Here is a 72089-nt window from a genome sequence, read left to right as displayed (position 1 = left end):
CTGCAGGAGGTCACTGTCCTAGGCCTTGAGCACCTTGCTTCCCCATTTGGGTGAATATTTGATTCATTTCCCCCATCAAGCTCAGGGTCAGTTTCTTCTTGGGATTCATACTCAGAGTTACATGGGTCAGAGTCTTCGCTACTTTCAGTGTCGGTGGAGTTTGCCACGTTCTCGCCATCAGGAGTCAAGTGCATAACACCTATCATGTTTATTGGCACTAACGGTGGCATATCTTGCCCCTCAGGTGTTACCCAGCTTGTGCCTCTATTCCCCCATGTGTCTATGGTTGCTGCTAGGTATACCCAATCCACGTTATCCGACTCAGTCATACCCGGTAGGACATCCATATAAGGAGAATCTTTCCCATCATCAGTCTCTTTTTTGCATGTATAGCAATACCTTAATGGGGCGGAGTGAATAGTGGTATCCGATCGATTATCAATGATAACCTTGCTTCCTAAAGGATGTGCACGACCATTCTCAAGATCAACTCGAATGACAGAGTCCTGGAATTGTAGGTAGACATGGTTTTTCGACCAGTCATGTACCATTTGTGCTTCCCTCATGAAAGGACGTCCTAAGATCATTTGATATGACATAGGATGCTTGGAGAAATCCATTACAATGAAGGTATGTTTTACCTTGTATCCCAGGACCTTGATCTTAAGGTCCCTTAACATTCCAATAGGTTTAGCTATGGTTCCGTTTGCCATCTTAACCACTATGTTTGTGACTTCGAGGTGAGGCCTTCCCATAGATTCCCAACAGTCACAATGCTCACTCCAGCACCACCATCAAGGATTCCCTTTAGAGTTAATCCCTTGGTAGTAATGGGGAGGGTGGCATTAGATTCGTCACCTTCAAAGTACTGTCCCAACTTGTTCACAGGTATTTCCACGACCGAATCTTCATCAAAGTTGGGTTGTAGATCCCAATGCTCCCCTTCATCTTGAAGCGTGTCGGGTCTATCCATATTTGCAAATTGTGGTAGCCCCGCCTTTAGTTCTCCATTGAGAAATGCCCGAAGAGCTAAGAATAGCTCAGGATCTCCGTATAATTTGGATATGATCGTGGTTCTGATCTCAGAGGACATGAAATCCATTAGCTTAGACACATTCAACGGTACTTTTCGAGACATCGCCCCTTGACTAGGGACTGGTGAAGATGGAATCACTTCCTCTTCAATGGGGTCAGGCATTCCCTCACTAAACATTCTTTCCAGCAAGAAGGGTGTTTGCCCACTTCCGGATGTCCTATCCTCACGAATGATACTAGGTATAGCTAACGGTTTATGGTTCCGGTGAGGCTGAACTTGCGTAGGAAACACTGTGTCTGGAATTTTGATTTTTCTCGGGTTTGGCTCCAGTTCTCTTTGTGTTTCTTCCACCAAACCCCTTAAGTGTTGCACTTGTTCAATCTCATCAACTGGGTTTGGGTAAGTTCCAATCTTTTTCTTGAGGGTTTTTGGCCCACGTGGCTTGTCTTGGGGAGTCTCAGCAGTCAGTTTGGGTGGTCGAGAGGGCATTAACTGACTTGGTTGTGGGACCAAGGAAGTTTCCTTCTATTTTCCCTTATTTATGTACTCGCTTGATTCTCCTTCATTGAGCTCCCGAGTGGGTTCCTCCCTTAAGGTAGTGGCTTTGGTCCCCATGGTTTCTATTGAATCGGAGTCATCTTTAGGATCATTCATATACACGGGGTCGTCTCCTGTCCCTATGTTAGTCTTTGAACTAGGCTTGGAGCTCGTGGCATTAAGCGATCTCTTCCGCCGTGTTTTCTTTTTCTTTGCCTGAGCGATTGATGCAGTATCCCTCTCTTCAAGAATGTAGTTTTGATTTTGAAGCATTGACCGTGTAACTACATTCGCGGGTACAACGGGTGTGGTTCCTTGTGCTTGGTTGGTGACCTCAACCAAATTCAATAGCGTAATCTTGGGTGCATTAGGATTATGTGGACATTGAGCGATCAAATGATCTATGCCACAACGATTACATGTAAGTACCGGCATTTTCGATGTGCTCCCTTGATTTGGTTGCATATGAGTAGCGATCTTCTGTAGCCTATTAGGGCACTCTGCTACACGATGCGGTCCACCACACTCGTAGCATTGAAGAGGTGGTCTCCTCGCCAAGGTATTGAGGTTTTGCCCTCTTGTGGCGAGAGCAGCCGCTTGATATACAGGCTTAACTTGCCCGAAATGATCCTCCATGTAGTACTGGGGAATCACTTCAAACGTATCAATCCCGTATGGAGCAGTGGGGTCTATCTCCTCTTCATAATCCCCACATGCACTATGTGACTCACAACCCATCTGGTTTACAGGGGTAATCCTTGGATGTGGAGGTTGTGGTCCTAGCACTGGCGGTGGTAACGGCACAGACTGGACTACATTCGGATTCCTTGGAACTATGTGCTGTGACGGTTGCTCGACAGGTTGTGCAGGCATTAGCGCGGGTACTTGAGGTGTATTTGACCAAGCTAGTGGTGCCTGGTTTGCCAACATTCGCTTAAGTACTAGGCAATCCTTAGATTGATGGCCGTACTTGTTGAAATATACAAGTGAATAGGGTGTGTGTGGGAACAAGCTCTTGGATAGAGGCTGTAAAAGAGGAGATGTAATTGTGAAAGAACCTGTGAAAAGGTTAGAAGAATCTACTGGGAGAGAATAATGGGTAGCATGAGGGAATTTAGGAGTGTGGTGTTATTCTGGGAGATATTCAGGGAAAAGAGAAGAGGTGGAGAGAATCAGGCAAGAGGTGGAGATATTCAGGGAGTGAATCATGGAGAAATCAAGGGGATTTGATGCTTGATGTAAACACTATAAATTGAGGCATAGCCCTAATGAGAATTTGCTGGTTTTTGAGTATCCATGCCTACATTAATCTATCTGCTAATTATTCACTAATTACGTCTTAATCATTTGCTAATCACTTTGTTAATTATATTGATTCTAGTGTTTGATCCACCATAGCTCATCATTTTGCTCAAATTTCAACATGGTATCAGAGCCATGCCTAGAATCAACCCGATTTATGAGCCCATTAGTGAATTAATCAGGATTAGTAAGTAATTAGCAAAAAAAATCAGTTTTTAGTGAGTTTTCACTCTTCCCCTTCACCCCCAGCCAGTGGAGGACTCCATTCTCCTTGCACACATAACATTAGGCTAAGCCCTCTTAGGTACTCATAGTAGACTCATAGGGCTACACACATCTCAAATCTTGTGGGCTAATTCAACGCAGAACACCGGCGGGAGCTCGATTTGTAGGCTACGTTTTTCTGAGATGTTTTTGACATTGCAGCTTCCACAGATCAAAGCTCTCTAATTCCTCTTAGCCCAAGGGGTAATCAAGCATGCTCTACAAGCTAGTGAAGACAGAATTCAGTTTCATCAAGTCTACATTGAGATCAAAGCTCTTCATCAAATCTGCAGGTGACTTTGGTAAAACAGAGATTAAGCTTTCATTATTTGGTCAAATCTTATGTTTCTTGGCTTAATCCTCTACTAGACTCATTGCTATTGATGCCTTTGAAAGCATTTGAGCTCATTTGAAGTGGAAGGCACCAGATCTGGACTCCTCGCATACTCTGTTTTCTGTACACAAACTAGAGCATTAATTTGCTAATCAGTGATTAATCAGTGCTAATCACTGTACTTTGGTGCAATTGAGGGTTCAAATTAACCATTAGGTATCTGATACAGATCCCTATAACTTTAGATTGCAAATCGGAGTTGGTTTGATATCCCAACCATCCCGTACAAATTGGTTACCCTTAATTTAGTGTAATTTCTGGGAAAATTGTGCTGATAAAATTGTGAAAATCATCATTTTGCATTTAACCCTTGGTTAATGCTTGTAAATCTCACTCAAATTCAAGATTATTCACAGCCAGAGTTGCATTTGGAATGTGCATGAGAATGAATGCTATACGCATTATGTATTGGGCACATTTTATCAGTGTAAAAATGGGAACAGACACTGCCCTTGTCCAGATTAAGGCAAGAGGTAAGACCTCCCGCATAAATTTGGGTTTGCATTGCATAATGATACAAAATAAACATAAAAAGCCCAAAGGAACTGTCAGCAAAACATTGAAACATGTTGCTCACATGGAGCAAAAAGACCTGACGGACAAGCTCATGGCCCCAGTCATGAAAGAAGAAGAATATCTCTTCCCAAGAAGAGGATCCACACCAAGAAGAAAAGCTGAAGGAAGACATGGACACGAGAAGAGAAGCTGCCACAAGAAGAGAAGCTGCCCCGAGAAGACTGGAAGAAGAGACGGACGCGTGGAGAGATGCTGCCACGAGAAGAAGACTGAAGAAAAGAGAAGATGTGAGGCTCCAAAGAGTGAGGAGCCATGTGAAAATCTCTGAGAGAGAAAGAGAGAGAGACCCCACAACCCAATGTAACCTGCCCCAATAAAGTAAAACCACCTCTGAGCCACCGATGATGTAGGCCACGTGGTAGATGTATGTGTGAGCACTTTAGTCAAGGTCACGGGCACTTATAGTAGCCTTGAACACATAGAGAGAGAGAGTGTCAAGGACTATGGAGTTTAGGGACTTGAGGCACTGGTCGTGGGCTATCAAGTAAGAGGGAAACTTGATACAGGGTCCAGGTGTGTTAGGATTATTCACTTGAGGGGAGGTGTTGAAATATACAAGTGAATAGGGTGTGTGTGGGAACAAGCTCTTGGATAGAGGCTGTAAAAGAGGAGATGTAATTGTGAAAGAACCTGTGAAAAGGTTAGAAGAATCTACTGGGAGAGAATAATGGGTAGCATGAGGGAATTTAGGAGTGTGGTGTTATTCTGGGAGATATTCAGGGAAAAGAGAAGAGGTGGAGAGAATCAGGCAAGAGGTGGAGATATTCAGGGAGTGAATCATGGAGAAATCAAGGGGATTTGATGCTTGATGTAAACACTATAAATTGAGGCATAGCCCTAATGAGAATTTGCTGGTTTTTGAGTATCCATGCCTACATTAATCTATCTGCTAATTATTCACTAATTACGTCTTAATCATTTGCTAATCACTTTGTTAATTATGTTGATTCTAGTGTTTGATCCACCATAGCTCATCATTTTGCTCAAATTTCAACAGTACTTACCACATGCATTGCAATTCCCATTGAATTTAACTCTGAATGTGGGACATTCACTCGTGCTATGTGGTCCTAAGCACACCCAACACCATTGTTGCTCTCTCCTTGGGTACATATGGCTATTCTGAGGAGCTCGATTACCCCTAAAGTATTCTTGGAGAGCCTTAGTAAGGTCGGTCACAGATATTTTAGATATCTTGGGCTCCTTGGCAATAGGTTTTACCGTCATTGGCTCGTGCCCAGATACTTACGAACTAACGGATTTTGTTTCTGAAGACACCTTTTTACCTGCAATCATCAAGTTGTCTTCTAACTGGATTGCATTGGCAGTGACTGCTTCCCACGTTGTAAGACCTCTAATGACTAGGCCATTGTAAATGTCCTCGTGGCGCAATCCTCGGATGAATCTATTGAGCAGTTGGTTATTATTGAAGCGCTCGTCGGGAGTGCAGCGAGAATTTAGATGCTTCAATGGACTTATAAAGTCTCTCACTGACTCCCCTTCCTCGCGCAGCTTTTTGGAGTTGAGATGCTACCCCCAAAGCACACCCTCGCGTATGTATTCTTTCAAGAACAATCTCTTGAGAGTGGGGTAGTGAGTGCGCTCTTCAACCCTTAAGGTTCCATACCAATCTCCGGCCTTCCCACTCAAGGTTAAGCCTAAGGCTTTACACTTATGCAGCTCATTGTGCTCTTCCAAGGAATCACACACGTGTTCAAAGACTTCAATGTGCTTCCTAACATCCTCGTTACCACTGAAGTTTTGAGTGAGCTTAGCCACTTGTACTGCCTTGCTTCTAGGTTCTCTCTCAGGCATACCCCGCATGTTTTCCGCAATAGATCTTCCGATCGTCTGAGCAAACGCTGCGAGATCACCTAGGTGAGCAGGCATAACTGGTTGAGGCACTTCTGGGATAGCCTGGCTGATAGGAGTTGGCGTTGGTCTGAGTATGTTGGCAAACGACGTAGGATATGATATGTGACTAGGCCTAGCTCCCCTTGGATAATGGTTATGATAAGGTGGTCGTGGAGCATACGCCATTGGCATACTAAGAGGCGTAGGAGCTACATGAGCATGAGTAGCGATAGGTACATATGGTTGATAGGCACTGGCACGCACTGCTGTAGGTATTGTTCCACTAGGTAGCGGTGTCGTACTAACTACAGCGGTAACAGGTGCACTTTCAGCTATGCTCATCATTGGGGTAGGCATTGCGGATTCCCTAATGGAAAGTTGAGCCAAGGTTGGAAAGCTAAAGTTACTACTCGTGGGCTCAACCTGCATTGAGACTCTAGGCGAAACAACATACGAAGGGTCTATGGGACTCACCGAGGGAGTCTCCAATTGTGATAGGGTTGGTTGTTTGGCCTTGCCCGTATCCAAAAATCTCATAGGGCCAGTGGAAACTAGGTTCACTCCCCTATTTTTCCTCTCAAATTGGATAATTCTATGAATCACCTCACATATCATGTGTTGTTGCTCCTCTAGATTAGTGGCGCTAGATGTAGATCGTAGGACTTCTAACCAACCTACATGGTATGTGTAACCTGTGTATAGGTCCGTTAGAGTCTCTGTGTGTAGATCATATTCCCAATTTTCATTGAGAAATATCCCATCTAGACTTGGTGTGCCAAACGGTTCTCTTGAAGTGGACGCAATGTCACTTCTTATGGATTGGCTTCTAGGGACCTCTACTTTAGGAAGAGCATCGGAATGTGGTAGCTCAGTAGGGCCCTCATTAAACGAAGTGGGTAGAATATCCACATGGACACTCTTTGGGAGGGTAGGGTCTACATAAGATGTGAATGGCGAATCTACTACCCCTCCTTCCTCATTTACTTCGCTTGTCACATGTTCAGAGCGTGTAGCTCTACTAAAGGTCTCTATTAGACGACTAAACATGCTAGATCCAGGTTGTGGGGCCCACACTGGCATGTTTTGGCTTGTCTCCTCAGGGTTCTTTGGTAGGGTGCCCTTCCATGGCTTCTGAGTCAGAGGACGAGTCACTATCCACTATTCGTGGATCTTGGGTTGCACTCCCTTGGGTTCCAGCCGAAGGCCAAGATGCCAACATGGAGGGATGGTGTGAGCCTGCGTAGACTGAAACGCTTTCTGGTGATTCAGGCTCTAGCACCCGACCAGAACATAGATGCATGTGACGTGGGTACCCTATGTGCGTTGGTAACTACCCTTGAAACTCACACAAGTGGTTTCTTAGGTGTTTCGCACCCCGTTTTTACTTGTTTTTAGATTGTTTTTAACTCGTTTTTGACCCCCTTACTTACGGTCGAACTTGGACTAGGGCGTATGATAGCTCGAAACGAGCGTATCGTTCAAAGGATCCTAGTGTGCTTTACAGCACCGTGTTCGCCTATCCAGAGCTCCTGTGGTCCTCAAAACAGTTTGTTTCCCTATGGGGGAAGGGGCAAAAGCCTATTTGCTTGTGGTGGAGGAAAGGGTGAGGGCTTTATCCCACATGCTCACTTTACTCCTTGGGGAGTGGGCTACATATAGGGCACAACTTCCCATAAGCTCTCACTTGAAAGAAAGCTATGGAGGCTCACTCTCCTATATATATATATATCAAAAGACCGAGACCGAGACCGGGGCCGGGGTCGTGGGTCGTTTGGGGTTCTTTCTTTTCAAAATTTTTTTCTCCAATTAAAAAACCTTTCCTCTCCACACGTTTGGTTCTTTCTTTAAAAATAAAATTTAATTTTTTATTTTTTATTTTTTGTTATAATTTTTTTGATTTTTTATTTTTTATTTTTTTTTGAGATAAGTTTTCTAGGGTTTCTTTGGGTTCAGCCTTGGCCGCGGCATAGTTCGCACACAGCACAGGTCTGGGGATTCAGAAATCCCCCCTCACACGTAGAAAACCAGATAACAGATCACACGCCCACACTCGGAGCGGAAAAATAACAGAAATGCAGAAGACAAATTACAGAAACAGATTGCAAAAAACAGAAACAACTCAACAACAAACACATAGCCGCTTTCCTACAGTGTATATTGAACTTCACGTAGCACAGTCGAGCTGCAAACTGGAGCTCAACTCCCCGGCAGTGGTGCCAAAAATGTGTGCTTTTGCCACACAGGTCGTAGTTGGGGACTTGCCAGACACCGTTGCCAGACACCGTATGCGAGCCACGAATGGCTACAAGCATACAACCAGGGAAGGAAACTCAAACAGAATGCCAAAGGGTGTGTCACTCACCATTCAACCGTCGCCTTGAAGGATTCCCGCGTCGCAACCGTGAAGGAGGAGCCGCCATCGCCGCTCTACCGCCTCGCCGCCCGCCGCCGCCGTGCCGCTACACAGTGCGCTCGATCGCTCTCTCACTCACTCTCTCTCTCTCACACACACACACGCAGGAGAAGGAAACCAAGGAGATAAGGCAAGAGCACTCTTGTATTCACAACACATGAGAATGAAGATTTTAGGGTTACATTTGACTCTTATAGGTGACTTGGCCGTTCACACTTGGGCGCCCATACATGGCCGGCCGATCCTAACCCTTATCCTACTAATATTCAAGGTGCGCCTCTCATCGACGATCACCCAATCCCTTCATCCTTAACATATGGTGCCGACAAGCCCGGCCCATGACTCAGAATATTTAAATTAATGACGTAAAACATAGTACGTCTCAATGTCCGTCATAGGTTAACACAGGGAATGAACGAGCCATTGGATACTTTAGTCAAGAATACCAAACCTATCTCAATGGCCGAAGCAGTAAGAATGGCGAAGGATTTCGCCAAAGCCTTTGATGTCAAAGTCCCGTCAAAGCTAGCACCATCACCTTTCAAAAGGTTTTTATTCCCAAAAAGTGATTCCAACCTTCCTCTGCCTAAGAGATATCAGGGTCAAACCCAAATTTGCAGCCATTACCGTATTCTTCAATAAAGCATCCATCTTTATTGAATCTCACCTGCAGATTTTGTTCAGCCATCTGTCCCACAGACAAAAGATTCTTTGTTATTGACGATACATGTAGTACATCATGCAGGCTCTTCTTCTTGCCATTAGGCATCATCAATGGAACAATTCCTATGTGCTGTATATCATGCTGGGTATCATCCCCAGTACACACATAACCATGTGAACCTGCAACCAACTCATCAAACCACTCTCCATGGGGTGGCATGTGATTAGAGTCCCCAGAGTCAATGTACCATCTCTCATCTCTATTCTGTCTAGGTGCATTCTTAGACACATGCTGCATGGCAAACAATCTGTCAACCTGCTCATCATGAGCACCGCTAGAAGATGCATAGTGCCCATGCTGTTTGCCCTTTGTCTTCATATCTCTTTGCTTCTTGAAACAATCCTTTTCAATGTGCCCATATTTGTCGCAGTAATGACAGTCCTTATCCCTGTTGGATTGATCATTCGACTGCCATGATCCACCACCTCTGCCCACGGGGTGATCTCCCCCTGCCTCTAAAGCCGCCAGATCCACGCTGGCCCTGTGTATCTGTATCACGCCAATTACTCTGTTTGTTGCTGACCATAGGTGTTTCGAGTATCACCACGACCTCGAAAACCAACCACGGCCTCTGCCGCCTCTGCCACGCTGGCTAGAGTACAAAACAGTGTCTCTACTCTAAGACGCACTAGAACCTGTATTCAATCCAAGCTTTACTTCTTCATGTAAAGCAAAGCAACTAGCTCATCCCAGTCAGGGGCTTCAACTCTAACAGAAATAGATGTATCAAACGTTTTGTATTCCTTGCCAAGTCCATTCAGTGTGACAACAATCATATCATATCATCTTTAGATACCTGTGTCCAATGGTGGCAAGCTCGTCTGCTATGGTCTTAACTTCAGATACCTGTGTCCAATGGTGGCAAGCTCGTCTGCTATGGTCTTAACTTCTGTCGTATAAACTTGGATGCTTCTGCCACATCTAGACATGTTGTTGAACTGCTGTTTCAGCTCAATCTTCCTTGCATGTGTTACATTTCCATACTTCTTCATGAGTCTCCTCTTTTTGCATTGCATTCTAATGTCATGGGAATCCCTCTTTTATCACATCAAATATTTCTCATAAAATAAATTCATAAAATATTCATTAATTGAATATGCTAGGAATCTCTTTTTCCATCTAAATGATTGAATTTCAAATGTCATAGGAATATAGGAATTCCTCTTTTATCATTTAAATATTTCTCATAGATAAAATAAATTTATCTAAAATTCATCTTTGAAGTTAAATAAAATATCCATTAATTCAATATGCTAGGAATTTCTCTTTTCCCATCTAAATGATTGAATTCCAAATGTCATAGCAATTTCTCTTTTATCATTTAAATATTTCTCATAGATAAAATAAATTTATCTAAAATTCATCTTTAAATTTAAATAAAATATCCATTAATTCCAATATGCTAGGAATTTCTCTTTTTCCATCTAAATGATTGAATTCCAAATGTCGTAGGAATTCCTCTTTTATCATTTAAATATTTCTCGTAAATAAAATAAATTTATCTAAAATTCATCTTTGAATGTAAATAAAATATCCATTCATTCAATATGCTAGGAATTTCTCCTTTCCCATCTAAATGATCGAATTCCAAATGTCATAGGAATTCCTCTTTTATCATTTGAATATTTCTCATAGATAAAATAAATTTATCTAAAATTCATCTTTGAATTTAAATAAAATATCAATTAATTTATTATTCCAAAATTTTCACTTTCCTCATCGGAATACATGGATTTCTATTGTCATGGGAATTTCTCTTTTATCATAAAAATGAATTACTTAGAAATTTTCCTTTTCCCTAGTTAACATTTATGCATAAACATTAAAATTAATTTTTTCATGGTTATGATGAGAATTATTCAATTAACCTAGGATGATTAATCCTAGAATATGGTAGGAAGTCCTCTTTTCACATTATGCATGAAATTGATTTATGTGTTAATTTTTCAAAAAATTTGCCATAGCTTTGCTACTATTACCGATAATTTTCAATAATTTTGAAAGCATAAAGTTTTAGTAATACAATATGATAGAATAACTATCATTTGGATCAATATCCAATTATGGACTTGATTCCTAAGTTTTTCATAATTTAAATAGCATAAAAGCATTAAAAAGGCCACTTCTTTGGCTTCTAATTTGACAAGCATAGAATTTACTTTTAGATTTGAGAATTGCTTCATGAGAAGCATCATTTGAATATAGAATAGGTCATAGGAATGACCATTCTTTGGGGAGAGAGAGATATGCTTAAAAAAACATTTTAATTTAAGCATAAATGAAAACTTTGTCTTTAATCACTAAAATTCATTAGAGAGCTTCAATTGCATTAAAGAGCCATTCAATTGAATACTTCTCAAGCTTGAGAGGGGTTGAGAAGTAAGAAACATTTAGAGATTAAGAAAAGACCATAAAATCATGCTTTGCCTCTTGTTTTGCTTGATTCTTTAGTCAGTGGTGGAGAGGCCTCCAACCAATCAATTGGTTTAGTATGTTGATGAAGACTCCAAAGAAGGTTAATAATAGAAAATATCATTATTTCAGTATATTACTGGCATGGTATAGTTCACATATTTTTTTACAAAGGGCTAAGGATCTATTTATAGGTGAGGGAGGCCTCTAACCAAGTCCAACTAGTTTCTAGAATTTTCCAAGTTCAGTTTGGCTGAACTTGGAAAAGATTTGGACCTAGTTTAGCTCCCTTTTGATTTGGTTTGATCCAGGAGAGAGGAGAGATAAAAATATCTTATTATTTTTGAGTTTAAAACTCCTCCACACATGTGAAATAGGTGCCTCCTTGAAGATCCCCCTTCTCCTTACCAAGGTGTCAAAAATGTATCATTATACCCAAAATATCTCATTTTTTAGTAATATTCATAGTTTTTTACTAATAAACCTTGTACTTAGTTAACTCTTCATCTTATGTGGGCATTTACTCATTTTTGGGTATTTTTCTTTTATAAATTGGAATTATCTCCTCCCCACAACAATCTTTTAATGAAACCATAGTATCACTAATCATAATCCTCCAAAGTATCTAGCTTGAGTTCCAATTTGCAATCGTTCCTTCACCGGTGTACCTATGGCATCATTGGTAACCAAAATGCTCACCACCTCTTCACTCAAGGGCCTTTTCAATAGTTCCTAGCTCATAGTATCCGAAAATATAATCATATACTAAAAATCCAGATGGACTCTCCGTTGAAGATCAGCAAGATCAACCAATAGATCCATATAAAAGAGTCATGGACTCATCCGTGTTTGAGGACCAACAAGGCCAATCAACTAGATCCATACCCGAGTTCAGAAAACAACTCTAGCTTCTTATTCCATTTTCTTCCTCGACGCACGTGTGGGTATCTTCGGTGACCCAAAGCCCGAGCACCGTATGGTCAGCACCCTTTAGGCTCCTTCGCAGGTCACCTAGTGCTTCACTCATAGGCCGCTTTCTTGAACCTTCATCCACCGTACCGGAAGCTCACCATTTAAATCAAACCGAGGCTGGTTAAGACCTCGGCCGATCTTGCTATACGAGACGTCCTCCATTGACTCTCCGTCAGCTATTGCAACTTTATCACTTAGGTCTCCACGACCTCATTCACAAGATGGTCAAAATGCTTCCCCACCATTCTTGACATAAAACAGTCATTTAAAAACAGGTTTCTTAAATACAATTTCTAACGAACTCTCATCTTTCCACATTGTTCCACATCATTTCTCGTTATTCCACATTCTTCTACATCAATTCACATTGCTTATTCCGCATCCAATCATATGTACTCCCATCATCCTTCATCCATTCTCATCCAATCACATCATATTACATCTCATCGCATATCTATCCTCATCACATCACATCACAACATATCCACATCACATCTCATCCATTCATATCACATCACATCCATCTACATTCATTCAGATCCACATCACATCACATCCATCTACATTCATTCAGATCCTCATATCATCACATCATGTTCACATCTATTTACATCACTTCATATCCATTCACATCTACCCAAGTCCACATCACATCACATCTTATCTATCCACACCATATCTCATCCATTCATATCTAACCAGATCCTCATCATATCCCATAGAAAGGAGTGGAGTTGGAACCTGCACCTTTCCAAGTAAATATGGCAGATCAGAGGAGAGTCCAGCCTATTGGTTTGCTCAGAAAACAGGAGGTAATTGTTTCTGGATTTCCTTTTAGTGTTAACTTTGTGGTTGTCAAATTGGCAGATATAGGGGGAGCCTATCCTATGCTGATAGGAAGGCCGTGGTTTAGATCAGCAAAGTTGAAGCAGGATTGGGAGATGGATGAAGGAATTTTGAGGAAACTTGAGAAAAACTGTGAAGGTTGGTATGAATAATAAGGTGGTCCTAGATCAGAAGGTAAAGCCTTTGTGTGCTCAGACAATCAGCTTGGCCACAGATGTTACAGATAATGAGGAGGAAAAGTTTTTACATGAAAATTCGACAGTTGTACCAGTATTTGAAGTGGATGTAGCAAGTATTATGGACAGATATTGGTATACTGGATAGATGCAGAATGGTTGTCATCAGGGTGCAGCCTGATGAGTTGAAGGGTGAAGTGGAGATAGTTACAAAAGAGGAAGGGTCATCACAAATTCTAGAAATTCAGAGCAAAGAATTCGAGCAGAGTGCAGAGGAGGCCATTAAGAAGGCAGAGGCTCAGTATGAGCACACCATGGAGAAAATATAAAGGGTTACATAGGATGAATTGCAGGATTTGAATTCGTCGGGGACTGAGGATCGTCCAAAGATAATCAAAGTTAGTGTACATTTGGAGGGGGATTTTTAGGAGGAGTTGAAGAAGCTGTTGTTTGCAGGAATTTATTGATGTGTTTGCTTGGGATTATGCAGACATGAAGGGAATGGATCCACCAATCTATAAACATTGGATGGAGGATGCGGTTTTGATAGTGCAACAAAGATACATGATGAATCCAAATTATGCAAAACATGTAAAGGAGGAGTTGGATAAGCTGCTGAGAGTTGGTTTTATTAAACCTGTTGATCAGGCGAAATGGTTATCATCGATTGTGGTGGTTCCAAAGAAGTCGGGGAAACTCAGAATTTGTGTGGATTATAGAAAGTTGAATGCAGCTACTATGACAGATCCATTTCCTTTACCTTTTGTGGATATGCTATTAGATGATGTAGCAGGACACGAGATGTACAGCTTTCTTGATGGATTTTCAGGATACAATCCGATTAGTATGGTGGAAGAGGATATGGAGAAAACAACTTTTATCATAGAATGGGGGGCATTTGTATACAGAGTTATGAGTTTTGGTCTCTGAAGAATGGGCCTTCATCATTTTCAAAGGTAGCTTTTAAAACATTTGAGCCTTACTTGACAGCGGCTCTCATAAATCACATCCCATATAATATATCATCTCACCCATAAGGTGTGTTTCCACACAAACATAAATCGAGCTTACATATTTCAACAAGGGAGGATTTGTAGCCATATTTGGTAGTGACGTGTGTGAACACACTAGGCACTTTTTTCCTCTTTAGAAGGTTTTTTTCCCTATGCTAGTATACGCCCATCTTAGGGTATATTTATTATCTTTGTGCAGCACAAATTCATTATCTATCTATCATCTCATTGTGTGCTCGCTTGAGCTTCTCCACTATGTGATTGTGTGTGTGTGTGTGCGTGTGTGTATGTGTGCATTCTTGCAACCCTATTTCTAACATTCGGTATCATAGCATACTCTCCTCGCCCTTGTGCTACTGCTAACCCTTCACCACGAGTCGTCTGTCTTCTTGAATCAAATGAAGGAGTCCTTCTAGGAGAAAAAGGAGAACCGTGAAATGGGTAGTACTTTGTACTGTAGTTTTTCGGTCATATTTTCGTTCCGGGTGCATTTTGGGAGTCGTTCACGTAATTTTCGATTTTCTGTCGACATCTTCAAGGATTGGATTTGCATTATTCTTCATCAAATTTTGAAGTAGTTTTTGTCAGATCTACTACATACAGGTGTGCAATCTACATGAGAAAACATCAACAGGAAGTCACCACATCCGATCTTGTCTACGGGCTTCACTTCAATGACATCGATCTCTACATCTTATGAGTAAAATTTCTACTCACTATACTCTACATTTCTTTCATACACCTTGTAGGTCTCCATTGTCGGTGGCCTTATTAGCAACCACCTTGGTTGCATCAAAGGAGTACTCATCACTTTGCAGGTTGCGTGACTATTTGCTTGGGTATTATTAGAAATGGCAATCAATGATGTATTTTGGATGTTATCCCTGTTGTTGCTGAGGATAGGCTTGACGGGACCAACTACCCATTATGGTCCTATATGATGCGGCATGTATTGGTAGCTAAAGGGTTGTGGAATGTTGTGGTCAGTACTAAGAAACGTCTTGGTTTCTATGGTGAACATGATGTAGAAGGCACATCTGCAGACACGGACTTAGTTTCACATGGTGCATTAGCACACCATAGCATACCTCCTAAGTAGAAATAAACAAAGTAGGATGGAAGAGATACACATGAACATGCATTGCTTTCTTTTTCAGTCAAGAGGAGTATTGTTCCTTACATTCGTTCATACAGGATTGCTAAACATACTTAGGATGCACTTGCATCATTGTACCACGTACGTAATGAAGCATGTGTTACTTATATACGCAAGCAATTAGAGTTAGAGAATATGGATGAGGGAGACTCTGTAGATAGTTTCCTTACAAAAATCAAGGATTTTAAAGAGCAGTTGGTCAATGCTGATGAAGTTTATCTTAATAGTTCATTGGTGCCTACTGTCTTAAATGCGTTGCTGGACTCATATCAAGGTTTTGCTTCTACCATCAGACTCATGATGAAAGGCAATCCGAATGTCATGAAGTTTGAGGAGTTGGTTTTTGTGCTCTTGCAAGAAGAGCAATCCACAAAAAATAGATTTGTCATACGTATAGGAGATCAGGCTTTTGCTGCCAGTCAACAAAGAGACAAAGGTAAATCCTTTTCTCAGGGTAGTTACAAGTTGAGATCCACAAAAAATAGATTTGTCATACGTATAGGAGATCAGGCTTTTGCTGCCAGTCTCAACAAAGAGACAAAGGCAAATCCTTTTCTCAGGGTAGTTACAAGTTGAGATTTGAGTCATCGGGAAAGCTTGCAGCAGGCAAGGAAGGTGACAAGACAAAGAAAAAAGGAAAATGTAAATATTATAGGAAACTTGGCCACTACATTAATGAGTATAGGAAATGGTTGGAGAAAAAGAAAACAAAAGAATTAGGTATGGCCATACGCTGATGCTGACCTATGCACATGATGATTGGGCTTTTAGAGGCAAGGCAGGGGTTGAGGACGAAAGCAATCACGAGGAGGTCTCTGTAGGTCTGGAAGAGGGAGGGATAGTCTCAATTCTTTCTCCTCCTCCTCTTCTTCTTCCTCTTCTTCTTCTTCTTCTTATTCTTCCCATTAGAGAGACCTCTCTCTGCTGCTTGGTGGATGATAAGAGAGACTTCTCTCCCTCTGTGTGTGTGTGTGTGTGTGTGGAGGGTTGTGTAGGCCTGGGAGGGTTTTGTGTTTTTGTTTTTTTGCATAAAATTAAAAAAAAATCATTTATTAGTGTATACATAAATATGTATTTCTAATTTTTTAAAAATTGTTAAAAACATATTCTTTACTTTTTTTTTGTCTATGATGTAGTGAAATGTCAAAAATAAAAAAAGAGCAAGAGAAATAGGGACGACTGAAAACTTTACAAATTCAAACAATCAAAGTAACGAGGTTTCAAGCATAGAACCAAAGAAAAATTGTGTAGACAAAAGAAGTTATGTAATGAAGATGCAAATTGTGTGATCAACCCAATGTCAACGTCAAAGTGCTTGACCTAAGTGTAACAATATCATTAGGTGGTAGTGATACTGATGAAGCATTACTAAATAATCTTCATGATTTAATCATAAAAGAATGCCTTGTTGGTAGTTGCTCATTGGAAAGAGGATGTACAGTTTTTCGTCTTCACTATCAAATGGTAATTAGAATTCATACAAAGTCAATTATTGTAGTTTGGTAGTTGCTCATTGGAAAGAGGGGGTACAGTTTTTCATCTTCACTATCAAATGGTAATTAGAATTCATACAAAGTCAATTATTGTAGTTGGTAGTTGGAAAGAGGGTGTACAATTTTTCATCTTCACTATCAAATGGTAATTAGAATTCATACAAAGTCAATTATTGTATGGTAGTTACTCATTGGAAAGAGGGGGTACAGTTTTTCATCTTCACTATCAAATGGTAATTAGAATTCATACAAAGTCAACTATTGTAGTCAATAAACTCATCAAAAAGTATCTTGGATGGGATAAGAAGAATCCTATCGGTGGAATTGTAATGTGTATCTAGCTTTAAGGTTAAAAAATATGCACATATTTCTTGGTATGATAGGTTATTGTCTGAAAGATCTAAACAAGCCTCATTATAAAAATGTATCACATAATATTAGTACAGAAGATATTTCTATGGGAATAGAAATTTACATGTAATATGGTGCAGATGATCTCAAAAACAAAGCTTGTCTTACTCCAACAAACATTTTTGATAGAGCATTGATGTTTTGGAAGTTCTATTTAAAGCATCCTTTCTGCACGACCATTCATAAAATGATCAAGATAAGAAAGTACTACCCATCTTCTAATTGGATAACGCTATATCAAGGAAGAGGAATGGAGCTAAAAAATTTTGATGCTTTATGGAGGACAATGGTATATCCATCCAATACAACATGAAATATATCTTTGATATTAAATTATTAACAAATAGAATTTTGATGCTTCACATCCAAAATAAAATTGGTTCATGAATAGATGAAAACATAATGAGAATGAAGTTGACGATTTTTGAGGTATGTGTTAAATAAAGATGAAATAGTAGAGAATGTATATAAGAGACAACTAATCAAACAATTGAAATAATGGAGGTATCTCGGGGGGTTCATCTCTAAGGAATTTGATGTATCACGTGCGTTTCAAGGGACATTTAAAAAACTACACACTTTTATGTATAAAATGATCCCTTTTTCTTCATAAACTTATGGTTTTTTTTTTCAAAATTGGTTTAAAAAACCCCTCCTATAAATATAATTCTTAAATTTTTTGAATTAATATACCCCTCCTGATGATGAACGTACGTGCTACACTTACATATTTTTAGGTGAAACCCTTGAGGGAGGTATGTCTTAAATAAAGATGAAATAGTAGAGTGTATATAAGACAAATAAGCAAACAATTGAAATAATGGAGGAAGAGCAAACACCTATATAGACGTGGTAAAGAGATAGTGAAAGAGAACAACATTACTATAGATAGTGAAGGTGATGAGGAGAACATCCAGATTCCACAAGCTAGAATATATTCCTTTGTGCAAAAAAGAGAACCTTGGTATTATAATCACATCAAAGTGTAATAAATGACATTTTTAATATGTTCCTCTATATTCCTTTGTGCAAAAAAGACAAGCTAGAATATATTCCTTTGTGCAAAAAAGAGAATCTTGGTATTGTAATCACATCAAAGTGCAATAAATAACATTTTTTATATGAAAGTGCAATAAGTGACATTTTTAATATGTTTCTCTCAATTTTGAATCCATGGCAATTTTTGTCATCAAAATAAAAAATATTTATGGTTTGGTTTTATGGGGATCGAGGTGGCCATGCCGTATAGAGAGAGAGAGAGAGAGGAACAATGGCAGATGCAAGCAACAGAAACAATAGTGAAGAAGAAGAAGCAGCAGGAACAGAAAACTCACCTGCAGAATCATCAACAGGATCTTCTTCTTCGTCTTCTTGCAGTTTCGATGTGCTGTGCGATGGGCTGGCGGCCAACATTTTCAACAGGTTGCCTGTGAAGGAGAAGCTGTCGGTGATCCCGAGCGTATGCCGGCGCTGGCATCGCCTCTCACAGGATGCCTTGTGCTGGCAGTGCATTGACCTCAACGACTGGGGGGACGGATGGAACCTGCAGGACCGTCGGCAGCTCGTGGAGCGCTTGATCCATGTCCTCGTTTCCCGAAGCGGTGGCTGCCTGCGTGAGTTCACCTTGACCTACATCTTCTTCCCCATCGAAGGTCCCCTCCGCTTCATAGCGGAAAGGTCAGTCAAACCCTAACCCTAATATCTCTCGCTGTCTAGCCCTCACATTTACGGTGAGCCAGCTTAAATCGTCTGAAAACCCTAATTCAAACATCTTTCTTCAGTTCTAACCCAATTGTATACCTTAACCCTTACATCTACAAAGCCTAATTGGGGAAACCATAACCCTAACACCTGCTTTCCCTAACACTTATAACAACCCAAACATTCGCCGTCTGCTCAAAACTCTTTACATCTGTCTGTTCAAAACCCTAATCCTAAAATATGTAATCTGCTCAAAATTGTAACCTTAACATTTGTCCAAACTTTTAACTCCAACGTCTCTGAGCCCTAATCATTTGTAATGTGTAAATCCCTAAACACAGCATCTCTCATCTTCCAAAACCCTTACATCTGTGTCATCTGTCCAGAATCCTGACCCTAGCATTAGTCTAACCCCCCTACCCCTGACATCTTTCATGACTCTTAAATGAGCACATCCGTTTAAAAACTCTAAACCATCCCTAGCCCATGACAGCGTGTAGATAGTAGAAGATATAGAGCATAGTGAATGCTTGCATGTAAAACAGGGAATCTGTCACTACAGAACACACCCACCCCCTCCCTTCCCCTTTCTCTCTTTACAACACCCCCCCGCCCCCCGCCCTCTGCGGCTCTGCCCTTCTTCTTTACCTCACAACCACAACGCCCTCCTTTTCACAGCTTGAAGGTTGGTTAAACCCTAATATATATTCAACCTCTATATAAAGACTAGTACATGTGTCAAAAAAACAGGAATGTTGAAAGTGAAGCAATTTCTTTGTTTCATAGAGTGACATTCTTTCATTGTTCTTCAATAGTTCTTTGGTGTATGCAGAGGGCAATCACTCCAGAGGCTTCGGATTATGGGTGCTAAAATAACTGACGAGTGTGCGCTCCAAGTTGCCCCCCAACTCCCTTCTATCACTGAGTTAAATCTCATTTTGTGTCAACCGTTGTCTGGGATGGGCCTGGAGGCATTTGGGCGGCATTGTGGATCTCTTACTCGACTTTACATCACTCTAGATGATGAAAAATGCTTTGCCATTGCAAGACACATGATGCACTTGAACTATCTTCATGCAAGGTACTCAAATAGACCATCTAGATCAGGCATACAAGTCATTCTCGAGAGATGCACAAACCTACGAGCTTTTGTTTTTGAATCCCCATGCCATGAACCACGCATAAGTAAAATGTTTCTGAAGGACTGTATGAGGAGGAGAAGGCACCACACTGGCACCCTGTTCTTTGGCTGCCCATGCTGCAGAGGTTATGAATGGGATTCTGAGAATGATTGTTTACTTGAGAGATGATAGAATGGATTTCTATCCGTGGGAATTTGTATCATGGCTGCAGTACATAGATGGGGATGCTGGTTAACCGTGAGTCTCTAATATACCATACATAAGCTGCTTATTGGAGGGGGAATCGGGCATTCATGAGTTGGCATCTCAACGTGTTTCCCTCTTTTTCTCTCCCTTTTTGATGTTTGTTGTCTGCATATCTGCTGCCCAATCAACAAATATGAAGTAAATCTGCCATGTTATGGTCAGGCTGGAGCTTTTAGTTGACAGTACAAAATATGTGAATGTGTTGCCTGCTTGGTTTGTCATTGCTAAGCTCTTAGTGCTCTGTCCTGTCATGCATGTATTTTGGCTTGTGTCTTTGATGTGGAAGAAAGGGCTTGATACCCATCTATTTTTTGGTAGAAATCTGATAAGTGGGGAAAGGTGGACTTGGATGGGCTATATTACTCTTGCTCCAGTGCCCATCCTTTTTGTGTGTAAAGACAGTACATGAGTGAGCATTTAATTTCAATAACTGGTGATTCTTGAAGTGAATATGTTATATCATCTCTGTCAAAACAATTTTTACTTATAAAGCAGCTTGAGCAGTCATGAGGCAATGCTGATAAGCACGTCCTTGAGGGCTATGATCTATCCTGTTAATTGTTTTCTGCAAACCTGTGAATTTCTGCTTGTGTTCTGTCTTTTCTGTTTATGTGTATCAGTGCCCGTGCCCGTGCCCGTGCCCGTGCCCGGGCCAGGGCCCCGAAGTGTTTGAGCCCTCCAACTTCCAAGTTCCACCGGCTGGAGACTGGATCCCTGCTTTGTGTGCCTGTTGTTACATGCAGGACATAAGCTTGTCTTGATAACCAAATCCAAGGAGTCATGCCAAGTTTCTTGATTCTCAACAGGACTTCTCAAACTCGACATGACCTACAAAATAAATAACAAAGAATTGAAACAAATTCCCAACCAAAGCAATATCCAAATGGAAAAGCTAAAAGCCTAATAAATCTTGCACTGTCTTGCATCTAAAAATTTGAACTACTGGAAAGAAAGTGAAGAGACCCCCCCCCCCCCTCCCTCTTAAATTTTTTGTTTTTGCATTTAAGGGGTTGCCCTTCTGCACTTAAATGCATCCTTTATCCACTTCACACCTAACGCAATTTAATGTCTTTCAAAAGTGTCCTTTTGCAATGGTTTAGTGAGAACATCTACTACTGTATCAAAATGTGGGCACAAGAAGGATTTAGATAATTCCAAGCTTGATTTCCTATGTGATAAAATGTTCCTTAACATCAATATGCTTGGTTTTGGCATGATAAACATGATAATTTACTATATTTATTGCACTTTGAATATCATAATAAAGGGTAGTAGGCTATGACATGTCCTTCTCTTCCAGAAGCTATCTCATCTGAATTGCTTGATCCTATTAGAGTTCTTGCTTATTTACCTTCAAAAGCTCCGCTTGCTTTTGCTCCAAACAACACTTCTTTTGAGGATAAGAAGGCTCTGCAAGACTTGCTATGTCCCATGGGCAATATTTGCACTCGCTTGGAGGTGGGCTAGGACTTGCAATTGTATAGAGAATGTGCACTGGGTCTTCCCTAGGAGGTGGCACCTCTGAAATAAAGTTGTCTACCTTATCGACCCATTCTATGCAAACTTTGGCTTTCCTTTGAGTCCTCAACCATTACATGTATGAATATGTGGGATCTTGTTGGATTGGTTCTAGAGTGAGGGGCTCCATGAACTAGATCTTTTTTGGGTCTTTTGAGAATGGTCATAGGTTTGGTTTGTTAAAAAAGACTTAACCTAGGTCACATGTTTGGTCGGTTATGTTAAAATTCTTTTTTTTTGCATACATCTCAAGTGAGGTCGGCCAAGTCCATTTGTGGATATATAAGTACCCTAGCTCCATTGTAAAAAACATATCTAATTCATTTGTGTTGGTTCGAATACTTTCTCTCTTTCTACCTCTCTAGCGTTTGTGCACCCTCTCTCTCTCTTTCTCTGCCAGCGTTTTCTCTCATCCTCTCTCCCTTAGCGTTTTCTCACTAACGCAATACTACTTTCGCGTTGTCAACTTTGACATGGTATCAGAGCTGAGGCACGTCAACGCCTAGGGGATCTGAGCACGAGGAGAAGGTAGATCTAGGCTGTGCTTTACAGCCGGCACGAGTGCGATTGATTTGCTGCGTTTTCATCGCGAGAAGCACCCTTGGACTAGCGTTTTTGCTATTCAACTCGCTTCTCGACAAGGGCATACGATTGGATCCCATGCATACCCTGCTCGTCTCGACGACACGCCAGATAAGGGATGTTTGAATTCAATAGGGACAACTTGTTGTGTCTCAACATATGAAGGTGATGCCAAGGATGAAGAGTTTCTCGGGATGCTGTTGCCTTACTTACAGAGGCTATATAAATTTAAGGGCACTAAAATTTCCTTACGAAGAACATATGTTCGAGTTGTGGAGCAAGGCAGCGGAATACAAACCCCTCCATGAGCTGTTAAAGGTAATTGAGGCTGACTATGCCAAGGTGGAAAACATCGAGTCTGTTGTGAAGTTCATCAAAGTTGATCCATTACCAACAAGCTAGCCAGCCACTTAAGGCAGAATTCGGATGTTGCCACCCGATCTGGCTACAGCCATTATTGAAAAGAACCCCTTTCATGCAATATGCAAATTGGTACTGAGTAGGGTTATGTGATTAGGTTTGGCCTTTGTAATCAGATATACAATCAATTTCAATGCGACAGCCTATATATAACGATACATGTTTTTGCTCTCAAAACCACCTTTTGTATGAGCTCCCTAGTAATTAAAGTTCTCTTTAACTTGTTATATTAGCCTTTGGTTTTCATATGACAGTCTTGGGTCTTTTTGTAACTTTTTAGACATCTCTGTAAATCGTCTTTTGTAATTCAAGTTATATTTTACAAAAAAAAAACTTGTTGATTAAAGTTCTTGTTGATTAAATACTAACACAGTACTAACATAAGACTAACATTGTAATGGCACAGTACTAACATGAGACTAAAATAGTACTACGATAGTACTAACACAATAGTAACATAGTATTAACACAGTACTAACATAGTACTAGCATAGATCTAACACAGTACTAACATAGTACTATAGTACTATCCAGAGATAGCACAATTAATTAACTAGGACAACAATTAATTGCTCTAAGTAACGTTGTTGATTAAAGTTCTTGTTGATTAAAGACTAACATAGTACTAACATAAGAGTAACACTGTAATGGCACAGTACTAACATGAGACTAAAATAGTACTAATTGTAACATAGTACTAACACAGTACTAGCATAGATCTAACAATAGTAACATAGTACTAGCATAGTCTGCAATTTGTATAGAGATAAGAAAGGGAAAAGTAACTAATTATCAGCAATTACCACAATGTGAAAATAACAAACCACTAGATTACTACCAAAACTTGATCACAGCCAAAATTACATAGCCAAAAAGGGCCAACTTAGTAAAATCAAAATTACAGTCAGAAAGGGAATGGCATCTATTTAGCACGCTCTTCATCGGTAGAGCTATCCTCTCCCTCAACCTTCTTCACAGCACCATCCGAATCATTATTTTCATCATCCCCACTATATGTAAATGCCTCTTCATGTTCCTCCTCTTCCTCGTTCTCCTCTTCAGCAGCCCACTCCTCCTCTTCCTTGTTCTCCTCATGTTCCTCCTCCTTTGAGGAGTTCGAGGTCTCCTCATCCTCATCCTGGGACATTGGTGAGTGCAGGTCGTCATAATCCACTTCATCCATGGGTTGTGCTATGGTGATCCGTACAGCCGTAGGTCCCCCTCAGGCACTCCTTATACTTGTATTTAGGCATACTGAAGATTAATTTGAAATAGTGAGGTTGTAGAGAAGGCGGTAGTGAGGCTGTAGAGAAGGCCGTAGTGAGGCTGTAGAGAAGGCTGTAGAGAAGGCCGTAGTGAGGCTGTAGAGAAGGCCGTAGAGAGGTAGCGAAATAGTGAGGCTGTAGAGATGAAATTGCATTCCTTTATAGGAGAGAAATAGTGAGGCTGTAGAGATGAAATTGCATTCCTTTATAGGAGAGAAGGCCTTGAATGGAGACTTCCTAAGCCACAGAATCCCTTGAAGTTTGTTGCCCATGATTAGCCCTTGACATGAAATGTGTGTGAATGTGAAGAGACAGGGTGGCTGCACAAAGATGGAGGAGAAGAGACAGGGCGCAAAGATGGAGGTGAAGAGACAGGGTGCAAAGACTTTTAACCTTTTTTTAGTGGGGTACAACCCTTTTTAGGATTTAGATGTTTTTTAAAACACAGAGAAGGATATGATATTACGCTATTCCTGAGCTCTTTGATATGGTTAAGCAAGTCAAACATGTAGGCAGCCAGCTTGCCCATCTTATCCCTCAATCAACCTTCTTCAGTGTTACCTAGGAATTAAGGAGTGAGACATTACCTAGGATGTGTTCATGGACCTTCGGAGGGACACAATAAACTATTGTGTACCCTTTTACCTTGTGCTTTTCTTGTAACATTGGGAACTTTATTGCAAGTATTGCAATAAAGTTTGGAGGGACACAATAAACTATTGTGTACCCTTTTACCTTGTGCTTTTCTTGTAACATTGGGAACTTTATTGCAAGTATTGGGAGCTTTATTGCAAGTATTGCATCAGCATGCAACATAGTTGTAGGTTCTTCCCTTAGTAAGGCATAAATATTTTTACATTGTGGCAATTTAGCATAATAGATACCATGGACCACTGCATCTCCAATGTTGAAAACATTACCCCAACCATCCTTCACTTGCTCTGAGAGGACTGTCTTGGCTTGTTTGCATAGCACAATGTAGTAATCCTCATTGTCTTTGTTCATAGGAGACTTTACTGCCAGGTAGTCCGACCTCCAACATATCAGCTAATTGGTCCTTCTGCTCCAAGTAGACAATGTCATCCTGCTCCACAACTACTATATTATTGTCCTCTCTATCAGGCTCTAACTTATGCAACTTCCATGGTTGTAGATGGCTTAGATTGATGCACTTGTCCCAAGATTCATCAACATAGAAGGAACAAAAGCATGACAAACTTTGAAATAGAACTTGTGTAGGGTCTTTGCGAGATTGAATCCCAACACACAATGTGTTTTGCGAGTACCTTGACTGTTTAGCATCCGTATACGTTGCGCCTGTTGACATCATTGATCTTCACCTCCACAAAAAACATTTGCTTTTCATCATTTGCCATCTTCCAAGTCAACCATTCAATAACATCATGGGCATTTTGTAGCTTAGCATCATTTGCATCTAACTGCTCAGCTGTTAGAGCATGCTTTATCATAGCACTCGCACCATCATGCTTTCCCTTACCATGCCCAGTACTAAAGTAGTTCCATAGCATTCGACTGTTGGTTAGTGAATAGTACCTATAATAACCAAAACAATAAAATTTTGTTGATTGTAGAACAATACTGATTTTTTACATACGGAGATTGTGCTAAAATAGTACTAACACAAACTAACACAAAGTACTAACATAGTACTAACACAGACTAACATAGACTAGCGCAGAGTACTACCATAGACTAACACAAAGTACTAACATAGTACTACCATAGACTAACACAAAGTACTAACATAGTACTAACACAGACTAGCACAAACTAACACAGAGTACTAACATAGTATTAACATAGACTAGCACAGAGTACTACAATAGACTAACACAGAGTACTAACATAGTACTAACACAGAGCAACATAGACTAACATAGTACTTACATAGTACACAGAGTACTAACACAAACTAACACAGAGTACTAACATAGAGTACTAACATAGTACTAACACAGACTAACACAAACTAACACAGAGTACTAACATAGTACTAACACAGGCTAGAGTACTACCACAGACTAACACACAGTACTAACATAGTACTAACACAGAGCAACACAGACTAACATAGTACTTACACATAGTACATAGAGTACTAACACAAACTAACACAGACTAGCACAGAGTACTACCACAAACTAACACATATAGTAGTAACATAGACCAACACACACCTTGCAACAATGAAGTAAAATGGTCGTGCTGCCTTAAATTGAGATGCTGCTCCATCCGACCAAACCCAGTGCCTTGTAAACTTCAGTCCTTGAGACAGAAGACGTTGATAATGAAGCTTAAAACAATGTTGAACGAACGTGTCATGTTGTTTATCATCTGAAATATAAAAGACGGATTGCTTCTTTAAATTTCCATCCTCCTTCCAATAGTAAATTTGTACCAATATTGTACACTGGTCACTATACCAATGCATGGACTGGATTTTGTTCTACACCTTGAAGGTATAATTATCGACAAAGTCAACAACAAACATCACCACATCATCTGACAAATTCTTCAAACATTCTTTGAATTGAGAATTTTGCCAGTAACTTCGAGAGTTATGGGGGATGAACACATTCAAATGCTGCCAAAACAATTGGATAATGTCTTTGCAGGTGTCTCCTTGTAGACTTGTTTTATGCGTTTCCTTATTTGACCTTTTCCTATGTCCTCTGTGACATACTCATAAGTCTTCCACTTTACCAGTTCTTGATTTGCTACATCAAGCTCACACGAGGACAAAAAAAAGGTTTCGGATAGTTCTTACATGTTTGTTGTAAGCATGCAAGCTTGTGCCACTCAGCTGACACTTCCTTTGGGCGTACTATTGACCTCCACAATTTTGACACCGAAGAATACGTGGCTACATAGGCATTTCACTTTTCCTCCTCATTTTGGCCTACAAACTATACACAAGCAATCACATGCATCTCCATGTAATGATTTTGTATCGGTCCTCGTATGGTAAACACAATAGCATGTGTTTCTCTCCTTAAGTTTGTAACAAAATAAGGCTTCAGGCTCTGAAAAGCACAAAAAGCCAATGTTAATGGAGGGATATTATTCTTTGACGTTTATGAAGAATTCTGCTTACATAACCAGAATAAAAAATTTACAAAATCAAGAGTTAGTATGAACTTTGATACTACCAATAGTAGTTTCAATGGTTTTAGTGTTGATACTGCTAGTACTAATAGTACTAGTAGTACTATTAGTACTAATCATACTAATAATCTGAATAATTCGGAGAAGAAGATCAAAGAGGTAATATCATGTTGAAGATAATAATGATTTAGATAGTGCCCTTAACTTCGTTTGGTAGAAGCAAGAAGCAAAACTTGGCCAATGATTAGTTTAGGTGCTAAAGGGAGTTTTGATTGATGTATCTCTTCTAATGCAAGATTTTGTCTACACTTGGATAGCAATTTAAGGAGCCAGATTTCCTTTCCTAAGAAAAAAATAATGATGTAGATATACCTCGGTAAGCTCCAAGTAATGGCTGGGATGAACTTTGTAGTTTTTTCGACTTATTCTCGCTGCCTACAGACATCCTTCTTGTTTGGAGACACCCTTGGGTTACTTGTCCAAAATTGAATGACAGAGTGAACACCCTCTTCGCTTAGACAATCATTCCTGTGTTTACAACCTTCTCCCACCCATTTGAACTGTTTAGCTTGTACATCAGTACGATGTTTCTTCAAATTTCTTGGTTGGATACCAAGGGCTTTAGCAACTCTCCTATCACTGTATTGTTTTTTTGCCGCATTGTTAGCAACCATGTCAAGTGCCGCTCTCTTTGCAGCTAGCTTATCTGCACTTTCCACACCTTTGACCATGCTCAGTGATATCTTTATGTTCTCTACAATCGCCTCTGAAATCATCTAGTTAGAAAGCACTGTCTTCTTCACAATTTCTTGTAGTTCTGGATGTCGTAAAATCCTACCAAGAATTTTTTATCGTCCTTCTTTGTCAAAACTGCTAGTAATGTTTGAGGAAGTAACGCACTGTGTAGACAATGCAAGACCACGCTGAGCACTTTCAATATCCACTTGATGATCCCACAACAGACATGCATGGCTCAATTGAATGTTCCATACAAATGAGATATCTAGAGAGAGAATAGAGACAGAGGGAGGAGGACAGAGACAAAAGGGGGAGAGGCAGAGACAAAAGGGGGGGAGCGGCAGAAGCGTGGTCGTGGCAAAGTAGGAACGAGCTTCTGAAAAATGAGAATCATGCAAATCGGGGAAGATTGTGCACTCAATGAAGTCGAAGCGAACTACCATGCACGTCTAAAATTCCTTGAATTGCGGGAGGATCTTTTTAGAGTTCTAAAGTTTATTGCCATGGATCTTTATTTAGTACTAAAAGTATGCTTAGTACCCGTCAACTTTTTACCAAAAACACTACTAAATGGGTACACCGTACCATGCTTTCACCCATATATGTTAGTTTATTGCACATAACTTTACAAAGAGAAAAAAACAGACATTTCAACTCCATAATTTTTACAAGCCTTATGATAAAACACCTAATAAACACAAATCTAATCCACACATTACCCCCAAAAATATCAAATCAAATAAAAAACACAAAAACAAACAACCAAAACCTCGGCTTAAGCATAGCACGTGGGTTCAATAAAAGGGGTTTTTTTAATCCCTTTTTTATACATTTTTTACATACAGAAGGGCACCATTTAAAGAGGATATTTATAGATACAGAAGGGTACCATTTAAAGAGGATACAAAAGGGTACCCTTTAAAGAGGATATTTATAGATTGAATAGAAAAAGGGTACCATTTAAAGAGGATATTTATAGATTGAATAGAAAAAGGGTATGTTTTATTCATGAAAAATGTACAGATAAGGGGTTTTTTAATTAGGCCTTGAACACACGTGATATAGAGAGTTTACATATAGTGAACCCCCCGAGACCAAAACAAAAAACAACCCACTCAAATCCATGAGTAAACCAACCTTATCTTCTTCTCCCACTCACTACACACAGTGAGCTCACATAATTAAAAAAATAATTGGATAAGTATCTAAAGCTACCACACGGGCTAGGATAACAACCAGCAGCACCAATGTTAATCATGTTTCTTCCCAAAATGCTAAAGCAATAATAAAAATTCATTGTACACGCACTCCCGTAGATCAAGATTAAGGTTTACGTTTATCGATTAATATGTCGTGAGGTTTAAGATTTTGCCCGTATTCATCTTCCCAAGGGAGGCCTTTTCAAACCGCTATGTATAGCAACTAGCTCAAATCGTAACTTCCATTGCACTGAACAATTTTGATAGCTTGAGCATGGACAAGTCCCTCTCACAGCAAGAAAAGAAACTATGGAGGTGGCGAAGAAAGTCCTCAAGCTCACACTTACTCTCTCACTCACTCTCACTCACTCACATAAGAGATAGAGGAAAGAACAAGGAGCAAGAGCTCTTAATTCTCACACAAGAGAAGTGTCTAAATCTATCACCATCAACATAAACCTTGCAAAAATCTACTTCATCAACTCAAATGGTGTGGTTGCCTAAGAAAGTGCAAGTAGACTCACAAGAACCTCTCATGATTCACAAGAACCTAATTTGTGATGTGAAAGATAAGGACAAACAAAATCTCAATCTTTCCTCTACTCCTAAAAGTGGCATTTCCTTCTATAAGACCTTCTTCAAGAAAACCTCACCATCCCTTATGAGAGTGGAACCACAAGACTTTGCATCCGAAAAAGTTGTAAGCACTACAAGAACTAGTCTCACATGAGTGCAATACTTTGACCTCCCCCATAACTTCACCAATCAAGCTTGATGCCTCGAACCTCTCAAGAGAAAATTGGTCCGTCAAAGGTGGTAGCACAATGCAAGTTAATTGAAAGACCTCCTCCTCTTAAAATATGGAGCAAGTCTCTCCCATAGCATCAATGTGGCTACTTAATGGTTGGTAACCCTATAGAGAAACCTGCAACTACATCACAAGCCTTAAAACAAGACAAATCAATTGTGTCACAAATTTATGTAATTGAATGGAAGTGTTGGAAGTATACTTTGGGTAATATCAATTGTGTAAAGTTGGAGGACAAGCACATGGGTAGGTGCTACCTTGGAAAGGATAAGCACATGGGTAGGTGCTACCTTGGAAAGGATAAGCACATGGGTAGGTGCTATCTTGGAAAGGTGATAACTCATGGGTAAGAATGCCACATGGCAAATACTATTGGGGATAGAGGCTATCTATATTAGAACCATCTGATTATGTATGGCTGTAAGCATATTACAATACATTTGGTTGAGTGTGCTCATTGGTGTCCACATCTCTTAATCATGGATCATCTTTATTATTTTGAGCATCCCTAGTCTAATCTCTCATATTATTTACAACACTCTACCAAGCATATCCCTTAGCACCTTAGATTCTCAACATGGTATCAGAGCCATGCTAGGTTCTTAGGATTTAGAGTAGATTTTCACATTGGTTCATTTGATAAGGGTTTTTTGCATTTTTATGCTTTGATTTTGGAAAGTTAGCACACTCATTATCTTAGGGAGATATTATTTATGAGATTTCCTTGTTCAATGGTTTAATGGAAGGCCTGGAGGTTTCTTGAAGCTGCCCATGGAGTAAGCAAGTGAAAATTTCAACAACATGAAGATTTTTGGAGTCTACATCCTCAAAGAAGCTACCAAGAAGACATTTGTGTCTCAAGAAAGGGCAAAGTCCAAATGAATAGATCTTGGTCAATGCATCCCATGGCTTCACAAACTTGATCGAACTTCTCTCATCAGTACTCGATCAATCAACTATGATATGTCAAGTGTGAACACTAGCCACTTGAATATGAGATAATTTGGACATTAAGCAATGCACACCCCTTACAAATAGAATTCTAGTGAGATCTCTTCCCTCTTCTCCCTACTCTCTTGCATGAGTCCGATTAAATCCTTGCTTACTTGATGATGTGTAGGGTTGTAGGTTCTCTCTTGCATGAGAGTCCTCTCTTTTTTGGCCTCTTGTGAGTGAGATCCGTAGTGTAGGAATCCTTCTTCTCACCTCCATCAAGGTGATTCAAGCTCTTCCTCCACACCCCATGGCTATGGAGCTCTCTAGTGCGACAACAACAGAGTGATGATCTGGATAACAGGCTAGTGCACTGATAACCAAGAAGTTGCACTTTGTTGCTGTAAGATGACACATGTTTTGGCAAGGCTAATAAGATTTTAATTGAAAGCACACACACACACACACACACACACACACACACACACACATAAGACCAAAGATGTGTAAAATCTCCATATAAGCCTTCACTTAATCTTGGGCCAAGCTTGTTGTAATTATAAAATCATATTAAGCTTCCCCCTATTCCATATGTCTTATTAACCTTCTTGTGAAATGCTATGCCTTATAACCCAAAAAGAGTATAATTCTCAAAGTCCATTGGCCAAGTGGTAAGTGGACCATGTGGCTAAAATAGATGGTGACAACCCATTTGTTGTGCTTCTTCGACACTTTTTGTCACAAGGATGAAATTATTCCTATGATGGGTGGGGAAACCATTCTCCGAGAGGCTTGTAGTGGAAATCCTCATGAGACAATGTTGCTATGTTATGCTATACCACCCAATATATATTGAGAAGAAAGAAGAGGAGAATGATCAAAAGAAGAAACTAAGATGATCTTAGCAAAGGATGCCCCAAAATCCTCATCCAATCCAGCACAACGAACGGTTACTAAGAGAGTAGAGAGAACACTAGCTTTTTTACATGAATGGGGAATGATAGAGCTACAAATATAAGAGATTGCCTTTTATACTTTATAAGCCTTTTCTTACTACGCCACACATGAATAAGTGACCTAAGGCACACAAACACTATCAACTAGGCTTTTATAAGTAATGGACAATATCTCAAGGCACTTTACAACATATAAGAGATTGCCTTTTATACTTTATAAGCCTTTTCTTACTACACCACACATGAATAAGTGACCTAAAGCACGTAAGACTAGCAACAAGGCTTTTTTACGTAATTGATAGTATCTGAAGAGCGCTTTACAACATATAAAAGATATAAATGAAAAGTGATCTTTTATATTTGAGTACATTGGCAGTTAAGTGCCTACATTAATGAGAATAGGTTAACATAATCTTACTTTCACCTTCTCATAAGTACAACATAAAGAAAATTAAGTTACCCTTAAACCTAACAAGTTACATTTGGTATAAAAATTACATATCAAGATGGAAATTTTTCAACAACAAATAGAAAAGGTATAAATAAGATTTTGAGAAGGAGATGGCAAGGATCACATTTTTGTGTTGGTTGCAATGATGGCATCATAAACTTTTCCACATGATTATGGAATGTAAACATCTTTTAAGCTTAAAAATCGGTTAGTGTGTGGAGTACATATATATGAGACAAGGTTGTACCACACGTGTACGGACGAGTGGTGGGAGGTAGGTAGGGGGTGGGGCACATGATTGATGAAGCCTTACGAATTTTGATGGACATGGTTTAAGAAAAGAGATGAGACTACACATGTAAAGGAGGTTGGCAAAGTAATGCATTTAAAATCTAAACTAAAGTAGTAGATGCTAACATAGACATGCTTTGTCAATTGAATAAATGTGAAAGACACCCAATGTGTCTAGTCTAGGTAATACAATACATGTCTCTTTCAAAAAGAGTCCTCACTGGAGAGGACTTTGGTTTGGTGAAACATGATACTTCATCCATAGAGAAACCTCCAAGAGCCTAGGACAAGGTTAGGTGATCGATCACATTGTTTCATTGTTTCGTACATAGAGAAACTACAAAAGTCTCAAGGCAAAAAGCTTTGAAAAAGTGATAATATATTGACATCATACATGCACCAAAAAGTAGTAAGGAACCTTTCACCGACCCATCATCATTCTAAAGGGCCACCTAACATCCCAAGGACTAGTAAGGTAGGCAACACGTTGTGTGGCTAATTTTATAATACAAATTGTGGCCATAGAATATAACTTGAAATAATTTCACATTTTTCTAGGCCTTAAAGTAGGTTCACAAAATGTACATACGGTCATTACCGCCCAAGAGGACATAATAAATTGCTTGACTAAAGTTAAATTGATGGGTTGGGGGGAGATGTGGAAATCCCAACGTATGGCCATAGCTAATTCTCCGACTCTTGTAACCAGTATTGTCTTTTTTCAGTAATGAAAATGCCTTTTATTGAAAAAAAAAAAAAAAGAAATCCCAACGTACCACATGAGGTGTTTTGAAGCCAAGGGCCGTACACGAGCTTGAAGTTTGAAAGGAAAAAAGACGATTACAATGTGTGATTAAATGCATGATCAAATTAAAGAGGAGCAAAAGTAGACATTATTAAAAATTACATCTATTCTAATTCAATTCACCGCGCTTATGGAAAAAAAAAGTAGACATTATTCAATTAGGACAGTCATGATTTGTAAGGAAATTCATGATTTAGAAGGTTCTCCATTACAGTCAACAAGAGTTATATATATGTACTTTTTAAAAATATGTAGGGGTAATGCGTTTGTGGTGGGGAGGCTCAAAGCCTTACACTTAAATTCAAGCTTTATCACCAAAAATGAAAAGATCAATCTTACTTTTCGCTTGGAGGGGGAAAAAAAAACAAAAGAGATCAATCTTGGCCAAAAAAAAAAGAAAAAACAAAAAGATGTCCAACCTTCAAGGGGCAGCAAGCTGTGTGATGTTCAAGCAATGTGGAAAAGACCAGTAACGTTACTCAAATACAGCCAACATGCTTTTTTTTCCAAAGTAATGATAGGCTCCAACCAAAAAAAAAAGAAATTTTAGAAAAAAATGGTTATGTGGGGAGGCTCAATCAGAAGCAGAGCCTTACACTAAAGATCAATCTCCCTCTCTCTCTCTCTCTCTCTCTCTCACACACACACACACAACTCCCTCCCAGCCTCCCCCCCCCAACCAACAAAAGAAGATCAATTTAATCAAGGCAGGGAAAAAAAAAGAGATGTACAATTAATACCAGCACAATACAGTCCCCATTAATTCATTGAGAAGAGTAGTAGAAGAGATTAGGAGAGCAAGAGAACTTAGTGGTGCTTGATGATGTTAATAATAATAGACAGTCCTTGCTCCTTATGAGACTATATGCATGAATCAATCATCAAGGGAGTAGCTACGTTGGCAGGTGTAGGATTGAATGTAACCTCGAGGGTAGTTCATGGAGACATCCACCTTGCATTTGGAGACGACTTCAGAGTGGTGGGAGAAGATGTTGGCCGTGGTGACGTGGCCGATGAGGGTGACTGCAGTGGTGACAGGTAGGACTCCCTCTGCGGCCAACAAGCCTGTATTCAACTCAATGGGGTTAGAAACACTCAAAACAACAGAGGCTGTGCTGAATGATTGTGAGGGGATGCTGCCTGTGGGTATTGGTGTAAACCCAACTTGTGCGCCTTGATAATACAAGCAAGCTGTGCTCCCATCCTCTATGGAGAAATCAGCCCTGTTGGGATTGTACATTGAGATTTGCAGGTTCAAGCTCAGGCTGACAGAAGAGGCTGTGGAGGGGTTCCCTTGTGTGCTGTAGGAGAGCAGTTGCATGGTTGGGACTTGAACCCTGGGGTCCTTTGGCTGGAAGAGAGTGAAGTAGAGAATTATGAGAAGTATCAAGATACCCACTAGTAAGACCGTGCAGAGTATGCAGGCTGCTTGCTGCCTCTGCTGCTTCTTGTGGCAGTGCTCCCCCTTGCCCATTGCTCTCTCTTGGGGAAATGCTAGAAATCCAGAGGCTAAGACAGAGTTGAGCTTGGCTGCTGGCTACAAGTCCATCAGGAAGCAAGCCGCCTCTCTTCTTCTTCTTCTTCTTCTTGCACACGCAAGCTTCGGGAAGGCGGGCAACAGATGGAGGCTCTTATTAGCGTAGGAGAAAAGCTAAAGGTGTCAACAACAAGTGTGGATGGCCCCCTTTCCTATGCCTTCAAGAAAAAGACGATGTGTAGGTGGGTGGATCTTTTGGAATCCTTGTCACTTGCATGTCCTACCGGCCTTGTGTACCCACGTCTTCAGTTTGATCCACTCGGACCAATTTCTTGAGAAAAAAAACAGAAAAAGCAAAAGTCACGTGAATGGGAAATTTCGAGAATTTTGATCTAAGCAAAGGTTTTCAGAAATTGTGAAATTTAGGGGTGCAATGTTTTGTGGCCCATCTCTTAAAAACAAACATGTTGATTGCGTGTATGTAGCTGGGTTTTCACTTCTGGGACATGGTATGTGATATGCTAAATAGGAAATGAGACTAAGGGAGGTTTGAAAGTCTTTTGTAAATAGTTTTGCACTTGAAGGTTTTTCAACCTTATGTTTTTTGAATTTTTGATTTATGTTGATATCTTGCATGTAGAAGGTTTTTGTATTGGTTATAAAAAATGTTTTTCATGGACATTGGTTTGGGCATCCTATCTCAAAAACAGTACTTTTTTTATTTTAAAAAGGACCTTCTCTCGAGTTGTATGTGTCATCCTTACGTAGCATCCTTTCATAGGGATCATGCTAATCTTCTCCGTATCATTCCAATTTTATCAACAAATGCTCCCACAAAGGGGCAACACAATGCTTTCTTTTCTCCATCATTATGCATCTCTAAAGTGATGGCATGATATCACACCATTGCAAAGTGGATCACCTCATGGCTCATGAATGAGTACAAATAAAAGTAGATTCACAATTCAATAGACAAGCATCTGATGCATTTAGAAGCAATCATAGAGACAAAAGAAGTAAGGACTAATGAACAAGTTTACATGTATGTAAATGCATGCGTGCATGTGCATGCATGCACGCGCGTGCGTGCACACACACACACACACACACACACACACACACACACACACACACACATCAATAATGATATAATACATATACCCATTTAACCAAAATCCATATGCATAATCATAACAACATCTAAAAACCCATAATGTATTAGTATCATTGCAAGCTTTCATTAATAAGGTTGATTCACACTTGCTCACAAGTCTAACAAGCTAAACAATGTGCACAACAAAAAACACCACTACCTAACAAGAAAATTACATTTAAATCATCCAACTTCATTGGCAATGGAGGAAAGCCATAATAAAGTAGCTCTCTCTCTCTCTCTCTCTCTCTCTCTCTCTCTCACACACACACACACACACACACACACATACACGATGTAAACCTCTCTCTTTGGGTGTAAATAGTAGTACAACATTGTATACTACTATTTGATAGCAAGCCATGCTGCCATCATGGTCATCTTGGTCTCACACGTGACCCTATCTAGTGTTAAAACTGAGAAACTAGGAGTTGGAGTACTCAAACATGGGTGCTTGTCATAAATAGGTCCTTATAAATGACTCAAACATGGGTTCTTGTCTCATGAAGAGGGCCTTATAAATGACCCTATCTAGTGTCAAAACTGAGATGCCAAGAGTTGGACTACTCAAAGATGGGTGCTTGTCAAACTGAGATGCCAAGAGCTGGACTACTCAAACAGGGCCTTCTAGATAAGCAAAATAGTGACTCCTCACAATGGAGCATTGACTTCTACACGTTCGTCTCCACATCTCCCACACACCCCCATGCAATGACCACTTGAGGATAAATATCTTATTATTGAGCGGCACTAGATTGCCATCTTGAGACCTCTCCATCCATCATAAAGTGCGATTTAATCTCAACATGCCTTGTTCAAGTGTAGAGTGCCACATTCTTTGAGAAATGGATGTGCAACTTTATTTTTCACTATGTAATACCCGTGGCTCCATCTCTAACAAAGTTGGCAAGATGGAAAACATGCAACTTTGTACTTAGCTTATATTAACAACAGTGATGTGGTTAGTTGCTTCTTATTGATCCAATGTATGTCTCCCAAACCAAGTGGCAAAAGCATTACCCTACCATTGGTGTCTAAATGATTATCATGTCTAAGCTAGAATGTCCCTCAAGGGTATTGTTAGGGGTATATGTGATGACATAGTTTAATGCTTCCATGATGTACTTGTAACCCTTCCATAGTGTCACTCTAGAGATCTTTTTAGATACACCAATATAATAGAAAATATTCGATCAACTAATTGAGAGATAGGCAAGGCTTACCACTGGATAGTGACCACTAGCTAATTGTGTAATTTCTTCATCTGCAAGTGTTAATCATCCTCAATGGATAGTTGTTCAAGTCATTTAACTTAGCCTTGGTGAATCACGTGTCATTAGGTCTCGCCTTTGAGCTACAAATACAACTCCCCAATGTGGATGTACTATCTTTTATGTCGCTTCCTCCCTCCGTTGTTACATTAGAATGCTCCAAAGCTATAGGGGTGAAGGAAGAGCTCTCTATGCCTAGATGGAGGTAAGAAGAGAATAGCCTTCACAGTAGTTCTCTCTCACAAAAGGCAGATGAAGAAGAAGCCAATGAGAGGCCTACAAGTAAACCTATTCACGCAAGCAACCATCTAGCATGCAAGAATCCAATACATCACAAGCAACCATCTAGCATGCAAGAATCCAATACATCACAAGCAAGCAAGAGCAAGGGAATCTTGCTCAAAGTTAAAAATGACTTATAGACAATTGACTAGCTTTCACACTAGGCCATGTTAAACTTAAAAATAGTCCCAAGCCACCAGTTCTAGTCAAAAGCAAATATGTGCACGAAGTTAGTGACTTTCCTATTTAGCATTAAGGTCATAGTAAGGCCACTTTATATGTTCTAGTGCCATCTTACAAAACATAGGTGCTCGTTCAAGCGGGTAAGATGGCAAGGCGCCTTACAGTAGGATGTGGGTGAAACCATGTTAACTAGTGAATTGGTTAACATACCCCCTTTCCTAGTGATGAAATCCTTGTATCATCCAAGTTGCTATCAAGTGGAGAGGTGTGGATGGTTTAGGATATGTCATAAAGTTAGCATCATACGAGGTTCAGTGGTAGATTTGAGATTGATCTACAGCCAAATGGAGGGTATGTTAGTGATCATCTTGTTAGCTTTGAATGGAAGCAAAGCTGCAAACACTCACTCACTCACTCACGGACCAAACAGAACGCAAGGGGGGGAGAGAGTGTAAAAGGCTAGTTCACTAGGAGCAAGAGCTCAAGGTACAATGAAGTACAAAATGAACAGCCACCTTGAGAATGAGGTTGTTTAAATACTAGCTAACCCTAAGGTGCCTGCGAGAGGCAAGATGGAGGATTCTTCGGTGAACGTCTTTACAAATTGTATGCCACACGACGTGGATAGAAGGCTAGTAGCCCTTGTGAGTGCATAGATGTTGAAATTCTGATTTATAGCTGGAAAGAGGACTAGACTTAGCAAGAACAAGACTCAATGAAGAAGATAAAATAAGACAACTGGATTGAAGGCAAGCATGCAAAGTGATGGCATGGAGCATTGATGCAACTTGTGTAAATGGGATCTATTTTGGTATGTCTAGATCAGAGTGTGTTTGAGACCATTGGGCACAATTGAAGCCGATAGGAGGCATGGGTGTATGGATTGGTGCCAGATGGACACATTGTTTGCAGATGGACTCCCCGGTTTTATGGATACAAGTGCGTACTCAGGTTATTGGATATAAGTGCCGATGGCGGATGGACTACATTGTTGGTGGATGGACTACCCAGGTTTATGTTATAAGTGCTAGTGGGGATATGATGTATGTGAAGAGAGTTTTAAGGCAAACTTGAAACTTGCAAAAGGATGTGTTGGGGTAAATGGAAGCTGATTAAGGGGACTTGCTTTTGGACTTTTCGGTTGTTTAGCTTTTGATTTTTTGGGCAATGCACCTACAAGCAAACCCAACTATACTAGCTTTACCAACTCAGTGGGGAGCCAAAATAACTAATAAAAAGAGGGTTTAGAAATTTATCGCACAAGCTTGTTTATCAATGTGGGCCACCTATGTCAGATTGTGGATAGGCTGTCGGCTGCAATTGCGAATTTCTCGATTCAGTTTTGTCATTGTCACTTATTGGGCTACTTCTAGGGTTGTTTTTATCGAGGCTACCAATCAGTGTGTGAAAAAAACCTGGGTACAATGTAATTCCACCTTCAAAATTAAAATTTAAAGGTATAAATACCTGCAAATTTTGAGAAAAAAATCTTTATTGATAATTTCTCAAATTTGTAGGTGAAGGTTTTGTAATTTTTGGGTTGGTTCTTAGGCTTTTGTCTTGAAAATTTTCTTTATAAATAATTTCACAATTTTTAGATGAAGGTTTTTTACTTTTTGGGAAAATAGTTTTTTTCGAATACTGGTGGTGGTGCCTTGCTGGTTGCTTTGGCTTTGCCAGCCACTTTGGGTTTGTCTGTTTTTTTTTAAATTATTTATAAATGTGGTGGCTGCGCTTTGTCTTCTAGTCTTGCAGCTTAATTTGGTTGTTGTGGATGCCTTCTTGTATGCGCCGTTTTACATGTTGATTTTTCATCTCTCGGTTCTCTCCATCTGCGGTTTGTTGATATCCTCGCCTTGGGATCTCTCTTCCCTTTTCGAGGCTTTTCTTCTGAAGTGTCCCTCACCTTGTTCTTGCTTTCTTTTTGGTTTTGTCGTCTTTGTTGCTCGTTCGTCCTCTCTCTCTCTCTCTCTCTCTCTCTCTCTCTCTCTCTCTCGTGGACGGTGGCAGACGATCTGAGTCCCTCTCTCTCTCTCACCTGTCCCTCAGCCAGCGCCGTGGCGGAAGCCGTCTCAAACGGGAGAACGTTCGTTGCTATCGTGGCAGCCCATCGCGCCCTGATTTGCATCCCCGCTTACTGCCGTACGCCGTGTGGCGGAGCCCACGCTGTTGGCCTGTAAGACCACGTAGGCGCGCTATGTGGCCCCGTGTTGCTTTCTTTTTTTCATTTTTTTTAAATTTAGGAAAAAATAGGGGGAGGGGCCAGGGCATTTGAAAAATAATAATGGAGAAAAAAGAAAGTAGGGAAAGGGGCTTCTTTTAATTAATGTAAGTTTAAGCACATCCATTTTGAGAGGGGCGGATGTGCATGCCCAAGTGTGTGCATTGTGCATGTGCATGCAAATGTGTATGCCCATGTGGGAAAGTGTGGGCAAGTGTGGAGAGGGGGGGTTGGGTTGTTCATATTTAGAGAGTGAACACTTGTATTTTGCACGTGCGGTTTTGGAGGTTTTTGTGTGTGAGTGTATATGTGAATGTGTGTGTGTGAGTGTATATGTGAATGTGTGTGCATGTGCTTGTCTGGTATTTCTTAGTTTTTTGTTTTGTTTTGTTTTTTGAGCTTTTAATCATTTCTAGGTATTTGTGTTCCTACAATTGGTAGGAGGTGCTACATTACATATGTACAATGGGTGTTTAAGGTTTCAAGCATATCACGAGAGCTCATTGAGTGAAGGTGAAAAATTGCCTATCAATTAAAGCTTTGACATCATTGCCTTTGATTTTTTTTGGTACACTTGATTGAGCTTTATCCTTCTAGTTCCAACTAGCAGTGGGTTGGCATTTGCAGTGTGGTGCACGTGGGTGTAATGGGACCATAGTGATTTACCTGGGCCTTGAGAACTATTGACAATGCCAAAGTGTGTGCATAGCTATCTTTGGGGTTTGGCACCATGTGTAGCTCTTCTTTAATGAAAACAGGGCTACGTAGGGCCGTTGCACATGGTTATATACTACCCCCTCCTACGTAGGGCCATTGCACATGGTTATATATTACCCCCTCCTACTTGCCGTTGCACATGGTTATATATTACCCCCTCCTACTTGGTGTCCACAACCTCTTTCGAGTTGTTTAGAGGTGTGGTATCAGTATGTGAAACGAAATGGTAGCTACTGCTCTCCATTCTTGCTAAAGCATCGAGGTTGGCATTCAAGGCACAATGTTTGGTCTCCATTCCATCTTTGATTTAACGTTTGATGGCATGGTTATAGAGACTTGTGGTCCGGGATTTCTTGAGTTTGGGACCCAAATGTAGAGGTTTCCTTTGTAGAAGGCTTGTAATTCTAACAATCTAACAACTTGGTTATGATCGAACAAAATGTCGACTATTGGGATCAAATTAGGTTTTGAGCCCCCACCATATGACTCTCTTAGAGATTGAGATGCGGACCGGGAGGTTTTTGGGACCCAAACGAAAGAGTTTTATCGTAGAAGCCTTGAGCTTCTAACATTTTAATAGGGAACATTGGGGCTCGAGTTGGGATATACTCCTTTGTTATGGGCTCCCACTTGGTATATTTCTACTCAAGGGTTGGCTTCTTGCTACTAAATGGTGGTTGCTAGGTCTTTGCTTGGACATTGTATCTTCCTTGGCTAGCCAAGATATACTTGGGTACCCAGTCTTTCTTGGTGACCTCCCCAAAGGTTCATTGAGGTTGATGTTTAGGGGGTGGCCTTTATGTTATGTCAATAAGGTTTTAGATCTCCATAATGGTTTGAGTGGGTGGTTCGGCTAGGCAAGTGGAGTGTGGGTTACTAGAGGTGAAGGCATGTAAGTGAAAGTGTTGAGTGTTAGGAGTTGCAGTCTTGTAGAGTCTTGAGTGTTAGGGGTTACTAGAGGTGAAGGGATGTGAGTGAAAGACGAGGCTTAGGATGTTAATAGGTTTGGGGTGTCTTTATCCACCAAGGGTATGGTAACCAACCCTTGGGAAAGCTTGAGTTTTGTGGTTCTTCCTCACCAATTGATTGCATAATCAAATGCAATTATGTGCTTTTTCATTGTACCTAAGGGGGGGTCACATAAAACTTGCATGGCGTAGGTTTAGTTCTAATGTAAAACTTTGTCTCAAAACAACCGAGGGGTAGGGTAGTTGTGGGTGATGTGAGGGTTGGTTGGCACTTAATAACATCCACGTCTAAAAGTAGTGTCTAGTCCCAGTGTCAACCAATGCTGGCCACACAAAGCTAAGCAATATTTTTGGGAAAACTCTAACTCAAGTTGAGAAAGCTCTGCTACTCGTTTTTTTCAAATGCATCTAGCACAAACTAGGATATGATTTCAACATTGTTCAATCATGCAAACCTTTTCCCAAGATTTTGTTAAAGAGTATCTATGGGTTTTCAGAACATGAATCTAATCCTTGAAGTTGTTAGGCTCCAGAAGCAAGTCATATTTTGGGTCCTCATCTTCATCATCCAATAGCTTACTACAAGCTCTATAGATATTCATTGACGTGGTGTGAGTGTCTATGTTGCATTCTCTATAGATATCAACGAGACTAAGCAATTTGGACAATCCGATGTGAGCTTTTGTGTTACATGCTTTGCAAATATTAACGAACGAGTGAAGCGGTTAAAATGGTTATGTTAGGCTCATTGCAAGAATGCCTCAACTCATGGGGTGAGTTTTGCCTGTTTTAAGGTCTATTTTCAAGGATTGGTTACCTTTGCGTATATAAATGTGATTGGTTTTCCGATCGTGATGAACAAGCCTTACGTCTTGCATATTAGGCCTTTTGAGGATCATGGTGTGCGACAGTCTTCTCTAAAAATCTATCACCACAAATGTTGTGGTGGAAGCTTAGCCCAAAGGTCTTAATATTTACATTCTAAATGATGCCCAATGTGGTTTAGATGTGTTCTCATTGGTGAGGTTGACCATGGGGCTTATTCCCCCCAAGGTCTTAATACTTACATCCTAAAGGATGCCACCCAATGTGGTTTAGATGTGTTCTCATCTCGATGAGCAACCATGGGGCTTATTCCTACAAGTAGTGGACTTCCCTAAGCCTCCTTTTGGAGATTATGCTGCCACCAACACCACCACCCAAGATTGTGGATAACTTTGTTCCTTTATATATGAAAGGTAACATGGCATTCATTTTTTTTCTTTCAAAATAATATCCGAGCTTACTCATGGAACTTTTAACTGTCTTTTTGTCTTGGATATAAAAGGAGCGTGCTCCAGGTGAGCAAGGCTTATCCTCATCCTCCTCTTTAGGCTAGTTGTGTGTGGGCTCTTAGGTTTCCCAATCATCATCCAACCGGATAAGTCTCTCCACCAAAGTTGATATTTGTTCACAAAAGAGAACTTATTGAGAGTCATACTTCCAAGGACAAGAAGGTTGTGAGGCCTACGTATGTCCTACATAGGCGATATTCACACTCACTTGGAGGTGGGCCTAGTGGTGGGCTCTGGGATGTACACTAAGTCTACCCTAGGAAGCGGTGCCACTGATGAGGTCAAAATGAAGCTCTCACATGTCACCTCAACGAAAATGTTATGGTGGCTATGATAACCCATGAAAGGTCAACTTTCACCTTCCATTGATTCCTCCTCACTAAACATCTAGCAATGGAAGGTCAGGTGGATTGGTTATAGATAGAGGATCCGAAATTGGCTCTTTTTGTGGATTATTAAGAATGGTTACAAGTTCAGTTAAGGCCTTTGACATGCTCTAAGGCTCTATGATTAGCTCTGACGTCAAGGATACGCTCAAGTGGGATGCTTAGGTGGGATCAATGAATCCTATTTGACCACTTGCTCAAGGATGGGATCTAATTAAACCTATCCTTCCTCACAAGCTCTTGCTTCATATGCTCCATCTCTAGCATAGGGTTAGGGTACTCCTTGTGTTTCTTTGAAAGTTTTGCATAGTTAAGGGTTTCTTCTCTTTGGAAAGAGAAGAAAGAGTTGGTTGTCTGCTAGGGAGGTAACTTTTGGAGAAGCATTTAGAGCTCTTGTCTAAACTACTTTCAATGGGCATGATGTCATTGTCCTTACAAACTACTCATGGAATATGTATCTACATGCTCTTAGTCGAGGTTTTCTTCTTTTGGACCTCAAGTTCTAGTTTATTAGCCTTTTTAGGAGCTACTATGGTTTTTGAGGCTTGCACCTCCGGTTCTTTAGCCTGATAGCTTTGAGGTTGAAGCTTGAGATTTTTTCTTTTCTTTGTTGCCTTAGATGTTTCCTTGGCTACTTCCCTTGTCATGTTGTTTTGGAGCCTTGTGATGCCAATAAGGGGGACTCTATGAATAAGTCTTCCTTATACGCTTAACAAGTTAAGGCTCCGCAAAGTGGCTGATACTCTGGCCACACTATGGTGATTGTCATACTATTTGAATCATCCTTAAAAGTGGCTGATACTCTGGCCACACTAGGGTGATTGTCATACTGTTTGAATAATCCTTAAAGGCATATTCAAATCCACACTGCCTCTACAACCTCAAGTCTTGAGGTAGCAAGCTTGTTGCGGTTAGGGACACATTATGTGATTGATGTTATTGTGTGACTGCTCTTGTGGATTTCTTGGGTTTGAGATATTCCTTGTCATTGACTCTTTACTCTTCCCCATTTTTCCTACACTATGTCCTATAACGAAGAGGACCATGGAGCTTGTTCCATGGTAAAGAAGCTTACATAATGGACTCTTTGAGAAGGTTAGACTCCTGCTTGCACTGCTTGCATTATGTGTGCTTTTTGTTGAGTGTTTTGTGCAATTCTCATTCCTAATGTATAAGATTGTGTTGGACTTGATGTTAACCAGTTTATAGGCTAACATGGTTTTCATAAGCCATTTTACCACCTTACCTACTCGAACAATAAATTATCTTATGTAAGATGGCGATGTTGGAACTTAATGTGAAATAGGAAAAGTCTAAAGACTTCATGTACATACTTGTTTAAGAAAAGCAATAGAGACTACTAGACTATTTTTAGGTTTGGTTGGCTTAGTGTGAAAATTAGTCCTTATATAAGTCCTTTTTGACATTAAGGAATGTTAGGAAGCATGGATGAGAGCAACAATAGTAAGATAAGGATTATGTGGAGAAAGAGAGAAATGTAGCAAAAAGTTTATTGCATTGCTTTAGCTAAACCAAGGTTTATAAGGACACCTTACTCCTCTCACACAATATTGAGAGAGAATTGATCCCTTTATAGCTTCTAGGCTAGGGTTTGTTACACACAAACCTTATCTCTAACATGAGATGGTTTGCTACACACACACACACACACACACACACACACACACACACACACCCCTTATCTCTAATATGAGTATACAATTTCAACACCCCCCCTCAATGCTAACCATGGGACATGGCCACATGGCCACATGGGAAGACATTGGACATACTCATGTACCTAAAAATAAGGGGGAAAGCCTTTATAACATAGGCTTGTACAAGAATTGGCTTGTGAATTACAATGTGAACTTATTACAACACTCCTTTATCATAGGAGTCCATCATTAGAAGTAGAGGCATTGGATACAAAGTTTCCCACCTCTTGTTTTAGAAGCATGTTGTGGTGGACACCTTGAAGTAGTGTGCCCTTGCTCTCCACACTTACTACATTTGACCTTTGAAACATTGATTGGCTGTATGCTCCTTTTTGTTACAATAAGAGCATTTAACGTTATGCCTCATGACAAGAGCCTCATTTGATGTAGTAGGAGAAGTCGATGTAGATCCTCCATTCTTCACCCATAGTCGTTGATCTTCTTCAAGGAGAGTCGCCTCAATGCCTTCAAAGGTAGGGTTGGGAAGGTGCTTTAGGGTGGTGATAAGGTTGGAGAATTCATTGGCAGGCATCCCCTTGAGAAGGACCGCCACGGTGTCCTTCTCCTTGATTCTTGCATAAATGCTTGCAAGTTGTCCCATTATGCTCTTCATGTTTCTTATGAAGCCTCCAAGGTACTCTCCACTCTTCATTTCAAGGCCAAAAATTTTTAAATTGAGAGAGATACGGGAGTGCTTGCTCTTTTCTCCATACAACTTTGCCATCTCATCCCATGAACTTGCCGTCTTGTAAGAGGAGGTGACCATGCTAAGGGGTGCCCAACGAGCAGTGTAAGGGGGGCGAAAGCTTGCCTGCCTGCTCTAAAATAGCCAGCCAAAACACACAGGTGACCTAAACTATAGTGCGGTGCGCACACACAAGGTCTCTTTGTGAGCCACACTTTGACACACAAAGACGTAGCCGCATAGGCTACTGAAAGGCTACTGAAAGGGCCGTTTAGCAATGGAGGCCAAGGGCAGGTTGAAGGCAAACGAGAGCTCAAATGAGGGGAGCCCCTTTGATGCAAACTGGTTGTGATACCATGTTAGGAAGAGCAACGATAGTAAGATAAGGTTTATGAGGGGGGGGGAGAGAGAGAGAGAGAGAGAGAGAGAGAGAGAGAGAGAGAGAGAGAGAGGGGGGATGTAGCAAAAAGCTTATTGCATTGCTTTAGCTGAGACCAAGGTTTACAAGAACACCTTACACCTATCACACAATATTGAGAGAGAGTTGATCCATTTATAGCTTCTAGGCTAGGGTTTGATACACACAAACCTTATCTCTAACATGAGACGGTTTGCTACACACACACACACATCTTATCTCTAACATGAGCATACAATTTCAACAAGCAATACACAATCATTCACTTGTAATAGAATACTTAAGATCGATGCTGCATGCTAGACATGTTTTGTTGTAGGTTTCCCTCTTGCAATCACTTTCCTGTGCCTTTTGTGAGAGAGAATCACCTCAAAGATGAGTCTCTTTTTGCCTCCATCTAGGCATAGGGAGCTCTTCCTTCACCCCCCATTAGCAAAGGAGCATTTCAATGTAACAACAGAGTGAGGATGTTGATGGTGGACAAGCTAACACAAGCACATTAGAATGTTACATTGCGGCTCTTAGGCAAGGCTCAAACAGCACATGATTTGGTAAAGACTTAGGCTAGCTCTTGACTTAAAATATTTGGTGCTGCCAAGATGAGGACTAGCCTAGGGCTTAGCTTTGTTCATCCTTCCATTCCAAGCTATTGGGATCGCCCAGTATTTCCATGTGGTGGTGATTAGGAGGTCACAATAAAAAACATATAGTTTTAGGGCCTTGGATGTGTCTAGATAGTTCTTTACTATTTTTTTAAAACCTTATTTCCATTAGGGCATTCTATGTTCCTATCTTGGAAGGGGAAACCTTGGTTTCTTGGTGATTTATATGAATTTGGAGCCCATAAGGCTTTTCTTTCGTTGCATTGAATCAAGAAATAACTTAAAATTTGTGATTAGGAGTGGAATCAAGTCTGAAAATGTAAGCATTAAGCTCCATTAAATGTATATTAGCGGGATAGTTAATTTTTGTTCATGTATTATTTGAATTGGTAGCTTAGAAGCATGCAAAATCAATAAAAAATAATAATAAATGCTTAATTACCTATATAACTATCATTATTTTAATTGGTAGCTTAGAAGCATACAAAATCAATAAAAAATAATTAAAAATACTTAATTACTTATATAACTACCATTATTTTAATTGGTAGCTTAGAAGCATACAAAATTAATAAAAAATAATTAAAATCACTTAATTACTTATATAACTATCATTAACTAGGATTATGAACCTTAATGAACTCTTATCAAGTCTAGAAACTCTTAAAATTTTCTAAAAACTAGGCTAACCAGCTCCCAGGTTGGTGTAGGTGCAAATCGGTTTTGTTTTGCCCAACTTTTGAGCCCAGGTGCTATGTTTATGGTAAACCCCCTTCCCATTTCAAACGCCATCCTAAAACTTTTGAGCCCAGGTGCTATGTTTATGGTAAACCCCCTTCCCATTTCAAACGCCATCCTAAAACTTTATTCTATATATATTTACATGGAAATGGAATGTAAAAGGGAGTGGTTGCACAAAACCCTCTAATTTAGGGTTTAGGATTTCTTACACCACGGGGTTGGGCTAGGTGATTTCCAATGACACTTATCCTCTGGCCTAGCTTTGAGGTTGTAGGCTCATTGTTTTGGGGACACATGTAAATTCTCTTGTGGATCCCTTTGGTTTGAGGTAGTCCCAAACATTGACTCTTCACCCTTCCCATTTTCCTTGTTCCATGTCCAAATGGAGAAGAAGTGGAACTTGGTTTCATGGTGAAGAAGCTTCTATAGTGGGTTCCTTGAGAAGGTGGGACTCCTACTTGCACTGTGTAAAGCTTGTCGTTAGGTGTTTTAAGGAACACTTATCCCTAATGGTACCAAAAAAGAGAGGCATGTCCTAATTGTTGTAATTATGATTATTTGTGGGTGCATGGTCATGGTCAGCTTGGGATAAGCCTAGCTTAGGATCCACACCAAATTTTTGAAACATTGTGGCATCCCACTTAGTTTAACAACTTCCTAAGTTGAGGTTCATGGTCTTGGTATTTCTTCTTTGGAGGTTAGCCCAAAAATAGGAAAGTCTATTTACAAAGCCAATTGGTGGATCTAGAGCTTTGCCCAAAAATAGGAAAGTATAATGCCCTTTTCATGAACTTTATAGCACTATTTACAGAGCCAGTACAGTCGGTGAACCTAAATCTTGGAGGACCATGGTGGCTCTTGTTTCTAGGTGTTTCATTGTTCCTTCACTCATGTTTACGTTTGCATTTGCATTTGCATTTAGTTGGATTATTTCTTCCAATCTCCTCGCATAAGGTGGATCCAAAAGAGTTTAGTCTTCTTAATAGGGGTGCTTTTTTGAGTGCTGGTCATTTGAGGAAGTGTGCTTTGGTGTGTTACAATAATCAATTGTATTATTATTTTGAGCAATTAGTCTAGATCGAGTTCACATCAAAGGCCTCTAATGCTCCTAAAGACATGTCTAAAACTGATTTCAAACATGTTCATTCTACTCAAGTTACAAAAAATAAGTGTGTTCTTTTTTGCTAGGCTCACATCTCTAGGCTTACACCTCTATACTCACATGTCCAAGCTCATTCCTATAGATTCACATATATAGATTCACGTCTACATGATCACATGTGCAAGTCTATAAGGTATAATATAAGGTACACCTACCTCTAGAGTCATGTCTATTAAGTCGCGTGTCCAGACTCACAGCTCATGTCTCCAAGCTCATGTGTATTGAATCGTGTGTTTTTTTTCCAAACTGTGGGCTCACATCTTCTCATGGATGATGACCAGTCTTAAAGAGGTAATGTACCTAGAAGACTTATCAATCATTAATCAATTTATAATTAGTCTCAAGAGTAAGTAAGAGGACTCATGACCATCTCTAGATGACTTATTGCTCATATCAATTTTAAGATGGGTCTCAAGACCAAGAGGATTCATGACCATCCCTATAGGTCTAGAAACTACATCTTTGATGAGTATTTCTGCAAGGCAATAGACCTAGATGTCTTATCCTACATTGATCAATTGATGGTTAGTCTCAAGAGAAACAAGATTCATGACCATCTCTATAGGTCTAGACACTACATGAGTGCTTCTGTGAGGCAATACACCTAGATGACTTATCCCCTCATCAATTGATTTATGAAGAGGATTCAATACCATCTCTATAGGTCTATACAATACATGTTTGATGAGTGTTTTTGCGAAAGGCAATAGACCTAGATGATAATTTTCAAGACAAGGATATAGAAGTCCACCTGAACCAAGTGATAGGGGATGCATCATCCGAAGCCTCAAAGGGTGCCCCACCAACACCACCAACTAGAGTCCTACTCAAGGACATAAGCATGAAGGAGTTAGCAAAAAAATTTCTCAAATATTTAGCACCAAATCCCAAGGACAACCTCAAGGCCAAAGCCCTAGCTAGCTCTCCTCAAGCAAGATACCCACACCTATTTACATGGAGAGATATGGTTTGGTGTGGAATTTACTATTGAAATCATACAAGTATGGAGCGTTCGGTGAGGACTAGAGAGTATCTCTTAATGGTCCTCATGATCCAACTAGCCACATCTATCTGCTCACTATTCATTATTCTCAACTCTCTCTCAATAGCTCTCTCCCAACTCTCTCTTGTCTCTGGTAGCACTCCCTTCTCTCCAACTCTCTCTCAATAGCTCTCTCGATAGCACTCTGGTAGCACTCCCTTCTCTCATTCTACATATGTTGCTTATTGTTGCTGTCATTTAAGTTTAAGATCCCAACAATTTACTACCTAATGATTACAAGGTATTATAAAAAGAAGTAGCTTCCCACAATGGTGTATGGTTGGCCATGTGGCTAGATTAACCCTTCCAAAGTTTTTTTATGGAGTGGGTGGTGGTTTGATCACCTTTATAAGGTATGGTGGAACTTTCGCTAAAGGTGGATCCCATGGATCAACACCTAGCACGCAGATTTTTGTCGCTATTAGAGGAATGATTGATACAAGGGTGGAGGGGGTGTCACTACACTAACATGCTTCTATTCTTTTTTCTCTACATTTTTGCTCCACTACATAGGCATCTTCTATGTTGCATGCTAGAATGCCTCTATTTACAGATTTTTGTCGCTATTAGAGGAATGATTGATATAGGGGTGGAGGGGGTGTCACTACACTAACATGCTTCTATGCTTCTCTTTTTTCGCTACATTTTTGCTCCACTAAATAGGCATCTTCTATGTTGCATGCTAGAACGCCTCTATTTGTAGATCCTTTGATTTGATCAAATGGTTTTTCTATGGAGGGGAGCCTTATGATGGCATTAAGGGGGCATATATGAATAATTCCTCCTTACATGCTCAACAAGTTAAGTATTATCAAAGTGGTAACAACTTAATATATGCTTCTATAATGGGGGTGATTATCGCTTAGTTGGGACAATCCTTATAGGCATGGTCGAATCTACACTTGTAACATGTGCCTCCATAAGGAGTTACATTGTTGAGATGGAGTGCTTGAAGCAAAATGGGTGTTTTGTGTAAGGTCTTTGTGTGAGGACACCCTATAATATAATGTGGGGCTTTGGATCAAGAAGCATTGCATTGGTGGCCTTGGTGACCTACGTACCATATTGTTGAGGACTCTCACTCTTTATTGCACCATGTTGTCAAACAAAGAGGTATAGTTTGGTGAAGCCTACTTGGGATACCCATAGGGATCACATTGTTTTTGCTCATCGTGGCTTTGAACAAAGAGACTTGGTTTAGATCCTTGTGCTGACATTAAGGGGGACTGTATAAATCAATTCTCCTTGCATGCTCAAAAAGTTAAGTATCATCTTGAAGTGGTAACATATGCTGCTATCATGGGGGCGATTGTCACGTTGTTAGGATACTCCTTATAGGTATGGTCGAATACTTGTAACATGTGCCTCTGTAAGGAGTTACATTGGGATTTAACATGGTATTTGGAGTGCTTGGAGCACTAGGGGGTTTGATACCCGTAGGGATCATAATGTTGTTACTCATATGGGTCTTGTTGTTCAGAAGACTCATAGCTCTCTTATAGATATCTTGTTCCTAAGTCTATGTCTCTGCGAGCATAGTAGCACTATTGTACTGGTGTGGTTCTTGGAGGAACCAGTGTTAAGGTGGTCATATCAGAGGTGGATATGGCAACTATGGTAGTTTGTACATACCTCTTGGTATGTGTAGACTTCTCGATAAGGGGTTTTGATAGATAGGCATTAGAGCTTGTGCTTGCTTCATGAGTGATACGTGGGGTTATCTTGGCACATGGTAGTTTGTACATACCTCTTGTTATGTGTAGACTTCTCGGCGGTAAGGGATTTTGATAGATAGGCATTAGAGCTTGTGCTTGCTTCATGAGTGATACGTGGGGTTATCTTGGCACATGGAACATTTTCGTGGTGCCCAAGTCCACCTTGCAAGGTGTCCTTGGTACCAACAACAATAAGAAAAAAAGAGTTTTGGCTACTACCAAGGAAGAAGAAGGGAGATAAGCGTTGACCGCCGCAAAACCAAAAGGAATGATGCCACCAGAATCTTTATAAAGAGCGTAAGCAAGCTACACTAACTCAAAATTGTTAGCTATCAAGAGCAATGCTAATAATGCATACTACCAAGGTTTTGCAAAAAATTGGATACCAAAAAGGGTACAGAAGGTTAAGGCAGCAATCGCTCTAAAACACCAAAGCTCAAGCAAAAACAAAATGCACTTGTCAATGTCAATAAAGGGAGAGAGGCCATTTGTGTCTTGGTTCCCATGGTGCTACCAAAATGAGAGTGCAAAATTGTTACTATGTCTCTCACTCACTCCATAGTGCTTTGGAATGACATGTAACTATGCCTTACATATAATAGTACTATATTCATGTGCCTATGTCTTATTATGTGTGCTCCTTTCAATGCATCTGCTTAGTTTCATGACTATGCCTTACATGTAATAGTACTATATTCATGTGCCTATGTCTTATTATGTGTGCTCCTTTCAATGCATCTGCTTAGTTTCATGTCTTATTATGTGTGCTTCTTTCAATGCATCTGCTTAGTTTCATGACTATGCCTTACATATAATTGTACTATAGTTATGTTCCTATGTCTTACATATAATTGTACTATAGTTATGTTCCTATATCTTACATATAATTGTACTATAGTTATGTTCCTATGTCTTACATATAATAGTACTATATTCATGTGCCTATGTCTTATTATGTGTGCTCCTTCAATGCATCTGCTTAGTTTCATGTCTTATTATGTGCTCTCCTTTCAATGCATCTGCTTAGTTTCATGTCTTATTATGTGCTCTCCTTTCAATGCATCTGCTTAGTTTCATGTCTTATTATGTGTGCTCCTTTCAATGCATCTGCTTAGTTTCATGACTATGCCTTACATATAATTGTACTATAGTACTATAGTTATGTTCCTATGTCTTAATATGTGAGAACCTTTCATTACATATGCTTAGTTCTTTCAATTGTCTAAGTGTCTCTGTGTATCTAACATCACTATCCAACTGGAGATCCTACTCATTGGGCATCCAAGCATTGCTATCTATCCTAAATAGTGGATGTGTGTCTTATTATGCCCATTGACTCATTGAGAGGTTAGGGGTTTGAGAGAAGGACTAGGGTGAGAGACATTTGGCACAAAGCACAAGAGATAATGAGAGGGAGAGATGGAGAAGAGTAAAATGAGAGGGGGACATGGAGAAGAGTAAAATGAGAGGGGGACATGGAAGGAGGCAGGGATAAGAAGAGTCAAGAGATGTGTACCCCTATCTTGGCAAAATCCCATCAAGGCATTACATATGCACACTTCTCCCGTGATATCACATGGAAGAAGGTGTTCCAAGCCGACCTTTGGTGGCCAATAGTCCTTATCGGATGCATGACAAATGGCTCGAGAGTGCAATGTATGCAAACACACCTTGAGGGGACAACCAGGTGGAATCAGTAGAAAAAATCTTATATGAAATGATTATGACCTGTTTTATTGGTGCTTGATTGAATTAGTCAGTGTGATCAAGGTGGACATTTTCTTAATTCTATAATCCACAGTTTAACGGATATGATTATTCATAAGAAGTCCATGGCTTATTATCCTGCAAAGTAAATGGTCAGGCGGGATCCACCAATAAAATCCTCCAGAAGATTTTGAAGAAAGTAGTCAATGAAAATTAGACGGATTGGGATCAAGATTATGGGCTTTTCAAACGGCTTATAAAGTAGCTATCGGCTTAAAGCCTTTTTCTTTGGTGTAAGGCCTAAAAGTGGTGGTACCCATGGAGTTCATTGTGCCTACTCTCAGAGTAGTTGTTTCTACTCATCTTCCTATTAAAGAGTCCCCGTGTCATAGATTGAATTAATTAATGGCCTTGAACGAGAATAGATTCTGAAGCTCTTGAAAGGTGGAAGTAGTACAACGTGAGCACAAACTCTGGGTGGACCACAACACAAAGTTTAATATTTTTGAAGTAGGAGGCCCGGTATTGCATTTTCACTCTAGGAAATTAAAATCACGATGAGGTCCTTACCATATTTTGGTTCAAGTCGGCCAGGGTGCCTTGTCTCTGGTCACACAATAGATGATGTACCATTGCCTTAACTGGTGAATGGATTCCAGTTGAAAAACCATATTATGGGAAATTACCATATGATAAAAAATGGACAGCTCAGCAAAATGGATGGGAATTAGTCTAACACTCTAGATGGCTCAGTAGAACCAGTGGGGTAGAAGATTAGTTGGTGATTCTGACCTTCCGAGCAGAAGTTACGAGATGGCAGAGGTCCCATGGACGGATTTTGTAATGGGTGAATCCATGTGGGTAGATACAGTGGTCACTTCTACCACAGAATTGTGGCTAAAGGAAATGGTTACATGTTTCATTCCTTTGGTGAAATTGGTAACTTCTTGGGAAGTGGTCAACTGGAGACCACGTGTTCACCATGCATTGGTAGTCATTTATACCTTTTTATTGGACAATTTGTGGCAAGTTCTTTTTCATTTGTGTTCTTTGTCTTTGTATATTGTTTCTTGGCTTGCCGCTCAAATGAGCTTTCCTGTAGCTCTATCTTTGATTTCTCAACCTCACCCTCATCTTTCCCTCGGGTCACTCATAAATATGTAAGCGTAGCACATACAAAAGGGTACCATTTAAAGGGGGTATTCACAAGTTGAATAGAAAAAGGGTGTGTTTTATTCATGAAAAATTCATAGTAGTAGATAAGGGGTTTTTAAAGTAGGCATTGAATGCACGTGATACAGAGGGTTTACATAGAGTGAACCCCCTGAGATCTTCCCTATCTTTAACCCTTTCTATCTCCCATATTTGCATAGAGCTTCATGCATAAAGCTCTTTCTATAGAGCTTCTATGCATAGATAATCATACTTTCTCTATGTATAGAGGTTCATGCATAGAATGTTAATAACTAATTTGAGTATTTAACTTTTTTGTTTGAGTATTTTTTGTTTAAGCTCTATGTTATTCATTATGCATCGATCTACTATGCATGAAGTTCTTTGCATAAAGCTCATGCATAGAAGTTCTATGCATAGAAGTTCTATGCATAGATCTACTATGCATGCATAGAAATTCTATGCTTTGAGCTTCTATGCAAGATCGATTTGGATTGCTATTTTGATTGATTTTGGTTGTATATGTAGAGATATTTTGATTGTATACATAGAGCTATTTTGGCAAGAGCTCAACACTTTCTCTTATGTTTCATGTGTTTTTGTATGCTTTTAGGTTTGTGTATGTGTTGTATGTCTTTGCATGAGGTATTTATGCATAAAGCTATATGGATGACCTTCTATGCATGATGCCTCTATCCACAAAGCTCTATGTATAGAGCTTCAATGGAACTTCATGCATAGAGGCTCTATGCATTGAAGTTCTACACATAAAGCTCTAAGCTTAGGGCTTCTATGCATCTTCATCTCATCCATAAAGCTCTACGCTGAGGGATGCTTTGTGCGAGCTTCTACGCATAGAGCCTCTATGCATGAAGCTCTTTGCATAAGGCTTCTATGCATGAATCTCTCATGCTTACTCTAATCATATCTTATATACATAATTATATGTATTGTGTAGGAAATCATGGCTTCTGCTCCTCGAACTTCAATTCTGATCGACCCTTGTCAGGAACCAAATGTTGTGAACTTGCTTGCCATCATCAATCAATGTTATGGGCAGTAGGTATGGACACAATTTTTGCATACATAGGTGTATCTTCTCTCATTGTATGGTTTATTCCTATTTATGTATTTATGCATTGAGTAAATCTCTTCATGTATCCTTATATGTAGGCCAACATACCATCAAAACCACTCAACTAGACCCATGCCCACCATAGTGACGTAGGGAGTCTGGGGTGTCTACTACACATGGTAGTAATGGTGAGGGAGCAGGGTGCTATTGCTTTTGGAGAATCACCTCTATCTAAGTCTCCCACAACATCTTCATAGCAAGAGAGGAGGGGTTCATCATCCCACACTTATGCACCATCCCTGAGGAGAGTAATGCCACCATATGATCCACATGAGTTTCCATATGGCATAGATGTGGATGGGTCGCTCATCATGGGACAGTAGAGGGAAGAAGGCCATGAATCGAATACATGTAGTTGTGAATCTAGAGTTCACAAACTCTTTAAAAAAATGGAAAGCACAAGATGAGTTGTCTTTCCAGTTCCACATCTGAGCCTGGTCTTCTCGGATGACTAGATGACGAAGAGGACGAAGCTTACACTCTCTAATAGGAGAGCAAACATTATGAGAGTGGCCAAGTCCAACTTGGAGAAGCCTAGTGTTTGCTCATAGAGGATTGGAGGTACGCACGTACCTTTGTGAGGAAGCACCCAGGTGCATATCAATAACAAGCATCGACAAGTGCTTCAAGACTACGGAAGCGAGGAGCTTCTCACTTTTGGGTCATGAGGGAAATCCTCCTTTATTGCACGCTTTGCAAGTGTATATTTTACTCTTCTCTTTAATTTATTATAATTTTGTCTTCAACTTTACATTTGATCTTTATCTAATTATTTTTTAGAGGGAGGTTGTTGGGTGTGACCCAACAAAAGAAGAATATGATTATGGGTTTAGAGACCCCTGAAAACAATTGTGGGCCTGGATGCATGTACGAGGTGTTCACTTGAACGATGTCATTTTGGGAACTAAAGCTAACGAGGTAAGTAGTACATAAGTCCTTTTCTTGTCTATATGACAAGAAAAGGGAGGTGTTCACTTGAACGAGTCCGTTTTGGGAACTAAAACTAACGAGGTAAGTAATACATAAGTCCTTTTCTCTTTTATTATTTTATAGTTATCTTAGTCATGTATGCATGTATGCATGTATGCAGGATGAAGAAGATGATGATCCAGACTATGCACAGGAGGAAGAGGAAGTGAATGAAGATGAAGATGGAGATGAGCCAAAGGATTTTGATGAAGATGATGATTAATCATCCTTTTTGCTTTATTTTTTATATGGCCAAAGGCCTTACCCATTAGCCTTATCATATTTTGTGGCCAGTCAGTGTTTTGTAATCACTTGAACTCGTTGAATATAGGTCTTTCTAATGTTTTTATAAATCTTTCAATATATCGATGAATAAAAACCACAAGTTTGGTTCACCTCTTTCTTTTATATTTTCAAAGGCTCAAGCAAACTGGGGAGTACTGTGATGACTCCCCAGTCTACCCCAACTTTTTTTTAATAGGTTTATCTTTGCTACTGAGCCAATGATTATAGTAGCAAAATTTTGCTGCTATAATTATTGCTCAATAATGATCTTGTTGCAACAAAAATAACAGTGAAATAGCCCCGACATTTCCCAGGAGACCTGTAGTTATAAAAACATTGTCATACCCTCATTCTATTGTAATACAAGATAATGATCAACATGGCACAAAAAAGTTTGATCATAAATAAATGCCTAAAGTGTCTCAAGCCTAAAGCCTAAAGTGTCTCAAGCCTAAAGCCATGAAAACAAAAAGTTCTTGAAAGGGGAAGGAATTCCAATATAGAATAATTTGCGTGGTGGAAGGAAAAGGTGTTCATAGAGCCTTGGACATGTATGAAATCATGCCATAAAATCTGCTTTGGAAGTTATTATGTGAATGATCTACACTTAGATGGCTCTAGTCATACTCTCTTAGCATCATCAAAAAATAATTGGATTTTTTAAAAAGCTATGATGTATGCATTAAAAACTAGTTATATCTCTTAGAATTAAAAAAAACCAGCTTTTATAGCGATGTGTGCATGGTGTATGTGAATGTTTTCTAAATGCCTATTTCTTGATAGTGAATAAAGAAAATGTTAAGACCATGTATAGAAACTTGATTGATGAATAACTTCTGACCATTGAGAGGGCATCCCATGGGGAGTCCAAGGATAAGGTTTTTTTAATGAAAAGGGACACAATAATGACATATATCACTTGAAGTATGTAAACAACACGCAAGAGTTCTTTCTAAATGTCTATTTCTTGATAGTGAATAAAGAAAATGTTAAGACCATGTATAGAAACTTGATTGATGAATAACTTCTGACCATTGAGAGGGCATTAAAAGTAGCTCCCATGGGGAGTCCAAGGATAAGGTTTTTTTAATGAAAAGGGACACAATAATGACATATATCACTTGAAGTATGTAAACAACATGCAAGACTTCTTTATGGTGTTGTGGAAGGGTTTGAAGTTGCTTCATTTATACATATAAATCCCATCACGCATTATTTTGACTTGTAAGGTGTTGGACTAGCATGTTCCTACCTGAATGGTACACTTAAGGTGTTGGAGTAGCATGTCCCTACCTGAATGGTGCACTTTAGCCTTTGATGTTTTGTTTTGCTTGTTTTTGTGGATGGGGTGAGTGTTAGGCCAATTAGGGATTGACATCAAAGTGAATATGGTATTTTGTTAAGATGATTACGCCAAAGCTAAGATGTTTTCCTTTGGAAACTATGGGGAGGGTATTAGACGTACGTCTCTAGTTCACACATAGAATTCAAAAAAGCATGCCACACATACTAACAACAAATAATGCAAAGCCAAGTGGAAAAGTGATAGTTCCTCTAGCCAATGGCAAGGGGTTCATTTTTCAAATCTGCACCCTTCCATCTAGTGTTCGATCTTCCAAAGAGATTTTACAAAAAAAATATTTTCACTTGGTAGGGCCCTTTTAATAAACAACTAAATCAAAAGCTTCCATGTGTTTTTCACAACTTTTTAAGCAAAAACTCTCGAAATTCCTACTTCCTAGTTAGCTGGTAGCTCATAATACTACTAAAATTGGATTTTTTATTGTAAAGTTAATTAAATGTTTGAAGGATGGGATTGCAATTTCTTACTCATTTCCAAGTGGATAATTTTTTTGTTTAGATTCTCTACATAAAATGTTTTGAAATATCCATCATAATAGCATGTACTTGAATGAGCCATATGAAGATTATTCTTTCAAACAATATAGGAAGAAATAAAAAACATTTGAAAGGGGGAAAGAGTTATAAATCTAGTCGTGTAAGTTATTGGTAGCACTGAGAAAACTAGTGAATTGTTTAGCATAGTCTATAGAGGGACTAATCACGTTTTTTAAAACACAATGTAATAGTTAATTCATGGAACTAGAATCCTAGGGTAGCTATTCAAGTGGTTTCTTAGAGACGCAAAGATTTGAGAGTACACTAACATGTTTATTTGAGGCATGTTTTAGCCTAGTCAATGAAATCACATATTGAAGAAATACGGCTTTGTAATCATTGATCTAAGTTGTTGATATGGATTTATGTGCTTTGATTTGATCCTTGTGTTAGGACTCTTTGTAATTTTTTCCGTGTAGGCTGTGCCCATGCCCTTAAGGGGGGCTCCAATCATGGCTACCTTCTTCTAGCCATGGACTAGAAATCGTGCTTGTCCAAACTCCATGTCGGTGAGTGGGTAATATTGATGAAGGCCACAAGCCCTAAGGGGGGCTTCATAAGATAAACATGCAACTTAATGCTTGGGAAAAAGGGCTCAACTCATCATAAAGCTAGCTAGGATTTTGATTTTGCTAGCTAATTTTTACTCAAGAACGAATCGAGCTTATAGGTAAATATCCCTCAAGAGTGTACATTTAGCAACAATATAAGTGTGATCTATAGTTAAATATCCCTCAAGAGTTTACATTTAGCAAGATAAGCGTGTTCTATAGGGATTTCGCCAGTTGGGTGAAACTTTAATAGGAGTTGGATCCAACACAACATCGGGCAACGATAGGATGCTAGGAAGCTTGCCCACTAATATATAAGTGTGGCTAGGTGGGATGTATGAAGCCACCCTTAGTGTGTAATAAGACATCAGCAGAGCAACCTATCTAGTCCATTGCAATCAAACTTAGGGGTGATTCATAAACATGTGGACAACACAATCACTTTTTTACATGGAAAAAGGACTTTGACTGGCTGGCCTTTTCTGTCTCCATGCACTCCATGGATGGCCGTAGAGTAAGCCCACCACTATAATCCATTCATGGCTAGTTTCATTTGAAACTTGTGTGAACCACTTGGCTCATAAACTTTTCAATGAAAAGAAATACATTTTTTCACTTGTCCCCCCTTTGTGATATGACACCATTATTATTTTATTTTTTTGCATTAATTAATTTGTTTGGGAGGAGCGAAGTTTTTTCTATAGCCAAGGTGCCTAAGGGTTGATTTCTAAGGTCTTTTTAAAAGACGTAATTAGAAAGACTTGAGCAGGGGATTTTTTTTCTTCGTGGCATGTAGCCATGGCATGTACCCATGCATTTTCGCGGCCGAGCCAAATGTGGAAATGGGGGTGAGAATGAGGTTGTCCATTCCCACTTCTGCAAAGGGCTAAAGATGCTAAGGAGTGTTTGGTATCCGTGGTGGTTGCTCTCTCTCTCTCTCTCTCTCTCTCTCTCTCTCTCTCTCTCTCTCTCTCTCTCTCTCTGCCTATTTGCGTTCGTGAGACGAGCCATGCGCAGACGTGCACTGGCTGAGATCTCTGCCTTTTCTTCCGTCTACAGGGGGAGTAAAAGCTCTCTTCCACAAGCAAGTGGGAGACGGGTGACATAGGCGCCTCTTCCTGGCAGGAGCACAGAGGAGAGGCAAGAGCTAGGGGTGGAAAGGCGTCACACTGGCAAGAGGAGAGAGGAGAGAGGGGAGGAAGCAGAGGCCTGAGGGACCGTGGACAACTGTGTAGGTAGGAAGGAAGGGGAGGCGTGACTGGCAAGAGGAGAGAGGGGAGGAAGCAGAGGCCTGAGGGACCGTGGACAACTGTGTAGGTAGGAAGGAAGGGGAGGCGTGACCGAGGGGTGGACGAGTTTTTGACATTAGTATTAAAGTGGCCACTTTATTAACACATACCAAAATTTGTCTCAATGGAGTGTGATATGGCGAAGCACACTCCATTGATACATTGGGATATCAAGACTTATTTGATATGTATATTCAGACTAATTATTTGATATGTATTAACTAAATGCCACTAACGTGGTGTTTAATTAATACAATCTTAGAAGATGAGTTCCCCCACCACCTCCCTCTCCTCCTTCTCTCTCCCTCCCTCCCTCTTCTCATTGAGTGGGCTCTTTGAGGCTTCTTATAGAGACGTGTGGACCTTAAATAGAAAGGATATGGGTGAATGATGCAAATAGAAAGGGTATGGGGGTTGCATGCAAATAGAAACAATGTGAGGTCATCATTTTACCTAGTGCCTTAATAAGAGAAGATATGCATTTCAGTGACTTTTTCAAGCATTAAACATTACATACTAAAATGAAATCTTAGAAAAACACATAATATATTTTAATGGAAATGTCAAAAAACATTTTGGTGCCATATATTATTGGGGGATAACAAGCCTTGTGGCTACCGTCGGTTTCCCAAACAAACATATAATTTTGTGGTCCGCATTTGCAGATACTAACGTCAGGGCCGTTGATTCATTTTGAATATGGGCCGTAAGATGCGAAATTCGTGCAGCTGGCGGAGGGGAGAGCTGCCAAGTTTCTTTGGCCTTCTGGCTATGGCGGGCCCTTCAAAGCTTTTGTCTACCCATATGAACACATCATGTTATCTTCGATTTATGAGCCCCCTTGCACTGTTGTCGCCATTGTTCCAATCGGAACGTCTGCCTTCTGTCTCTTGAAGCGGCTATGGCTGTGGAGCTTCACTCTGTGCTTGCCCCTTCATGGACCCTCCCTCTTCACATCAGAGGGCAGGAAAGAGCCTTCATCAAGGTGTGCTCTCTCTCTCTCTCTCTCTCTCTCTCTCTCTCTCTCTCTCTCTCTGTTTCCGTGTGTTTGGCAGGGCTCAGAAGCTTCGAAGCTTGTGTTTCGCAGGGCTTAGAAGCTCCAGGTTGCCTTTGTTTTGAGAAGCCTGCCTCTGCTGCCAGAAGGACGCCTGGGAAGCTATGCCATAGCTTTGTCACTGGAGGTTTAAAGACAGAGGACCGTGAAGATGCTACTCTGATTGACATAGAAGGTATTGCCGTATGCTTTTCTCACATCTAGTTTTATGTGAGGTGGGGTTTAGGTTATGGAGTCTGAAATTGGATTCGTCGATCCCAGGCCACTGTCCACCATGAAAAATTCATAGAAACTTGGTGGGGGGTCATGATCTTGATTATGTTTCTGACTTTCATGACTTTTCAACAGAGAGCAGCAATGGTTTTGTTCTGTTCAAGTTCGGGACCACCGAACCTTATGATCACCCTCCTAGGTTCATATCATCAGTGGAGGGTGGAAAATCAACCATCTTTGCAGTGCCAGGAAGTACCTCTAGGCTGCCAGATGAGAGTGCTTCCTTGAACGCTTTGAAATGGGGCTACGATACTTTATCTTTACATGAGGGTCCTTTCAAACCTGTGCATGCTATCGGTGACAGTGGGAACGGGCGCACACCACAAGCACCGACCTATGCGTTGCACCCTGCTATCTTTAGCCCAAACAAACAACTTCGTCTTCCATGGAATTTTAACTGCAGTTGTTACAATCCAGCATGTGGTCCTGGTTATTTCTCTATGGGAATCCAAGGAAGTGAGATCATCACAACTATAGACAATAATTGGATGGATATCACATTCCCGAACACTCTAGGTTGCGACTGTGGAGGCAACGTGATATCGGATTGCCAGCATGGTTCCAGCCCTAATGTGATGATGGTCAAACTGTTACCAGCAGATATGTAAGTATCTTATGGTAAGCTCATATGAATTGCATTGATTTTGGATGAGGATGAATTTGCATGCGTGTGCATTTGTTGTATGTCTGTACATGTGCTAGCAGATCTCTGTAAGTGTGACAGGGTGAGATTAAATGAAGTGTGTAGATTTCTGTGCAAGCTTTCCGATATGAGGGTGTGCAAACAGACTTGTAAGTATCGTAAAAGGAGATCAAATGAAGTGCATTAAGGGGAAAAGTGTGTACGGGTGCGTTTGTGGAACTGTATGTGCAAGCTTGCACATGTGAGTCAGTGTCTGCACATGTGAGTGTGCCCGCAGGCTTCATCTCAGGTGTGTAAAGACTGATGAAGTTTTTTCTGCATCCTCAGCTGTCCAGAGGATGTGAGCACACAAATGACAAATTTGGGCTCTGAAGCAGTGCACTCAATTAAACCATCAACTATCAGAAGGTGAGTTATTGAATCCATAGAAAGTGTGCATAGAAGATACCACTTTATAGGAAGGTCACCTGATTTCTGTTGCTTGCTTTTGCCTCAACAGAGCTGACAGATTAAGAAAGAAAGAAAGGTCTCGACAAATGAAACCTCGGAAGGGGGTCACTCGAGACCTATTCAAGAGTGGCTCTTTCCAGTTGTATGAGCTCATCTTTATCTATCCTCTTATGGACTCCAGCAAAGCTGCTTTGACTTGGAAAACCATTCCAAAGGAGAAATACGGAGAGATTTTTAATGTATTGAATCAGATTGCTGTTGGACTTGCCGGGAGTGGCCTTGCCTTAGTGTTGTTTGTGGTTTCAAGAATGCTGTGCCTGAATGCAACTATGGACAGCACCAAATTGATGTACTTGCTGCGGGGTGTGGGACTGCTATGGCTCTCATCAGCACTACAGAAGTTTGGATCAGTGGTAAGGCACATGGGGGATTTTTGTTGCAAAGCCAGGCCACAAAGAAAGGAACATCTGGCCAGGTTCAAGAAGGAGGTGCAGGCTGTAACTTTCAAGGTGTGCACATTGGTGATGTTATCAATGGTAAGGTTGGCATGAAGCACCCATGCTTAGGTGCCATGGTTGGGCATGATGCGGGGTGCTGGCTATCCATTTCTGTTGGCATTGGAAATGAATTTGCAAGCCGAGTTAGAAATGACAGAAGGGAGTTGCTCACCCGATCGAGACCGTATATAGATTTGAATAGCTCATCTCACGGTCTGTGCAAGGAGCTCGCGTCAGGTTCTGTTCTACATGTCTTCAGTGTACGTGTGGCCTCGAAATTTTTGTAGTGATAGGTCCATGGGTTATTTTGCCGAAGAACGTCTTCAGGAGTAATAGTTTTCTTGTACAGTAATTCAGTTCACATGTGAAAAGTTACACATCCCCTGAGAATGTACCTACTCATAGGACTAAAAGAGTGTACTATAGTAGTTACAAAGTTATGTTTGTTACACATCCCCTGAGAATGTACCTACTCATAGGACTAGAAGAGTGTACTATAGTAGCTTGAGACAGCGGTCTGCCATCATTTACCTGATCCTTTATTACCTTTGTGATGCATGGTATTCTCTTGAACATCGAATTTGGTACTTTTTTGAAGGATCCAATCCACCACATTTCCTTCGTGTCCCATGCAGAGCCCATGCCTGTGCCATTGCCTCATTCATCAACGTGATGCTTATATGCTACAACCTTGTCCCTTTGACAATTTGGCACTTCTCCAATTTAAGCATGAACACTAGTGTGTCTCCTAGCACAATAAATCACAAATGAATATCTTGTTACCACTTTAGGCAGGGTAGTAATTCTCAAACCAAAAAATACAAGAGGAAAGAAAACTCACCATGCAAGGGAAGGCGATAGAACTTCACCATGGCTTGATGCATCTATTTTAAATCTATCAAAATGTTCTTAAAGGCATCATATTGAAAGACTATCAATGATTCATTAGCCTTCCACATTGGACTTGCTAGTGTCGATATGCCTTCGACATGGAAACATTGCCCCACACATCTTTTCACATCATCATTATTAATTCTCTTCGTAGTTGAGACCTTTCTAGGAATTGGAAACAAGTTGCTACTTGAAATCCCAAGTTTTTAAAGGGCATCCTTGATTAGATGGTGTATTAGCTTCATCGCATGCATTTTGAATATCCGTTAATAAGCTAAAAAGGGTTGTGAGGTCCGGCATAACTTCAATGCTTTACGCAAGGGCTTGCAAGTATGACCATGAAGGAGGGTGATAAGGTCCGATTACTTGCTGCATGAATGTACCAAATCCCTCTACACCCACCATCACCATCATTGGTATTACCACACGCTTCTTTAAGAAATTTCTATAAAGCAAACCCTAATCGAACTGTTAAAAATTTAATGGCACTAAGCTAGTAAGAACAATTGTGACGAAGCGTAGTGCAAACTTATTTTGTGACATGAATCTCCTTTTTGTGAGCTCCACCACCCACTGTAAGACTTTCAATTGATGCCAACGCTTTCTTGTTCTCCATGCCTCTATTTGAGGTGCTCCACCACCCACTGTAAGACTTTCAATTGATGCCAACGCTTTCTTGTTCTCCATGCCTCTATTTGAGGTGCTTTTTAAGCGCTTCAAAGTCTCTTCTAGCTTCAAGATGTGCTAGTTCCTTCACCTTTGATTGGCCTCTAGCAACAAGGCTTGTTGACATTGATATAGAAGTGATTACATGCCTTGTAGTTGTTGAGAATGTAGATATTGGCTTTGCAATGCTCTAGACATAGATAGCCTTTTGCAATAGCCCAATAATCCCTTATCCCCTTTACCCACAAATAGTACAAATGTGGATAAGTCCTTGAATGGAGGAGTATCTTGAATGGGTAGACCAAGGGGGTAAAGACGATCATCAACCCAAAGATCTACATTCTTTTTTTCCGCCCTCCTTAACACATGCATAGTATGAGGAGGGATCGGTTGTTTAGGGTTAGCATGCTTGAAACATACATACTCCTTAGGAACACGCATATGCACATCAACTTACATTTGCGTAGTGAGACATTAGTATTGTAAGGCTTCCATTAGGATTATAATGGTGTGATTATGAAGGATTAGAGTGGATCGGTGAATTAGACAAGGATAAGAGTGTTGTGATTGTATATTATTTGAAGAGTTTTAAAGTGAGTGAGATGGAGACACCATCAATAAGCTCTATTGATCCCACCTATGTGGTGATTCTTGACTATTGCTATTGTTCCTCAAGGTTACACAAGACTCCAAGAACGCCCCACGAGCTTCACATTTTGAGACTAAAGAGAGGTACCCAGTCAAGATGCTGTTAGCATAATTCCAGACTCTGTGGTATTGAGCACTACACCACTCATAACGGCACCACCTATGACCAACCACTGACTCTGTGGTATTACCTTTAGTACAGGTTTCCGAACATGCCTACAGGCTATTGCCAACACAATGAGACAACATCTAGCCTTGTCGGCAATGCCACAAACACTAGCACTAGGTCCTTTAACAAATCAAGCAATGGTTGAGCATTCCACACAACAACTCCTATCAAAGGGCATGCACAATTCTCCCAATGTGCAATTACCTCCATTAGTATTAGGACTGCAACAACCACCTCCACCAAGGTTGACACCTCTTAATCAAGTAAGCTTCAAGGAGCCTATTGATTACCAAGAATATGAGGTGGATGTTGAACCCGTTCCACACCTCTTTGAGGACCCCACGGAGCTTTATCCTGACTATTATGTAGTGGATGGAGAGGTGGATTCTAGCTAGTTTACCAACTTACTAGGGTGGAAAGGGGCTGAGACATTAATGTAACGGGAAGGAGAATGCCTCTTCAATGTTACCACTGTCAAGGTCCCCATCGAGTTTCGGAAAGCCCTATAAAGTTTCCTCAACTCAACCAAGCCGTGTCCTCAAACATGCCACCAATCTACTTGTTGTGGCATACATCATTGGATTAAGGACTACCCTAATAAGTCTGTGGTGATAAGACCACAGATGGGATCCATCATCACATCCTTAAACATGATTAGGATAAGTAATCAAACCCAAAGGTAGACCTAGAAAAATATAGATCACACACCTTCGAATGATATCACCTAGTTACAAGCCCAAAACCAGCATGTTCTCAAGCAACGATCTGTGTCCTCGGTAGCATACTCTAAGAAGAAGAAGGTCCATAGGAGAAAAAAGTTGATTAAGAATGGGAAAACGAAAGAGACTAAAAAGACAAATTTGGGAATGCCTCAAGAGCCGTCCTCATTACAGACTTGGATGAGGACTCGGACTTCTTGGACACAAGGGCTAATTCTAAACTCAGTTGGGAAATACCACCCAAATCCAAGAGCATGGGGAAGGAGTCTCCACGGGAACCTATAATTCCTGAAATTAAATGACATATAATGAAACTTGGTTCTTATCTTGACCCTCAAAAGGAGATTGAACAAGTCCAATAATTTAGTGATTTAGTTACAAAACCACAAGAGGAGATGGAATCAAAGACCAAGCAAGTGAGAGTCTTAGATGCTGTACACCCTAGTACCTTAACGACTACTACTAAGATTCAGAAACCCCTAGATGTGCCCAGTGTAATTATGGAAGAAACGAAGGCCTCCACCACTCCTAGCATGATCATTGATTGGGCCAAGGGATAATTACCATATGGAAACCTTGAACCCATCTCGGAGATGGATTTTCCAGTCTCACTAACACCTTTTTATGGAAAGGAGGTCATGAGTTTTCCATTGAACATCCCCAAATTGTTGGAATTTATGGCCTCACAAACAAGTATAATGATAACCACCCAATTAAGTGGAGATCCTGAATTGTTTGAAGCAATGAGAGCTCTCCTTAATGGAGAACTTAATGTAGGATTACCACCATTTGCTAATATGCATAAAACATGCCCCAAATATAAAATGGAGACACCTCAAGTTGTTCTCGAATCAATGACAGTGGAAGAAGAAAATGTCAAATCTATGGTTAAAATTTCACTTATTAAACTAGGACAATACTTTGAGGGTGATGACTTTAATGCATTACTACCAGTCACCTGCTAAGAGCATCACAATAATGGGAGTTCTAGATGGTGGTGCGAGAGATAGCATGATCGCCAAGTTGTATCTAGAAGTCTTAGATATCACTGTCAAGATGTCTGACAAGACTGTTGTGCTAACCCTTTACGAGATTTAAAGATCAAGGTTGTTAAACATCGGGTTGAACATACCCTCATTGTTATGGACTTTTCCAAACAACCCGAATCGTATGAAATGATCCTAGGACTCCCCTTCATGAGAGAGGCAAAGATGGTACATGATTGGTCTAAGAACTATGTCTACCTCCAATTCAATGATTCTATTATCAGGGTTGAGCCTGTGGTACATTCTATGGGTAGCCGATAACTTTTAGAAAATTATTCAGAAACCACCACTCATTTAACCCCATTACAATACTAAAATACTTGTAGAGAAGAGATTGATGATGTTGAAAAAACCCATCCTACAAGGATGCTAAAAAACAAGATATTAAGCCTGAAGGTGATATAAACTAGATACATATGATGGCTACAATCGATATTTGGGGAACCAGAGGATCTACGTGGGCTATATCTAATGGTGAGGAGCTTCCCAAGCTTATGCCATTACGAATGACTTGTGCTCTATCTTCTAATGCCGAGGGTTTTGGTTATAGTGAACCTGAGTCCACTTGGGATGACTCTGACACAAGCACCAATGGTGGTGAGGAGTCTCAAACAGATATACCGAAAGTGACACCAACTCCTTAGGTACTACTGCAAGCAAAATAGAGCTAACAATACAGTAATCAATGTAAGAGAGGCGTCGACAACCATAATCTAGACGTAAACAAGAAAGGAACATGGCGACGCCATATTCTCGGTCTCTAAAAGACCTGACAAACAATTGCATGATAGCTGGGAGAGGTAATCCCTCAACTAGTGACAAATTCATTCATGGAAAAGAACATGCTAGGAAACAAATTCATTCATGGAAAAGAACATGCTAGGAAACAAATAAAAACTAAGAGAATCGAAGGGAAATCAAATACAACAGGATTGCCAAAGTGTTGGCGGATAGCCAACGCATACCATTATTCATATTAACGCATTATAGACAAATACAATGCATTGAAATGAATAACAATGCAAATAAGAGTAAACAAAAGACAAGTAGTTGGCAAACCATCTGTATCTGCATACATTGCAATTGTTCTCTGAGGACACATATGCTTTCAAGTGATTGCGCTTTGCACCATAAGGTGTTTTCGGTTAAGATAAAAAGAGACACATACTTTTTGTATGCCAGTTGAATAATGAATAAAGATAAAGGATAACTATCGGCGGTGGATAACTAAGGGTTAGCAATGGGGTAGGTAGAATAGGTCCACAAAGGTGGCTCCACAACATCACTCCCCTAATGGTGCATAAAAATATTATGAGTGGGTTTGGAAAGGAGGAATATTTAGTTGCCCTTGATAGTACCAATCCAGACAATCCAGTTCTACGATAGGGTCCCTCATATCTGTCCATGAAAAGTCCATGCTCAAGGCTTGTAGAGTAACAACAGAGTAACAACAGAGTAACAACAGAGTCGTACTTTCATTCTCATATCTGTCCATGAAAAGTCCATGCTCAAGGCTTGTAGAGTAACAACAGAGTCGTACTTTCATTCTCTTTATTTGGTATGTGCTCTTTCTCATCTTCCTTTCTAATTTTTGTTAGTTGGATTTTTAGTATGTGTATAGGTGCTATATTGTTGTACATGTTGGTACAAGCTATATTGTCATGGGTTAGCTTTTTCCAATAGGCTCCCTCTCGATATGGACATGAAATTTTTCAAGGAGAAAAACATGGGGTAAAAGTGACGATATAGCATAAATTCTCCCTTCCCGATGTAAAAGCTTCCCCATCAATCACCTTACCTCTTGTGATAGGGTTTCTCTTTGGGATATAGACTCGTTTGGGTGTTGGTGGTGAAGGTTCTCCTACAATAGTCCTCCTTTTGTTTGAACTTAAGCCATTGAAGCCTTTGACCATCACTAAGGAGACTTTGGAATTTGTAAGGGATGGGGCAGTGAGGCTAGTGGTATACATTTATGTTTTGGGATCCAAATACCATGTTTACGCTCCTAGTAGCATTGAGATTTCAATAAGAATTTAGGTATCCATTTTGGGGTAACCTGTAGTTTTGATTTCCTACACTGGTTATTATGTTGAAGCCTTCTTTGCTTAGTTGGTTGAGGTGGTACAGATGGAGAAATCTTGGGAACCCATTTCAAGGTAGATTTAGGTATCACCTTTTAGCTAGTCATATCCATTTATCCTTCTGACATGGAGGTGTTTGTCATGTGGAGGTAGCAAAATCAAGAGTTCCTTGAATAGTGGACAATGAAGTAGAGAGGGTTTCCTTAGCTTTGGTTGATGTTGAAGCTTTCTCCTCGGTACAACTCTTGACAAGTGTGAGAGGTGGTAGTGGTTTATGAGTAGAATATTTTGCCATGGCTTTACGCACAAAGACATGCCCAATTGAATAATCAATCATACATCCAATAGCCTTCATCCATGTGCAACTAAGTATTATCGGTTCAAGTAATGTTCTTGTAGGCATAACCAGGAAAAGTCTCCCACCAAGTGCTTGTTGCTATCACAATATGTTTCTATTCATAGTAGCCCAAGAAATCTCTCACCGTGTGCATGTTGCTATCACAATATGTTTCTATTTGTAGTAGCCCAATAATCTTGGTATTCCTAACATGGATACCTTTCACCTTTAAAGCGACAAGTTGAGGTTTTCCCAACTAGTTCCATGCATTAAAGGAAATGAAATTGTGACTAGCCCTTGTGTCAAGCAATGTATTGTAGAGCACTTCACCATAAGGGCTAGGCAAGTGAATGGATGTTTGTAGAGGTGTTATGTGCTCCTTTGTGTCTACTTTAAATTCTCTTGGGGGGACAAAGGCTTGTGCGGATCCAAGGATAGCTTCTCGTCATTTCTACTATCATATTTGCATTTCTTTAGCTTCTTGTCGAGCTTTAGATTTCTTTAATTCCACTTTACTTGGCTATGTTTTTATCATGTGCGACATGCAATGCTTTCTCTCGGTAAGAGGACCATAATACTTTTTGAATTTATTTCCATTAAGGAAGCCAACAGTTTCAACCCTATCAAGGGTTTCAACACGCATGGTAGCTTGAGGTGTTATTTCACAGACTTAAAATGGTCATTTCTTGGTATAGTTGAGTTTCTTTTATTCATTTTGCGGACTCCATACATAAGGACAAGGTCTTCTCTCTCTCATTGATTTCCTTATCCTTGAGATTACTATCAAACCAAACATCGAGCTTCAAAAAGTTTTGTTAATATGGAAATGAGGACTTTGTTGGTTCTCTCAGCTTAACCATTTGCTTGTGGGTAGTATGGAGTGGACTTGCGGTGTGATATCATGAACGTTGTGGTGAGATGTTAGACTACATCATTTATAAAATGTTTCCCTTGGTCACTCACTAGCTTAAAAGGACAACCAAAGTGGGTAATGATATTCTCATAAATAAATTTAGCTATAGCCACATTTTTTGCTTTTCTTGAATCTCTTCTTCAGCCCATTTTGTGATGTAATTTGTAGCTATTAAAATGTATCTTTCTTTCGTACTACATGCAGCTAGGTTGATAAGTCCCACAAAATCAATACCCCATTTCATAAAGGGTTCTAGAAATTTAAAAGTGTGCAAGGGCATCATGTCCTTCTTTTGTGGTTTAACACATCATTTGTTGGCACTTGTCACATCCTCTAATAAATAGTGCACAATCTTTGAAGAGTGTGGGCCACCAATACCCCGATTGGTTTATTAATAACTAAAAGGTAATGTCAAAATTTCTTCACAGAATCTACCATTCCTAAACCTTCACGCTCCATGGTGGTATAATTTATCTCAGCCTCACACAATTGTCGACTGGAAAAACTTATGGGGTAGTCTAGTTTATGTTCACCTGATTAGGCAAGGATGCATCCAATTGCAAAGTTAGAAACGTCAATATGCACATGGAAGATAACATCCCATTTTGGCACTCGTAATATGGGAGTGCTAGACAAATCTTGCTTTAACGTATCATAGGCTTGTTGGCATTCTTCTGTCCACACAAATATAATCAGAAGCTTGTAAAAAGGATGTGCAATCTTGGTACAGAAGAGGATGAATTGCCTGTAGTAGCCTACATGTCCTATAAACCTTTGGACTCCCTTGTAGTTTGTTGGTGGGGGTAATTCCAAGATAATTTTAATTTTACTCTCATCTTTGGAAATCCCACTTTTGGAC

At 40.1% G+C, this 72089-nt stretch overlaps 3 protein-coding genes and 1 non-coding gene across 5 annotated transcripts; 2 read left to right on the top strand and 2 right to left on the bottom strand.

The window, feature by feature from the left end:
- The first annotated feature begins 18774 nt into the window (after positions 1-18774).
- On the top strand, positions 18775-20819 carry LOC147629643 (F-box protein FBW2-like). 2 transcript variants are annotated; one of them, XM_086811944.1, is made up of 2 exons: positions 18775-19256; positions 20113-20819. In XM_086811944.1, the coding sequence occupies exons 1-2, from the start codon at positions 18850-18852 to the stop codon at positions 20588-20590; spliced, it is 885 nt and encodes a 294-aa protein (XP_086668070.1). In that variant the 5' UTR covers positions 18775-18849; the 3' UTR covers positions 20591-20819. The 2 variants fall into 2 exon arrangements, with proteins under 2 accessions (XP_086668070.1, XP_086668071.1); XM_086811945.1 differs by having other exon boundaries at positions 18775-19192; positions 20113-20291.
- Positions 20820-34452: 13633 nt separating this feature from the next.
- Positions 34453-35431, bottom strand: LOC147629642 (uncharacterized). Its single transcript, XM_086811146.1, has one exon. The coding sequence runs from the start codon at positions 35232-35234 to the stop codon at positions 34635-34637; it is 600 nt and encodes a 199-aa protein (XP_086667272.1). The 5' UTR covers positions 35235-35431; the 3' UTR covers positions 34453-34634.
- Positions 35432-35973: 542 nt separating this feature from the next.
- Positions 35974-36080, bottom strand: LOC147629641 (U6 spliceosomal RNA). The gene has a single exon (XR_015267805.1). It is a non-coding gene; the product is annotated as a U6 spliceosomal RNA (small nuclear RNA).
- Positions 36081-61642: 25562 nt separating this feature from the next.
- On the top strand, positions 61643-64357 carry LOC147629640 (uncharacterized). Its single transcript, XM_086811145.1, has 5 exons — positions 61643-61828; positions 61931-62072; positions 62246-62774; positions 63141-63221; positions 63313-64357. The coding sequence occupies exons 1-5, from the start codon at positions 61745-61747 to the stop codon at positions 63812-63814; spliced, it is 1338 nt and encodes a 445-aa protein (XP_086667271.1). The 5' UTR covers positions 61643-61744; the 3' UTR covers positions 63815-64357.
- The last annotated feature ends 7732 nt before the right edge of the window (positions 64358-72089 follow it).

This window comes from Cibotium barometz, chromosome 17 (assembly GCF_041138505.1).
Source record: "Cibotium barometz isolate CiBa-2024 chromosome 17, ASM4113850v1, whole genome shotgun sequence".
NCBI classification, from domain to species: Eukaryota; Viridiplantae; Streptophyta; class Polypodiopsida; order Cyatheales; family Cibotiaceae; genus Cibotium; species Cibotium barometz.
The sequence above is the reverse complement of the archived record's forward strand: the minus strand, read 5'-3'. Positions and strand labels throughout refer to the sequence as shown.

Coding starts and splice junctions, on each gene's coding strand:
- LOC147629643 (XM_086811944.1), top strand. CDS start 18,850: ATGGCAGATGCAAGCAACAGAAACAATAGTGAAGAAGAAGAAGCAGCA. Junction 19,257..20,112: donor CTCCGCTTCATAGCGGAAAG/GTCAGTCAAACC, acceptor TGGTGTATGCAG/AGGGCAATCACTCCAGAGGC.
- LOC147629642 (XM_086811146.1), bottom strand. CDS start 35,234: ATGGGCAAGGGGGAGCACTGCCACAAGAAGCAGCAGAGGCAGCAAGCA.
- LOC147629640 (XM_086811145.1), top strand. CDS start 61,745: ATGGCTGTGGAGCTTCACTCTGTGCTTGCCCCTTCATGGACCCTCCCT. Junction 62,073..62,245: donor TACTCTGATTGACATAGAAG/GTATTGCCGTAT, acceptor ACTTTTCAACAG/AGAGCAGCAATGGTTTTGTT. Junction 62,775..63,140: donor AAACTGTTACCAGCAGATAT/GTAAGTATCTTA, acceptor CTGCATCCTCAG/CTGTCCAGAGGATGTGAGCA.